Source organism: Nelumbo nucifera, chromosome 1 (genome assembly GCF_055504915.1).
Source record: "Nelumbo nucifera cultivar China Antique chromosome 1, China Antique-T2T, whole genome shotgun sequence".
Lineage (NCBI taxonomy): Eukaryota > Viridiplantae > Streptophyta > Magnoliopsida > Proteales > Nelumbonaceae > Nelumbo > Nelumbo nucifera.
The window spans coordinates 193,024,321-193,085,268 of record NC_142649.1 but is presented as its reverse complement, the minus strand read 5'-3'; the positions used below and the strand labels follow the sequence as shown (position 1 = coordinate 193,085,268).

Below are 60,948 nucleotides of genomic sequence, written 5' to 3'. Positions count from 1 at the left end.
TTATTTTATTCAATTCGGTCTGTAAATAATTTTTTTTTATTTTCTAGACTGAATGTATAGGATTTGATCAAGAATGTAATTAATTAATAGAAATAGGATTTCTGTTATTTATTTTCTTCATTAAAGAAGAAGGAAGAAGATGGTGGCGCTGGAGATTTGCAGATGGAGAAATTGCTTCCTACGATTTGCAGTTTGTGAAACTGCAACATTAGTGATTAACCTCTATTTTGCAGGTGGTGCGAACAGTCCGTAGTTGATTTGTGATTGTTTAAAATCAAGATTTTTAATTTCAGATCTTTCATGAATTAATTCTTGAATTGAAAATCAGTTTTAGACCATTTCATATTAGATTGGACTAAATCTGTTTGGACCGAATCTAGGGTTCGAAGGGGACTGTTTTTCAGTCCATCTTTCTCACACTTGTTCGTAGAGTTCTTAAAGTTGTTCGTAGGACCAGCACGCCACCCGTCAGTTTTATGTGGCAGCACTAAAGGGCAAGAATAAAGAAGCTTTGCCACTAGAAGGGCTCGGCCTCAGGGAGGAGCTAGTGAGCCGAGGCCAGCCGGCCGAGGATCTCATCTCGGTCCCCCTAGACGAGGATGAGCCCGACAAAACAGTCCGCTTCGGGTCCAACCTTCCCCCCGAGAGCCTATCCGAACTTGTAAGTTTTCTCAGACTTAATGCCAACATCTTTGTTTGGTCCGCTGCTGACATGCCCGGAATTGACCCCTCGGTCATTACACACAGGCTGAGTGTGGACCCGAGCTCTAGGCCAGTTCGGTAGAAGAAGAGGAACTTTGCATCAGAGCGTTGAAAGGCCATAGAAGAGGAAGTTGAAATGTTACTCGACGCTGGCTTCATCCGAGAGGTACACTACCCTAACTGGTTGTCAAATGTGGTTATGGTAAAGAAAGCTAATGGGAAATGGCGGATCTGTATTAATTTTACAAACCTTAATCGAGCATGCCCCAATGACAGTTTTCCTTTGCCAAGGATAGACCATCTCATTGATGCCACTGAAGGGTACAAGCTACTTAGCTTCATGGATGCCTTCTCTGATACAATCAGATAAAGATGCACCCGGGTGATGAAGAGAATACCTCATTCATCACCGAACATGGCACATACTGCTACCGTGTGATGCCCTTCGGCCTCAAGAATGTTGGGGCCACCTACCAACGCTTTGTCAACAAGGTGTTCAAAGAGCAGATGGGGAGGAACATCGAAGCCTATGTGGATGACATGGTAGTGAAGAGCCTGAAAGCCGAGACCCACATCTCTGATCTAGCCGAGGCCTTTGACACCTTGCGGAAGTATAACATGAAACTCAACCCTAGCAAGTGTGTCTTCGGCGTCACATCAGGTAAGTTCTTAGGTTTCGTGTCACTCAAAGAGGCATTGAGGCCAATCCTAAGAAGATAAAAGCCATACTAGACATGGCACCTCCGCAGACGGTGAAGGAGACCCAAAAACTCATCGGTCGAATAATAGCCCTCAATCGCTTCATGTCAAAGTCAGTCGACCACTGCCTACCCTTCTTCCGTGCCATCAAGAAGCTGAAAGAGTTTCAATGGACGGAGGAGTGCCAACATGCCTTTGACGAGCTCAAGGTGTACCTCACTTCGCCTCCCCTCCTCACCCGACCGACCGAAGGGGAAATCCTGTACCTGTACCTCTTGGTCAGGGACGAAGCAGTTAGTTTAGTCCTCATCAAGGAAGATGGCATGCGGAAGCCAGTATACTATGCCAACAAGGTTCTCTATGATGCCGAGACCAGGTACCCCGAGATAGAAAAGTTGGCTTTTGCCCTCGTGATTTCGGCAAGGAAACTCCGGCTGTATTTCCAGGCCCACACTGTAGTGGTCTTGAAGAACTAGTCACTCAAGGCTGTCCTTGCCAAGTTCGAGATCTCGGGGCACCTGACGAAGTGGGCCATCGAGTTGTCTGAGTTTGACATCCAATACCAGTCGAGGCTCACGATCAAAGCACAAGCCCTGGCAGATTTAATAGTAGAATGCACCTTTAGCTGAGCCCTTTGCCAGCCCCCTGAAAATGCTAAGGGGGATTATGTGAACGACGAGGCTCAACCTCGATGGAAACTCTTTGCTGACGGTTCTTCCAATGCTAAAGGAAGCGGAGTGGGCCTCATTCTCCTCACCCCAAATGATGTTGCCTTGGAGTATGCGCTAAGGTTTGACTTCCCAACATCAAATAACAAAGCCGAGTACAAGGCCCTCCTCGTTGGTTTGCAGCTTGCTAGGGACCTCGGCTCCTCACACGTCGAAGCCTTCAGCGACTCTCAGCTGGTGGTGAATCAGGTGAACGGTGAGTATGAGGCCAGGGAACAAAGTACGTCCAAGTATCTTGCCAAAGTCCAAGATCTAGCTCGCCACTTCCAACGCTTCTCCCTGCAACGGGTCCCCGCGAGTCAAGAACGCATGAGCCGATGCCCTTTCAAAGTTGGCAAGTACCTCAAGCGGATCCCCCAGTTGGACTGTGCACATCGAGAAGCTACTTCGGCCCTCCATTGAAGAAGTTTAAGTACTCCCCATAGAGGCCGAACCTTCTTGGATGATCCCATCGTCAACTTCCTATCAACTGGACAGTTGCTCGAAGACAGAAATGAGGCAAAATGACTCAGACGACAAGCAACCCACTATACCATGTTGGAGGGAAAGCTGTACCAAAGATCCTTCACCTTGCCTTACCTCCGATGCCTTCGTCCAAAGGAGGGCAACTATGTGCTGCAAGAAATTCACGAAGGCATTTGTGGTAACCATCTTGGCTTCCATCACGGTGCGAGCCATCTAAAATTTCTTTTGGAAAAGCATCATTTGCCGCTTCGGCCTACCCTACATGCTTGTTACCGACAACGGGAAGCAATTTGATAATGCCAAGTTCCGGGAGTGGTGTGCCTCCCTCGGCATCAGACAACAGTACACCTCTGTAGACTATCCTCAAACTAATGGCCTAACCGAGGTCACCAATAGGACAATATTTGGTAGATTGAAGACCAGGATGGACCGAGCAAAAGGCCTATGGGCTGAAGAACTAAAAAATGCACTCTGGGTTTACCGAACTACGCCTCGGACATCCACGGGAGAAACACCCTTCGGCTTAACCTACGGCACAGAAGCAGTAATCCCAGTAGAGATCTGCCAGCCGATACTCCGAGTTGAGGCGTACAATGAAGCCGAGAATGATGAAGCCCTTAGAGCAAACTTAGACATGTTGGAAGAAGCCCGAGAGAAAGCACAGATAAGGGTAGCCGCTTACCAGCAAAGAGTGGCCCGCTACTACAACTCCAGGGTAAAAGAAAGACACTATCAAGAGGGAGACCTTGTCCTCAGAAAAGTCATGGTCCTCGAACCCGGAGTAGGGAAGCTAGGCCCCAACTGGGAAGGCCCATATAGAATCAAGCAAGTCGTCAGCCCCGACACTTTTCGCCTGCAACACCTAGATGGAAGACCTATACCTCGGACATGGAATTCGGAGAACCTCCGGATGTACTACAAATGATTGTAACATCTTTTTGAAATTGTGGAATGAATGAAGCAAAGTTTCTCTCTGGCTCAATGCTCAGCGTGTGTACCTACTAAGTTCTTATAACTCTTTGGCCTCACGACTGGCAGGGGCGCACGGCCTTCTTCGAGGGCTATACCCCCTCACTAGACCGACACCAAGACTTAACGAATAAGTAGCAAACACTTTAGCTATGACTTAATGCGTTAGAATACACCAAGACAGCCGAGGGCCCCATGTGCCTCAGCGCCCCACCTCGGTGGTGGCTAGCCTCCTAAACTTTCACACTTAGTGCTACCAGCAAAGGAAGATAGCCTCCTCGGAGTGTTGCGCTCGACCTCGTCGAAACAAGTATGCGGGGATATGGGAGCTAGGCGAGTTTCAGCTCTGCCTAGGCCCCATAGAGCCAGATGAGCCTCAGCTCTGCCTCGGCCACCCCCCTAATAGGGCAGGCCACCTCGGCCTCGCTGAAGCTAATGCGCAGGGATACGGGAGCCAGGTGAGCCTCGGCTCTGCCTAGGCCCCGCAGAACCAAACGGGCCTCTGCTCTGTCTCGGCCACCCCTCAACACTTAGAAGAATGGGAGGCAGGCGAGCCTCAGCTTAGCCTCGGCCCCCACTCTCATGTCGACAAGTCATCTTGCTATTTACCCAATGGATTTATTTTTTTCATTATTTTTTTTTGCACAAATCAAATGAACTAAGTTGTCTCCTTTCTTATAAATTGGTCAATTTCTAATTTGAAAACATTGCATTTTGAAACATGAAAGGTAAATTATGATTAGTTATTGTTTTATTTATTTAATGATTAAAATCTAGATCTTTTTGCTTTTAAACTTCTATTTTATGGTTGTTCATTCTATAATTCCAACTTATTATATAACTACTAAGTGTAAAGCAAGTGGCAGTTTGATGATGATGATGATGATGATAATAAATAATGTGTTTCCAAAATTTTTTACAATTTGTTTATATTTCTATGTTTATAAAAATTATTCTTATTTGCCACATTTATTTTTGTTTAATTAATATGGTGAATATACGATATTAGAAATGTGCCCAAATGTTGTCTATATTTTTTGCATTTTATACTTTTGTGTGTTTTCATCTTTTTTAATTTTATTATTATTTAATTATGCCATCAAGAGTTGAGCCAAATGGTTGAATTGTTGACTTGTCACGAAACTGGAAAAAGGTTGTTTAAATTACATTTATCTCCTTAAGGGACCAAATTAAAAAATTCTCCAATTTTGAAGTGTTTAAATTACATTTATCTCACTCGAAGCCTTGGAGATTATAAAATTCGAAACGTCGATGGGGTTTGTATCTCCCTAAGCTCTCCCTTTCTCCTCATTAGGGGTGCAAATGGATCAAATCAAGATCCAATTTAATTATGCCATCGAGGGTTGAGCCAAAAGGTTGAATTGTTGACTTGTCACGAAACTGGAAAAAGGTTGTTTAAATTACATTTATCTCCTTAAGGGACCAAATTAAAAAATTCTCCAATTTCAAAGTGTTTAAATTACATTTATCTCACTCGAAGCCTCGGAGATTATAAAATTCGAAACATCGATGGGGTTTGTATCTCCCTTGTCGAGAAGCTCCCCCTTTCTCCTCGTTAGGGGTGCAAATGGATCAAATCAAGATCTAATCTAATCTGGTTGGATTTTTAGATCAGATTGGATAATAGGAGTATAGGACCCTGTTGAAAACCAGATCGAACTCGAATCAGCCCCCTATCTAATCCAAAAATATGTTTATATTGAAAATTTGGGTAAATTTCTTAAACTACCCTTATAGTTTAGCTAATTGACTAAGTATACCATTATTGTTTGACTATTGTCTAACGTTACCCCTACTGTTTCTGACAATTGACTAACTCTACCCTTGTAGTTAGCATCTGTTAATATTCCATTAAAACTTGTACACACATGACGTATAATTTTTTAAAAACCCAAATTTACCCTTCATCCCTCTCCTCCTTCAGCAGCATCAAACCAAGATGACTCGGTCCATAATTAGTGATAACATAGCCCCCTCCACCTCCGGCCCCTCTCACTCTCACTCACTCTCTCACCCTTATCGATCAAAAACATCGCTATTGCTGCTGCAACTTCCAGCAGCGGCGGTGATCTTCTTCCTCCACCCTCTTCCCCTCTTCCTTCTCCCTCTCCACCTCCCCTGTAAACAATCCCATCTCAGATCTGAGTTCTTGATCATGCAATACCCACCTCGGAGAAAGGGATCGATAAACAAGAGCTTCATCACCGTCTTCGGATTCAATTTGTATATCTCTAGGATAACTGAAGTTCTACAAGAATTTATACACATTCCTATATCTCCAGGATTCCATTTGTAAAGCTCCCAACTCAGACAAGCCCAATGCTAGATGTAGGTAATTCGATTATAATAGGTCAATGTCTTTGAGCGTATAGGAAAAACTTTATCATGACTCCTCAGTCTATGGTTCAAGTTGGGTTAGATGAAGCTGTCGGTACTTAGGGGCAAGATTATAGTTAGAGGTTTGGGTGGTCGCAAGGTGCTACCATGGTAGGAAGACCAAAAATGCAGCGGAGGGGATGGTTAAATTTCGATGGCGATGGGTGGTCCTAGATTCTAGTTTGGTGATAGATTTAATGTAGTTGCAAAGGTAAGGAAAACATGGGGGCAACGGTGGAGAAGAGAGAGAGAGATCAGAGGAGGGGGAGATCAAAAGACTAAACCATTGCTGCCAAGAGTTGTAGTGGCGATGGCGGAGAAGAAAGAAAAACAAGGGATGGGGAAGGTGTTCAAATGGCCAAAAGAACAAAAGTAAGAGTAGGTGCTTGGGTGTCGAAAAATGGGAAACAACGATGGAAAATCTCAAAGGAATGGAGGGACGTTGGAGTCACTTGCTTCCATTGTCAAGTCTTTGTTGCCACTGTCGAGAGAAAGAAGGTGTATAGTGGATTCTGTGTTGGTGAAGAGAGAGACAACAAAAGATAGATAGATAGATAGATAGATAGAGAGAGAGAGAGAGAGAAGAAACGAGGGAGAAAGAGGTGAGAGGGAGGTTGTTGCCATTGTTATTTGGTCGAGAGGTTGAAGATGAAGGTGAATAGCATCTCTTGGTGATCTATAGTCAGTCATCGGTTTCCAAGTGATCGACTTGGAAAAGACTAATTGATTTGATCGTGCAATACCCACTTGGGAGAAAGGGTTTCATTTGATAGAGGACAGTGACGATTCCTCTTCCTTCGATGAGGACAGAGACAGAGAAGATGAGGTGGGCAACCTTTCAAGACCCAACAGTGCTGGCATTGGAGGTGAGGTGACTGGACCTGGGTGGCGAAGACCAGGAAGATGAAGAAGTACTGGAGGAGCTTCCAATTTGACTTAAGGGCAAAACGAACATTTTAGCCCTTCCATCAATATTTTAACAACAATGGCAATTTTCCAAAACAGTAGGGGTAGCGTTAGACAATAGTGAAATAGTAGGGGTATACTTAGTCAATTAGCTAAACCATAAGGGTAGTTTAAGAAATTTGTCCTTGAATTTTTATAATATTTATTTTTTATAAAACACACACACACACACACGCACACACACACACCCACGCACACACACACACACACACACATATATATATATTGAAGAAAATACTTGTATTTTTTTATTTTTTCTTTAAATAAACTATTATATTTTTAAAATTTTTCAGAAATTAAAAGGATCGGGTCATATTTGGATATCCAACATTATTAATGGATTCAAATTCGAATATGTGTTTGTGAAATGTGATCGGATCTTCAACTCATATTAGATCTGATGTTTGTGCTGTCCAATCAAATTCGAACAGGCGAGTGTGGCTGGTTAGGGACAAATTTTCTGTCCTAAGGGGACAACGATGTGAATTCCTGGTCGTCAGTGTCCTCCGTCAATCTAATCTTCTTCTTGATGAGTTGTTGATGGCCACATGCTTTGAATCTAATTGTTCTCTCAATTAGGTTGGGTGGGTCGGGTTCTGGTTGGGTCAAGGTACTTTAGGTTGAATTTCGAGCTGGGTTGTCAAATGCTAGACCCTAACCCTAAATGTTCAGGTTAGGATTGACCCATGGGTCATTCAGGTCATCCCAAAAAATAATTAAAATTAAAAAAAAATAAAGAAAAATTACATGAAAAATGTCAAAATTAAAAGAATTAACCTTAAAATTCCAAATATAAAATAAAAAACTTGAACATTTAACAATTTAAAGAGTAAACAATAAAAAGTTAAGACTAAATAAAAAAATTAAAGAGTGAAAACTTCTAACAATGCATAAATAATCCAAATTAAACTTGACAATCGGGTCAACGGGTTGACCCATGACCCAACCCAGTTTTTTCGGATCGGGCCAGGTCGGGTCATTTTCACATTCGGGTAGCTAAATATGAGACCCTAACCCTGTTTTTTCGGGTTGGGTTGGGTCAGATTCGCGGGTTGGGTCAACTATTTGCCAGGTCTATCTACTACATCAGCTTTTCTCTTCTTCCTTATTCTGCTCGCTATTGCTTTCCTTATCCCTTTTCTTCTCCAATCACCTCTGTTGTGAATCATCCCTATTCAATTCTTCTTCCTTGTTCTTCGGAAATGAATAGTCAAGGAAAGTGGAAGTGAAAGTGAAGGCATGACGATTTATAAGTTTACATACAGAAACCACAACAGAAAAAACTTTGGCTGTTGGGGCTGATGAGGCGAGCTCTCCTGTTGCAGGAAAGCTATATATGTTTGTTCTTTTTATAACGAGGTGTCGTGGTGTAGTTGGTTATCACGCCAGTCTAACACACCGAAGGTCTCCGGTTCGAGTCATGGCGACGCCAGTTGCTTACATAATTATTATTTTCTTTGCCAAGAGGCCCAAAAATCATTATATTATGAACCTCAATCAACATCCACTCAAATTGTACCCCTAATGTGTATGATATGAGAGAGAGCGCTGTTATTTATGCATATACTAGCGGGGACCGTGCGATGTATGGGCGTTACATTATAAATATAATTCTTTTAATACAGAAAAGTGAGAAATTTTCGTATTTCTTAGTTTAAAATATTTTATATCATAAATTTATTTTTCTAATAATACCATTGTAATTTATTAAATTTAAATTTATTTTTAAAATTTAAATCTTTTGAACAAACAAACCAAACCGAAAATAGACACAAACTGATACAACCCGAGTTCGTAGGTTTTCACTAATGGTCAATCGTTTCGGGTGATAAACTTCCAACCTAACCAGGTCACTTTGGTTGGCGAAACAGCATGAGAATACAATTATTGAAAATAAATTTAATTTATCTACATTAGATTGAAAATTTATAGCAAAAATACAAGATTATTGAGTTTTATTTATTTTGATGTTATTATGTAATATTAATTTATCTACATTAGATTGAAAATGTATAGCAAAAATACAAGATTATTGAAAATAAATTTATAAATAACAATAGATATCTAATAAAAATACAATAAATATTGAAAATATATTAAATTAGTCAATAAATAGTGTAAACTAAAATAATAGTTTGATCTCTAATAAATATTAATCAATAAATTATAAAAAATACATAATTACTAAAAATAAATTTATAGAAAAATACAACAAATACGATAAATTAAAATTCAAAAGTTAAATAATAGTTGTTTAATCTCCAATAATTATTGACAATTTACTATTATATAAAAAAACAAAAATAGATTCACAAATAATTATTGAAAACATATTTATTAAAAAACACAATTAATAATTACTGAAAATAAAATAAATATTAATTTTAGTATACATATAAATATATAATAAATATTATTTTTAAGTTATTTTCTATAATTATTAATTGATATAAGTGAAATTAGCTATTTACAATATTATTTATTTATTGATTTATTTAAATTGTATTGTTACTAGTTATTTTCTAATATATGTATATATGTATCCATACATTTATATATGTATATATCTATACACGTGGCTATATATTAGTATTTTTAAAATATGGTTGAATATGTTTGAATCTTTTTTAATATGATTGTAATTTTTAATTATTTTAAAAAAAAAAACAAAAACAAAATGGTTGACATTATAAAAAATCACGAGTGCGGAGAGGCTCCCCGTCCCCACCCTACCCCATTGCCGTTCCTAATTGTATGGTAATGTCCTCTTCATTCTGAGATGAGAATGAAGCTTTGTAGGCGAAATTGGAGAATTTTTCCGGTTTTCCTCTCACATGACTTATCATTTTTATTGGGGTTTGATTTGATTATTTTTTATTTGTTTGTTTGATATCCATACTACCTATAAAAGAGTGAATGCCCTTTCTTCTAGAATTTTCACTAGATGTTTTCTATCCCTTGTCTAAGCATACAGTGGGCATAAAGAGGACATATATGTCCTTTACTTTCATTTCAAAAACTGCCCACTTATAATCATATAAGGAAAGGTCTATTGTCTGAAGTAGGGGGTGAGACTAAAGAAGTTGATATTTAGAGTCTATGTTTACTGGAGAAGAAAATTCTATTAGAGAGGTTGTTGAGAGTTACCGAGGAGGATAATGAGAGGTTTTTGTTGAAGCTCAAAAACCAGATTGATAGGTATTAGACTCTTTTTTTTTTCTTCATTTCTTTCCTTTTTTTTGCTGAACTGAATTTTTTCCCTAGAATATACTTATCGAGTTACTTTCTCTGCATCTGGATTGTGCTCAGAGTTGGACTTGATATTCTCAAAATGGAAGTCCAATTTAAGCATTTAAAGTTGATGCAGAAATTTATGTGGGAAGCAAAGCTTTGCCAACAATTTTCAATTTCTCTATTAACATGTTTGAGGTGAATTAACTACATTTAATAATTTTAATAATCATGTATTCATGTATAGTTTCGTTTGGCCTATAATCTATTGCCACGTGCAAATATCCGTACACGTTTACTAGTTAATAATAATAGCGCAAAATAAAAAAGAAAAATGCTGGTGCATATGGTAAAGCCATGTGAAGGTAATCGAGTTATGAGGGGGGAGATGTGAGATGCACTCAACACACACCAGGCTTCATGATTTCACTTCTTTAAGTTTTAATCATGGCATGTTGGGCTTGGGCAGACTGGAGAGCAACTCAAGACGTCGTCGGTGGGTTGAATGATGAAGGATGAATCCTCCACCCAGCCCCAGCGTATTCTTTTAATCAAACCTACTTGCATTAGATCGACAATTGGGATTTGCTATCTTAACTTATTCAATTGAAACTGATCAAATTAACTCTCTATTCTCCAGTTGAACGATTATCGTCGCAAACTAAGCTTCATATTCTCTCCTTTCCTGTTGGGCTGTAACCTGTAATAATAAGTTTGTTAATTACTGGGTTATTGTTCAGATTTCTTGTCGGTAAGTATTTACCATGGCTCCTTGTCGGTGCATCCATCCATTGAAATGCGGACTCTGTGTACCTGCCCCTTCCCCCCTTCTTCCTGTACAACACACAGAGACAGAAATCGACGTATCTTCTCGATTATTGACTATGATTGTTGCAGAAATGAAATTTCGTTAATGCGGTATGCGGAGAAAAGTTTAAATCTAGTCTTATTGGTTTAATTTTCTAGGGTCATCAAGAATTATTCTCCAAGTAAATTCTGTGGCACCCACTTAAGCTCTTTCAACGACATTTAAAATAAAATAAATGAACAATTTAATAAATTCGGTTCATTTTGATCTTATTTTATACACGCTTTCTCTTTGTTGTCGGGATCCTTAGTTTACCAACATCTCAAGCAGTCTACCAACTCATTCCCTTGACTTCACAAGCCTTAGATTGGAGGTTTTCTAGGTTCTTCTTCCCCTTCTGTTTCAAGCTTTCTTCCACTTATTTGATTGTAATGTAAATAAATTTGCACTAACGAAACTATGACAGTGCAAATGATTCAATTGTAAATTCTGACTTATTTTTATTTTAAATTTTAGCTTATTTTATTTGATTGCAATGTAAATAAAATAAAACCCAAAACAAAATAAAATGAAAATTTGCTTCTTTTTTCATTTGCACTCTCATACACTTGTATTAGTGCAAATAAAATTGCTTTAATATTTTTTTATGTCATCTAATGATATGATATTGATGGTTTTATAATCTACTCTCCCACCATTGACCACTGACACAGGCCACCCATTCATCACTTTTTATTCCCCCATCCTCTTTAAAACAAAAAAGTACCTTTCGATATCAACCCCCTCCCCTCCCCAGCAAAAGTGCTACTCAGACTGGTTCACTGAATTTAAACTATTCAACCAAACTTTAACAAAGGTAAATAAGCCAAAGAATAGAGATAACCCATGGCCCCATGCTCATCAAAGGGGAGCCTCACTAATTGAAAGTGGGCCTCATTACTTCATATATGTCCCATGTGAAATATTAGTTTTTTTTTTTTTTGGTATTTTAGGTAAAGTATATCTATGGTGAAGTTATTAATTAACACCAATTCCCAAGCTTCTGAATTTTGATCCTGACTACTCTGAGTGATCTTTGATTATACCCCATAGCCCTTCATATAAATCTCATTAATGGAATGTATATGGCTAACAATGCCAAAAAAAAAAAGAGATCCGTCCAAGCTCTATAACTCTACATTGAAATTAAAACTATAGCAACAATAATACAGAAACCTCCATCATAAATACTCAAATGACATTTATCCAACTTCACATGACTATAGTGAAATAATATATATATACAAAATTACAAACTCAATCTCCAAAAAAATTCCAAAATATATATAAAATATATATATATATATATATATATAAAACATTGCCTGCATATGTAATCCCACGTGGCATCATAAAAACTGTAAAATAACTAAATTTAACTACCTTCCTTCAATATCCCACCCACCTTACCTTCTGAGTTCTGCCATGCATGCCATGAAATCGATCCAAAATTCTATCTAATTTTCTCCCAAACTATTCTAAATTATAATCTTAATCTTTCTCTTTTTGTAAATATATATCATCTCTCACCTCTCGGACTCGCACAAAATAAATAGTTTATTGGCTTCTCAGTCTTTTAATTCTCAAATTTCCTAGCATTTATTTGATTATTTCCATCTGGTTTGCTCCCTGAATCTTTTTAACACCCCATCAAGAGCAACATCAAATGCATCCTTGATACTCTCCAGCCCCTCTTTAGGCTCTGCGTAAACAAACCTGGGTATGTAATCGATGATCTTCTCTCTCATTCTCCTTTTTTCTTCTTTGCTAAACCCTTCAAGCACTTCTCTAATGGACGTCCCGTTCTTCACCTCGTTCCGGTCTATGTACACCGAGTAGCTCTCCGGTTCGCCTGGCAGGAACCACTCGTACTGATAATAAGCCGTCCTCTTCCAGAAAAAGACCGGGATTGAACCGGCCACCATACAGTCGAATATGGAACGTCTCGTGAAGCTATCCCCTCGGGGCTGTAAACAGAATTCCGAGTTCAGGAACGTCTCGAGGATCGCCGAAGTGCCGTTCGAGCAGCGACTCCCGGCGCAGTCCACGATCTTGCACGAGCCCGACTCGCTACGGCAGTGTCTTAACAACAGTCCCCTGAAGTCGTCCTTGAATACGCCACGTGTAGCTCCGGCGAAGCAGAAGAGTGTCCCACGGTTGCGTGTCCGTACGTAATCCTGCCACTGCCGTACGTCCGAGTCCGTTCTCGGATGGAATCCAGTGGGATACGGAACTCCGACGTCGAAGTAGTCCCACTGGTTCCGTTCGATCAAGAGCCGTGTAACGTTCTTCATCGCGGGCATGTAGATGAAGCTGGACCCCCAATCCTCGTCCTTGGACCGTCGGAAGTCCCAGCTGATGCGACCCAGCATGATGAAGTGATCCCAGCCGTTCGACCTCCTCCAGAACGGTTGCTCTTGGACCCACTTCAACAACATCTCACAATGGAAATCACGGTCGCGAGCGCTGTAATTGGACCACAGATACTTACCGACAGCGAGTCCGGCGTAGAACGGTACGTAGAATGCTGTTGCAGATTCGGGGTCTAGGGTTCGACAGTGGTGGGCGAACATCCGATTGTGAAAGATGATCTCCGAGGCAAACTGGTCAGTCCAGTACCACGCTGGTGTCAAATTCTCCGGCACGATTCCAGTGAGTGCCGTTGCTCTCCGGCCGAAACCATCGTTGGAAAGTGCGTCGCATCGAGAGTGCCAAGGATTCAACCGTTCGCAATTCTCGGTAAGTTCTGTATTAAACATAGTGGGGAGATCATAAACATAAACCTTACCATTATCACATGCGTAACTTGAGACGTCGGCTACTGTGGCGGTGGTGGTAGTGTCCTGAGAGGAGAAGTACCGGAAAGAAATAGAGACGGGGACAGAACGAAGCATGAAGAGAAGAAAAAGCTGGAGGAAGAGAATGCTGAGTAAGAGCCATGTTCGAGGATGGGTAGAGGTGTAGATGTGGACCGAGTATAGAGGGTTCTTGCGGTCTGTGTAATCCGGGGTTTTGGGTCTTTTTAGAAATTGGGGTTCCGGCGGCGGGGAATCGGATGTGGGAAGCATCAGAAGCTCTATAAGGCGACTCCCCCGGGTTTTCCGGCGAAATTGGACCGGAAAGATTGACGCTTTTTGTGGGAGGTTTCCTTTTTCGAGGGGTTTCGTTTCTCAGACCCTGCGACACGAGAGAGAGGGAGAGAGAAAGCGAAAATGGTGGTGGACTGGAGAAATCAGAAAAAGAGCGTTATAAAGCGGTTTTATCTGGCTCGATCGATCGAGCTGAAGAAAGCCTGTTGTGTTGAGTGATCGACCCAGAAGACAAGGGTATTGAACACGTGTCCGGTAAATCAACCGGATAGCGGGCGGAACGGGCAATGAATGAAAGAAGTCACAATGGAGATGGTGCCGTTACGTGGCTGTCGGCAGTTGATGGCGCCACGTGGAAATGGTAGGATAGCCTATGTTTCTTGGAAGGACAGGACGGAATCAATAAAAAATCGAAATTGTAGAAAAGGAAAAAGGGAAGGGATAACGGACGCCATGCGTGGTATAAAATAGAGTAGAATGAGAAATGGGTGGCGTCCGCTGAGCTGTACTGATTGAGGAAGGTAGCTAAAGTACGAAATGGGAGGAAGTGGCGGGGCCCCAAACCAAGTAGTCTCAACTTGCAACTCGCAAGCGCTACGGTGAATAATCGCGTCATCGCCGACACTAATCGTGAAGCCGTGAAAGCGAATGGGCGACGATGCATTTTAGACCATAATCATCATCTCACTCATTGCACACTTGGGCTATGTTTGGTTTGATGTTATGTCCCAAAAACTCACAGACAGTTCTCAAACCCACAGCAGAGTTCATATAACTAGAACATCAACAAAAGAAATTGGTATTCATAAGAAACATTTAACAGTTGGTCGGTTCTTCGAGAGATCGTCGGCTCTTCCAATCACTCACAGTATTCTTCATTCAAAGAAAAGCATATCACCCCTCATCCCCCAAAGCCCCTTCTTATACTCTTCTGATAGCATAACTGACTCCCTCTATAAATGCCTAGCTGGCCTAGTTATAAATGCCCAAAAACTTTTCTTATTCATAACTGATATAGCTATAAATGCCCCAAGACTCTTCCGATTCCCTTCTGACCTCCTCCATAAATGCCCCATGTCTAATCATCTCCCCCTTATGCTGTATTTTCTTTCTCCTAGCATACGTAAGGTTAACTGGGGGCCTACCATTACCCGCCGCCCAAAGTCTAACCTTGTCCTCAAGGTTAAAATGAGGAAATTGGTCTCGAAGCAAGTCAAAAGGCTTCCAATAATCTTCAAAATCAGGTAGGCCCAGCCAATGAATAAGCACTTCCAAACCAGTAGCTCCAAGCATAGTGGATGGGCGCACACCGCACACTGATATGTCCCTGCACAGGCCAAGCAGCAGCATCGCCCAATGTACAGATGGTGTGTCTGCTTTGTCACCTCTTGAAGCATGTCTATTTCCTCCAGCTTCGCGTTTCCAACCTTCAGCCTCTCCGTGATCCTCCACAGCCATCTTGTCCCCTCCCTGCGTGGTGTGCACTGCCCACAACTTTCATGCTTGTAGAAGTAAGAGAGCCTAGCAATTGCATCCACAATATCAGTTGACTTGTCCATCACAATTACAACAGCTGTCCTAAACCCGTTTGGACAGCCTTGAGTGCATCATAATCCATCAACACGTCATCACATATGTGCTTTGGAATCAGTGGAACAGAAGAACCCCCTGGTATCATAGCAAGCAAATTATCCCATCCCCCTCTAACTCCTCCACAGTGCCTCTCTATCAGCTCCTTCAATGGAATACTCATCTCCTCTTCAATTGTGGCCTGAGACACAGAATAGCTTTGTCCTAGAATTGTTCTTCCTGCCAAAACTAGCAAACCATTCAGGATCACGCCTTAAAATGGTGGGGGAAACAACTACAGTGTCAACATTTGTAACAGTTGTTGGACATCCATATAGCCCTGCATTAGCTGGAAAAGGAGGCTTCAACCTTGGTTTTCCTTGTTTTCCTTCAAGGCTTTCCAACAATGTCGTCTCTTCTCCACAAATGTAAGCACCAGCCCCATAGTGGATATGAACATCAAAATCATACCCAGATTCACATGCTTTTTTTCCCAAAAGTCCAGTTTGATAAGCTTCCCTCCTTGCCTTCTCAAGGCTTTTCCGCTCATTTACATACTTTCCCCTTATGTAGATATAAGCAGCAGTGGCCCGCATACCAACCCCTGCAATCAGGCAACTCTCAAGTAGTTTATGTGGGTCATGGCGCATAATTTCTCTGTCCTTACATGTTCCTGACTCACTCTCATCAGCATTGACAACAAGATAAGAAGGACGACCATCAGATACTTGTGGCGTGAAAGACCACTTTAGGCTAGATGGAAAACCAGCTCCACCATGGCCTCGAAGACCAGATTTCTTCATTTCATTGACAATCCAATCAGAGCCCTTAAGTACCAAGTCTTTAGTTCTATACCAGTCACCCCGCTTCATGGCACCTTTCAGGAAAGGGTCGTGTAACCCATTAACAAATGCTTCTTCAAGGACTGATTTCGGTAGGTCACGTAAGGGAGTGGAGAGCACCTCGAATTGGCGACGATATTCCTTAACAGTAGAAGACTGATGTAACGAGAAGAGCTGCTCCTGTAAATTACCCTCCTGAGTCGATCGAAAATGTTCAAGGAGGAGCTCTTTGAATTCTGTCCAACCACGAAAAGGTTGCCGACCATCTTCCCAGTAATACCACGCCAATGCATCACCCTCTAAACAGACAACTGCAGCTCGCAGACGCTCCGCCGGAAGCAAGCCATTAATCTCAAAATAGCGCTCCGCGCGAAAAAGCCAGCCATCTGGATTTTCCCCATCAAAAATAGGTAACTCCAACTTCCGAGGAAGTGAATCAGAAGTATGTTCCGGGACTGACACTGAAGGAGACGTCGGGAAAGCTGCACTCTTCCCTTTGTCAGCCGCACGACTTGATGCGGCTACAGGAGGAGCAATGTCCGTTGTAGACAAAGGAGCTGGCAAGGTCTGTTGCTGAAGCAACAGATCAAAACGTCTTACCAAGTCTTGAACGCCTCCTTCCAGGGATGTGATCTTCGAAAGTCCAGTTGTTATCTCATCGCGTAAGCCATCCAGTTCAGAATGCAGAGAAGTCAAGCATTCTTCGAAACCCTCCACCTGCAATGCCACTTCCTTAGTTGTCACCATGGCCGAGGAAAGACGAGCTCTGATACCACTGTTATGTCCCAAAAACTCACACACAGTTCTCAGACCCATAGCAGAGTTCACACAACTAGAACATCAAGAAAATAAATTGGTATTCATAAGAAACATTTAACAGTTGGTCGGTTCTTCGAGAGACCGCCGGCTCTCCCAATCACTGACAATATTCTTCACTCAAAGAAAAGCATACCACCCCTCATCCCCCAAAGCCCCTTCTTATACTCTTCTGATAGCATAACTGACTCCCTCTATAAATGCCCAGCTGGCCTAGTTATAAATGCCAAAAAACTCTTCTTATTCATAACTGATATAGCTATAAATGCCCCAAGACTCTTCCTATTCCCTTCTGACCTCCTCCATAAATGCCCCATGTCTAATCATCTCCCCCTTATGTTGCCTTTTCTTTCTCCTAGCATACGTAAGGTTAATTGGGGGCTTATCATTTGAATGAAAAGGTAGAAAAAGGAAGGAAATATATAGAGAAATTTTTATAAATTTTGTATAGATTTTTCTACCTTTTTCTTTCTTTCTTTACTTTTTTCCTTCAAACCAAACACAATCTTAAAGTCTGGAACGTGGTAATGATGCATGCATAATGATCGAAAGAGAAACAGGGTGGCCAGTAATTATACTGCTCTGCTCCAGGTGGTGCCCTTAGAAAGAATGATGGAAATGAATTGAATACTATATAACAAAAAGTAATAATCACTCTTAATAATGGTGCATTGTGCATCAATGTGCAAGCTGGGCGTTGAACGGAAAAGGTAAACAACTTGTTTAGAAAATTACGCACACACACAAAAATAGAATTTGCCTAGAAGTTAAAACTTATAACTTTAACTTGGTTGAAGAAAGGTGGCTGCACTTGCCACTTGGGCATTGATGAGGGATAATATGGCTCGAACATTGACAAGATGACACGTGGAGTGATTTTATAGATTTGGTAACATCTTGAACACCTTAGTAGTCCAAGTCACATTGGGCACTTTGGGTTACTTAGCTAAGACCGGGGCCTGAGTAGCTCACCACACTCACTGACTTACCGAGGTGCCACGTAGCCTCCTAAAAGCGAGCTAACCATCTCCGATCTCCTCAGGATCACGCCACATGCCAACGGATCTTATCTCTATCCCGCCCAAATCAACAGACCTAGACAGACCTGGATAATAAGCCTTATCAGCTTACACGGAGTTCATCTTCGAGTGCGGAACAGACTCCAAGTTAGATGGGTCGGTTATCTCGGAAACGTTTCAAGAGGCCCACGACAGCTCGCCTATATAAAGATTTCGCCTCCAACCTCACAAGGTATGTGCGATTTAGCTCTCACTTGCTAGTATTCACAAGCTATTAGCTCTCTACAATCTCCTATGCTAACTTAGCACATCGGGTAAAGTACCTTGGGACCTTTGATCTCTTTTGCCTTGTAGTTCAACCGAGCCACGCAGTAGTCCGACGTCCAAGCTGCCTTCCAGTAGGGAGCGACAAGATCGCGCTGCATCAGGCATCATTGTCTTAACTCAGTTTTATACACGCAATGAAATAATCCATCGGTTCCCATATCGAATTTTAAAACAAGTTCAGATTTGCTGCATTTGATGACTGTGTTAGGTAGGGGTGCTCACAAAAAACTGAATTAAATTGAGGAAATTAAATCGAAAAATGTGGTTCATCGAATCGATCGGTTTATGCATTTATATCTATTAGTAGAATGGCCCATGCAGTGTACGGGATATTTGAACCAAAGAATGATACCAGAACCATATATAGATCTTAACCAAGATGGGTGTAGCCACTTGTTTGATTCTTCACTTGTGTTAGTGCCAATCTGTTTGGTTGTCCTAAAATAAAATCGTACTTCAATTACTTCATCTTAGTTGAGTGTGAGTGGTAATGTTAAAGAAAACAAAACTAACATAAAACATGATCAATGATTCCATTTGACATATAATGTAATGTGCGTATATAAGTACGCAAAAAACTCCATATTGCAACATTAGCACAATGGCTTAGAGGGCTATGGAACCACCATAATGCTTTGTGCCAGTCATAAATTAAAATCCAAGGATTGATCCTATTGGAACGGTGTGGCATAGATTCAATTCAATTAAAGAGCCTAGCAGCAAGGGGTTTGCTTTCAACTTTCTAGTGCAAGATGTTGAAACCAAACCTAGAGGATGCCAAATGCAAACTAGCACGAGGGTTTTACTCTTAGCTTGCAAGTGCAAGATGTTGAAAGCAAACAACTTGGATCTTCATGTAGAACAAGCACTAAGTTTTGGTATTTTTATGGTGTCTTTCGTTGATGGTTAAGAGAATTAGGTGTGTGAGAACTTACAAATTACAAAACACCAAAAAAATGCTTAGAAATTACAAATACAAACTTGATTTGGGCAAATGTAAACTTGCTAAAGACACAAGATTAAACATTGAATTAAACCCAAAGATGAAAAGTTCTTGAAACTTATAAATCAAAACTTATTAAACCAACACCCTAATTGCTCAAAATTAATTAAACAGAAATAGTTATCAAAGAAACTCAATTTTAAACTAAAGCATGATGTGAAACCAAAATTCCTATTGCATTTTCATAACTTAAAAGAGTGAAAGAGATAATAGAACTTTGCAGTTGTGATAAAGATGATATTGAGTACAATTTTGGCATATATTGTTGTTGAAACTTGTTAAGATGAAAGGCAAAAGACTGAATATGATAAAAACTGAAGAATAAAAACACTTAGAACTCCACTAGTTCCAAGTGTGTAAAAACCTATATTATTTCTATACACATATTTTCCAATCAATCACCTAGAGGTGTAAATTGGGCCATGTTGGGCCAACACGACATGACCCGCATGTGACCCATGCAAAGTGCAAGCCTTGTTGTGTCGGCCTACGGGCCGTGCTTCCCTCCCCTAAGATATTTTGGGGGTTGGTCCAGCACAGCCCATGTCCCGAACCCGCCCGGCCCATGCCGTGTCATTTCATGGGCCGAGCCTTGGGCCAGGCCGGGCCACAAACCAGGTCAAGTCATGTTTCTTTTTTTATATTTTTGAAAAAATAATGAAAATTTTAAGATAAATTAAAAAAAGATTTTAAAATTTTATTTTATATGAACTTTGATGTATACAATTGTTTATATATGCAATAATAAAATGAAATAATATAATAAAATTATATATACTAATATATTATATGATTATTATAGTATATACATAATATATATAATATATATAAATATATTGGGTCGTGCTGCGAGCTAGACCATGCCAGCATGCAGGCTGCAGGCGGCATAGCCCGCTCGATCATGCCATGCTAGGCTAGGCCAGTTCAAAATCGTGTCAGACCATGTTGGGCCACGAGCGGCAAGACCTAATTGACACTTCTACAATCATCCCTTATTGTTGGTTTTTAAGAAAATAAATTAATAAACATGGTTATAGGAGTAAAGCATATAAATGGTATAATAAATAGTGAGGGTAATTTTGGAAATAAAAATCAGAATGTCCAAAGCGAAAACTAATGGACTTTTAAACAATGACAAAGCAAATAGAAATAATGGTGAGGGGTAATTTTGAAAATTAAAATCAGGGAGTTTTGATGAATGGAACGATTACCGTTCCCATTTTTATTAATGGTCAATAGATATTATATATATATATTTATTTATAATTATCTATTTATAATATATAATACATTATAAATATATTATATATATCTTTATAGTGTTTATAATATAATATGCATATTTATTTATTTATAATATATGTTATAAATATAAAAACCAAAAAACCGAAGAACCGAAATTGATCAATCGGTGGTCTCGGTTTGGTTTCAATTTGAACAAATGCAAAAACCGATATGACCAATTCGGTTTCAGAAATTTTCCCATTGTTCAGTTAAATGAACCGTGAGTAGGGGTGAGCATGGGCCGGTTTGGTTCCATGGTAGAACCTAGAACCTACCTTGTAGGGGTCGATTCTAGGTTTTTGGAATCGGAACCTACCCTATGAAGGTTAGTTTCAAGGTTGGTTCTGGTCTTGGCGATTCCGGGATCGGTTCTAGGGTTTACTCATGAACCTATTCTTTCTTTACTCTCCCCCTTCAAGAAAAAAAAAATGAAACATGTCCTCCAAAAACATGACTTTCAATAATGATAATATATAGTTTAAAACTTAGGCCCCGTTTGGTTCCTGGGAATAGGGGTCTAGAATCGAAATCGGAATGGGCTATTCTAATTCTAACTGTTTGGTTAAATGGAATCGGAATCCCATTCCCATTCATGCTGGAATGGCATTCTCCCATTTAAGGGCCATTCCCTACCCTTCCCTTGGGAATGAAATTCCATTCCTACTGATTTCAATTCTCATTCCTGTCTGAACCAAATACACTATGGGAATGGACCATTCCAATTCCGACTCCGGAGGATTTTGATTCCGGTTCTAATTGCGAACCAAATTGACCCTTTATATTATCTTTATTGATTAAATTGATTAATTTAATATAGTTTATCATAATATACTAATATATGGTTGAAAATTTGTCACTATGATTTAAATTTTGTAAATATTACCTTTTACATTATTTATTATACACATACAAATATTAAAATGAAAGCAAATGATCAAATCACTTAAGTAACTCAATGGTCAAGTGAGACAATGAATTTTGTAACCATGAGTGCTTGGTCTCAAATCTTCAAATTCTTAAAAAAATATTTTGGGGTTTCTTTAAAGACAAGTTTGATTCCAAGGTCGGTTCCACCAAGGCCAATCAAGGCCGGTTCATCAGGTCGATTCAGGTAAGATAAACCCCTAGACCCTAGAACCAACTTGGGCGGGGTCAGTTCCAAGAATTTGGTACCAGACCCTATCCTATAATAGATTGGGTAAGGTCGGTTCAAAACCGATTCCATTCGGTTCCGGGTAGAACCTAAATTGTTAAATGTTCAAGTTATTTTATTTTATTTTTGGAATTGTAATGTTAATTCCTCAGGTTTTTTTTTTTGGGATGACTCAATTTGACCCATGGGTCAACCCTAACCCGAACTTTTAGGGTTAAGGTCTAACACTTGACAACCTAACCTGAAATTCAACCTGACCCAAAATCAACCCAAAATGTCTTGACCCAACCTGAACCCGATCCACCCAACCCAATTGCCAGGTCTTGCCATGGTTGAAGAATATGATTGGTCATTCACGCTAGCCATAACCTAATTCTAATAACAATATTTAATTTTAAGTTTAAGTTTTTGGTCTTAGAAATCAAATATATTAATTAGGACTCTTTGTCTGAGTGCTAAGAGGTTCTTCAATGTGAATTATTTTTCTTGTTGCCGGTTCTGAAAACAAAACACAACCAGCTGACCAAAATAAAAGTACAGAAAACATGTTTTTGGTTATATGTGTGCTATTACCCTCAAAACTGAAACAAACAATGTGTTCTTAAATTTTTGGTTTAAAACCATGTTTTTATCTGGTTATTCATGCTCCATAAATCACATAATTTCTACACTATGTACAAAATTTATTTTTGTTTTAAAAATGATTATTTTGGTGGTTTTAAATGTGTATTGTTTTCTTTTTGAAACAAAACCAATTTGTGTTTGCTTTACAAACCAAAAATTTAGTCGTAAAAAAAACCCCTAAAGAATGAATTATAGTTTGCTTTAAAAAAGAATGACTTGTTACTTTGTATTTTAATCAATAAAATAGTCATATAATTAAGCTCCCAAATTAATACTCTAACCCAAAGGTTCGATGTCGTAAGTACGTTTTCTCTCGTCTCCCTATGAGTCGAATTTTCTCCCCTTCCCTGTAACCTTCGACATCCCCCGCCGGCCTCTGTCAGCGTCTTTTGCTTATACCCAAATGGATCGAATAGTGCAACCAGAAGAAGAACTCGAAAATGAAATTTATTAGAGCTTTGCCAACATCCTACAGGATAAAACCCCCATGAGATTAGTAGCCAAGAAAGAAGATGTAAGCAGTGGAGAGGACTACGAGAAGTGCTTGATTATCAAGATGCTCACAGATAAACCTTTCCGATTAGCAGGACTCAAAGAGTATTTATGCAAAGCATGGTAGCTGAAAAGTGGATCTGATATAGTTGATTATGGAGGTAAAACCTTTATGGTTAAGTTCCTTTCAAAATTTGACTGCGACGAAGTGTTTGATGCAAGCCCATGGAACTTCAACGGTGACTTCATCTTAATGGCTAAATGTGAAGCTAATAGAGCTCCGTCCTCTTATCAATTGGATTCTGTGGGAATATGGGTGCAGCTGTCCAACCTCCCGGTAGAATATTTGACGATTGAAGTTGCCAAAAGCATTGCTTCCACTGTAGGAAAACCAGTCAATCTAGAACCAGATGTCAAGAAATGGTGCAAGTTTGCTCGCATCAAAGTCCAAATGAGCATTTATCAGCCACTAATCAAAAGTGTACCCTACACACTCTTGAAATGGGAGGAGATCACTGTCCCTCTTGCTTATGAACGTCTACCCCGATTCTGCTCGCTATGTGGACTACTTGGACATGAGCTTGAGAGATGTAAGATCCGGTTCGATATTATGGGAAAGATCGAAGAAAGCAAATCACCAGAATTCAGGAAAAGATTGCAAGATCTCCTAAAAATTAATTACAGTGAGGAGTTAAGAGGAGGATCAGTGATTCAGAGTCCGTCAAAGGAGCGTCAGAATTCATTGAACGTAGAGAAACAATGTGCGGATTCTCTCTCAGAGGACACTGAAGGCTGCAACACCAACCATACTATAGCAGACCCGGTACCGAACGAAAATTCGGTACAGGATGAGGGGCATAACAGTCATTCCATTGCTGTTGAGAAAATAACTCCGGCTGTCTTTCCATGATCCAAGGAACGTGAGCCTTCAAATTTGGAAAGTAATGATACAAGGGAGCAAAATAAGGATGAATTGGCGTCAGTTACAAAATCTTAGTTGGCTGACCCAATTAGTAAATATCAATTAATGGAAAGTCAAGAGAGAGATGGGCTGAACATAAATAGGAAGTCAAGGGAGCCTAAAATCTCGAAAGAGAGATTTTAATGAAAGAAGATTAATATTGATGGCCAAAATTGGCGTGAGTTACCCAATTCGGGCCTAAAGTTGAAACAGTTGGGACGAAGAGAATCAAAGTTGGACTCGTGTTCCGATGGGCGGATAATTGAGACTTCTGAGGCTAAGGTGGTCGGCCAGCAAGCACCACCACAGGAACCATGAGTTTTCTAATCTGGAACTGTCAAGGGAGAGGGAGCCCCTCGATAGTTCGGCACTTTAAGAAGCTCCTTTCTAAGTACAAACCGGTTTTCTTTTTCATTTCTGAAACAAAGTGTGATGAAGTTAAGAGTAGAGTTTTACTTCAATTTTGTCTTGTTAATTATAATGTTCATATTGTTGAGTCAGCAGGCTTGTTTGGAAGTTTGTGGTTTGGATGGATCAAACGAGTTCAAGTAGATGTGCTTTTTGATAATCCCCATCAAATTGCTATCCGAGTTTGTAATTGGCCTTGTAATGTGGAGTGGGATATGCTTTGCTATTATACTCACCCCGGCTCTAATGGCAGGAACCGGTTTGCACATGGCATGTATGCTTTTGCTGAATTCACAGATCGCCTATGGTGTTTATTGGGTGACCTGAACTCCATTATGGACCCGTTTGAAAAGTCTGGGGGGCGAAGACCTAATGCTCGGCGTCTAGGTGATTTCCATGCAGTCCTTGACAGAATTGGACTAATTGATTTGGGTTGGTCCAGGCCAGCCTTTACTTGGTCAAGCCAAAGATCCAATGGACATTTAATCTTGCAGCTTCTGGACCGGGTACTTGTTACAGCATATTGGCTCCAAACTTTTCCACTTGCTATTGTAAATCATCTTCCCATGATTGCTAGTGGCCATGCACCCCTACTACTAAAACTCCTACAACCCTTCAAGGGCCGAAAATGTTTGAAATTCGAGGAGTGCTGGATGAGAGAAGAGGGTTTCTTGAATGAGTTCACAAGACATTGGAACCCTTTTACGGGACCCTACTCATATAAATGGGAAAAGGTAAAGAAAGAAATGCAGATTTGGGGACAAGAGCGGTGTGGTTACATTGCCTCAAATATCCAACGTCTTGGGAAGGAGATAGCTCTGGTACAGATGAAGGACAGTGTTTCACGAGACACAAATAAAGAACTGGATTTGAGAAGACAACTAGAAGTTTGGTTGGACAGGGAAGAGTGCTACTGGAAGCAACGTGCAAGAATTGATTGGCTTGCTAACAGAGACAGAAACACTAGATATTTTCATGCTATTGCTTCCAATCGAAAAAGAAGAAACACAATCCATTGGCTGAAAGATTCAAATGGTAGGTGGACATCTTCTGCAAACTGCATCATGGACACATTATCTCATTATTTTCGGAATTTGTTCCGGTCGAACAACCCGGATCTTATTGAGTTCCTTGATTTGGATGTGCAAATAATAGAAGCCCAAAATGAAATGCTTTGTAGCATTTCTGAAGAAGAAGAGATCAAGAGTGTCGTCTTTGCTATTGGGGCACATAAGGCTCTGGGCCCCGATGGAGTCCAAGCTTCTGTTAACCAAAAATGTTGGTCAACAGTTCGAAATGATGTAGTGACATTGGTGCAAAACTGCTTTAGGAATCCGGCAAGTATCAAGGAGATTAACCAACCTTTTCTCTGCTTAATTCCAAAGAGCGATAAAGTTGAGGAGGCCAAAGATTTTAGACCCATTGGACTCAGTAATGTCTCATACAAAATCATTACTAAAATCATCACCAGAAAAATGAGGTCTCTCATTCTGCAGCTTATATCTCCCTTCCAGGCAGCTTTCACACCGGGTCAGCAAATCACAAATAACACAGTCGTCCATAAAGAGGTAATTCATACTATGAAGAAGCAGAAAGGTAAGAACAACTACTTTATGTTGAAATTAGATCTCAGCAAAGCCTATGATAGGATCGAATGGGATTTCCTGATAAAGGTGATGCAAGCGCTTGGTTTTTCTTACCCTTTTTGCAACTTGATATACAATTGTATTGCCACCACTAGCATTGTAGTTATGGTTAACAGCTGTGTTGGAGAATTCTTTACTCCCTCGAGAGGACTCAGACAGGGATGCTAATGAGAATAAAAATGATCATATTTTTATTCCTTAATATTCAGTCTTTTACACTTATTTAGTATCTAATTGGACTCACTATTCTTGTATTTCGATTTATGGCACGAAAGAAGACGTAGGGTGAAAAATAAGGCTAAACGGGTAATTTTGCACAGTTTCGGCACCGTGCAGTAATATGGGCATAAATCTCCCATCCGGACTCTGATTGAGATGATTCAAGATGCATTGGAAAGATAAGGAAAAACTATACAACTTTCATGTTTTGAGTTTTAATATATTCAAACAACATCAAAGACAAAATCGAGCCCGAGGTCTAAACAATTCGTAGAGAAGCCCAATTCGCAAAGAAGTCTAGTTCGCAGAGAAGCCTTGCAGCAGCCCAATTCGTTGAAGAAACCCAATACGAATGCAAGAATAAGAAACATCAAAGAGTCCTATCAGATTCAATTTTTTATTGTATTTCTAAAATGATAAAAGATATTAAGATTACTAGTTAAGAGATAAGAATAGATTAGATCAAATCTAGGCATTATCTACTAGAAAACTAAACTCCCAATGAAGAAAGAACTCCTTAGAGGAGCAAGAGACAACTCCCTCCTAAGTCTATATAAAGGGGGGGGGGGGGGGGGGGGGGGGGGGGCTAGCACTCAAGGACCACTCAACCCTAGAGAGAAGGAAGGAGATTGGGAGTAGCCGAACCTCTCTTCTCTTCTCTTCTCTTCTCTCCGCCCCTCTTCTTCATTCTCTGATTTTCTTGGAGTTTTCACCATGAACATGCGTGGCTAAACTCTTGTACTTGGTCGAAGAAAGTAGAAGCCTCAGAATTCCACCAAACTGTGAGATCTAATTTGGTTTTTATTGTTTAATTCATGCTTTGGATATCGAATGTTCGTCTATGTTTATATCTATGATTGTTTCGTTTGATTGGAAGGCCTACTAGTTTATTATTCGTTACAATCTATCGCTAGATTAGATATCAAATCCGTAATTGTTTGATCCCTCTAATCTGCAAAGCAACTAGGGTTTAATGATTTGCTGCGTCAGAAATTGTTAGATCCTAGGAAGAGCAGTCGACTAAATTAAATGCAACCGCTTGTGCTTGTGTTGTTTAGCTTCATCGATCTCTAATGCTTAATGCTATTGCTGGATTAAATCTTTAACGCTTGTTTAGGGGTTGTTTAGTAGTAAGGGTTAAGAGGATCGCTTGTTTTCCGATTAACTAATAGTAGGAAGATGCAGGAAATTAATTCCTACGATGAATATTCAAAAGTTTGAATTGATTTATCTTTGCGAGCAGTAGTGTAATTCTGATGGTGGATACTATCCTAGACCAAGATTTGTTCTTTGATTAATTTCAGCACTCGAAGTTACCTAAATTCTCATTTAAATTGCGTTCTTTATTAATTCTAATTTTCCTTATTTTAAATCTGATTTTCATTACATACACCCCCTCCATCTTTGATTCACGTAGCACATAATTTGGGTTAGATATTCTCTGTGGGACAATCCCTACTTGCACTACTACATTCTATCTTTACGAGTATAGGTTTATTTTTGGGTGCCTACGACAGCACGCCAAATGCTCTCTTTCCCCATACCTTTTTATTATGTGCACAGAGATCCTATTTCGTCTGTTGAGCTCAAAACTGGAGAATAGAGAAGTCCATGGCGTTAAATTTGGCAAAACAGGTGTAAGAATAAATCACTTGCTTTTTGCTGACGATGTTTTGATATTCGGGAAATGCTCACTTGCTGAAATTCATTGCTTGAAAGATCAACTGCAACTCTTTTGTAAATGGTCTGGCCAAGAATTCAATTACCAAAAATCAGCCATCTATTTCATCCCTAACACCCAAAGAAGGATCCGTGACCGAATTCAATCCATGCTTGGGGTTTCTTCTCTAGGAAAACAAAATCTCAACCTCGGTGGGCTTATGTTTTGCTCAAGAGCCATAATGGCTGACTAGAACTTCCTGCTAGAAAAGATTAAAAGAAAGCTGCAAGGGTGGCAAGAAAATACTTTGTCGCAAGCTGGCCGTACTGTTCTCATCAAATCGACTCTTGAAGCAATTCCAATGTATCACTTGCAGACAATTCTTGTGCCAAAGAAAGTAGCCAAGGATATTAATGCTATTTGCAAAGATTTCTGGTGGGGAAAAAAGGAGAGAGGGAAGGTATACTATTTGAAATCCTGGGATAGTATTCTTACGCCTAAAGACTGGAGAGGTTTGGGCTTGGTTGATGTGGCACAGAGAAACAAAGCTCTTTTATCAAAATTGTTCTAGCGCTTTTGTAAAAACCTAGATTCCTTATGAGCGAAGATCCTCCGTGCGAAATACTTACAGCATGAATCCTTTTGGAACTCTACCAAGAAGGGTGCTAACTCTCCAACCTGGTCTAGTATGCTTGATTGCCAAAAAATTCTACTAAAAGCCTGCAGATGGATTATAGGCGATGGATGGGATGTTGATGCTGGTTGTGATCCTTGGATACCTTCAGTTTCTAGAGGCCCAGAAAGTATGGAAGTATAGCCTGGACTTGGCCAAGTGGCAAATTTTATCCACCACACCTCTATGTCATGGAAAAGAAATGAGTTAAGCTCAGTTTTTGATGACGATACTATCAATCATATAATTGGAATTCAGCTCCAAAATCCAGGTATTGCAACTCATGATTTACTAGTCTGGACGGCCACATCCCATGGAGAATTTACAACTTCTTCATGCTTGAAGGTACCAGAAGCTGAAATCCCAGGAACTTCTTCTATGTGTGTGATTGACGATGAGCTGTATTGGAAACACTGGTGGAAATGGAAAACTATTCCTCCCCATGTCAAGATCTTCATTTGGAGAGCATTGCATGATTCATTACCCACTAAAGTCAGTCAAGCAAAACACCGGGTTATAAATGAGATGGAGTGTCCGCTTTGTAGTGGCAAAGAGGAGAGTTTGGAGCATGTTCTGATTTCTTGCCCTGCTATCTCACCGATCTGGTTTGGTTCCAATTTAGGTATGCGCATTGACTGTAATTCGAGCAAAAGTATAGCGTAGAGGTTAGCTGAGTGGTGGAAATTGGACCAAACTCAGCAAGGACGACATGTCCTTTTGAATGTTGTTGTGCTGATGTGGTTCATTTGGTGGCATCGAAACAAGAAGCTTTTTGAACATCAACCTTTCAACCCCCAGTTGGTTCTCATCAGAGCACGAGCCTACACCAAATCCATTCTTCAGACAAGTCAAAGCTCTCCCCCATCACTAAATGAACAACAACTGTCTAAAAATGTCCCAAGACATTCGAGTAAACCTCCCCAGAACTGCATAAAAATTAATGTTGATGGAGCTACGGGTACTGAGGCTAATGTGATCATTGAAGGTGATGCTTCGGTTATAATTCAGCTTCTGTTGGTGGAAACAGTTCATCCACCATGGAAAATCAGCTCCGTAATCGCTGACTGCAGAAGCTATTTTTCACGCCTTCCAACTATCTCGGTTTCTTTAGTTAGGAGGACTGCTAATACAGTGGCCCATTGCTTAGCGCGTCAGGCTTTACAGACCACGTACTTGGTCTCTCTGCCCCGAAGTGGCTACCTCTCTTGTATCCTCTGATATTACTGATTCAAGATAATTGAATTGATCCGCTTTTGCCTCAAAAAAAAAAAAAAGCTCCCAAATTAATGTCTTAGCATGCAACCTATCCCAAATTAATGACTTAGCATTCAATTCAATGAATCGAGATTTGTTCCTCAGATAGCAAAGCCTCACACCACCTTCAAAAAATAAAAAAAGAAGATTAAAAAACCTAGGAAAGTTTTGAAGGGTACAATTACGAGTGACTTACTAGAAGCCACAAGGTTTTTGAAACATCATCAACCTCCTCAATATCCAATGTAAAATGATGTAAAGATGAACATTTTTAATGAAATTTCTCTAATTTTAGGAATAGTTTAGCAAGTAATGTTCAAGATTACAAATTAGTAATGATGATGATGGTTGTAAGTAGGGGTGTCAATTGGACTGGATTCAGTCCAATCTGATCCAGTCTAATGTGAGTCCATTTGTAATGGACCAGGTCCAATCCATTCCAATGAATATTTTGGACTATTTTAGACCAATCGAATTCAATATTTAGACTGTTCAATCTGTTCAAATTTGTTTTAATTTAGATTAATTTTAATCCAAACCTGGTCTATTGACACCTATGCTCTTATATTCTATCAATGGACTAGATATTGGCTCAACCCAACCCCAATTCAATACAAATTTATAATGGATAGAGCAGGTCCAATCCAATCCGATAAATACTTTGAACCATTAAGTCTGGAATGGTCCAATTCAATATGTCTTGTTGGTCCATCCAATCCGTCCAAATTGATCTTAGTTTGGATGGGTCCAATCCAAAACCGGTCCATTGAGACCCCTAGTTGCAAAATTGAAATTGTTTCTGATGATAATACAATAAAAATGGGGACACTAATAGTGATTAATATGACGGTTAATTAAGATATAAGAATGATGATAAAGATAATGACGATAGATATGTCATGGTTAATTGGTATAAAAAGCAAGATGATGAAGTTAAAGATACAAAACCTAAAACTACTGAAGTTTCAGTAAGGCTGTGTTTGGTTTGAAAGAAAAAGTAGGGAGGAAAGGTAGGAAAATCTACACAATGTTTGTTTAGATTTCATTGTTTTTTCCTTCCTTTCCCTATCTTTTTTTTCAAACCAAACACAGCCCAAGTGAAAAATCAAGTACCCTTCAAAGTGGAGATCGGCTTTTGTAAGGACAAGCCCGTGCCCATACCCTTTTGCAATCTTGTATTGGAAATATCTCCCCATGAAATAAAGCACACAAGTATAGAGATATTCTCAATGCAAGACTGTAAAGACTGCTCGAACAAGCTTTACCTGACCGAAGCCAAATTCTTCAAAGTATTGCCATCTATTTGATAATCTTAACAGATTATGTTAAGTAAAAACCCTTGAGCTGTCTTTCCCTCTCTCTTCTTTCAAACCAAACATAATGGATTATGGGAAGCTTGTTATGATGCTATAAGCCCTATTGGTGGTGTCTGAAATTGTCGTATTACAGCTATCCACCTCATAATATTAAAAAATTCGTTGTCTAGTCTGGTTGGTGCGATAGCAACCATTTTGTTGATTTGCTAAATGCTCCTACCATCCAATGTTTGATAGCAAAACCACCTCATGCACCATGTTCATGTTTAAAGAGGTGTGCCCCTTGTACAGGAGTAATGACGACAAGCTGCAGCTTTGCTCTTGATTTAGACCTCACACAATATGAACTTATTAGTGGTGGTGAGAATCCATCCCGTCCAATGGTTGGTTCTGTACTCCAGTTGGGTGACAAGGCATGAGAGGCTAAGAAGTAAGAACATTATAAGGGTCCTCTGGGTCACACCCAAAGATTAATTTTCATTTCTTGAATTAAGACATGTTTTGATTTGATATGTCCTTACTATGAAAAGATCAAGGAGATTCTTCCCTTTCTCATGGAATGGTGTACTTGTTGGATTGCAGCTTTTTCTTCTTTTGTGTGGGTCAGTGATTTATAATGGAAGTGTTTAGTTTAATCATCTTTCAATTTTCAGTAACTCCGCTGGTGTGTGTATCAATTATTACAATACTGGTCTCTAAATCTGCTGGATATAAGACTATAAGAGGATAGAATTGTGTTAGGTTGGCAGCCGACACTAGAATACCAAATTTTCATCACCATAGATCCTATGTCCTTTTTTATTTTTATTGCGTATAATTCAATGAAAGTGTGTACTTATTTGTATTTTATTCAGATTTTTTTTTCTGGTATTTAAATTCAAGGTTTTAAAAATCAACTCAGAACCAGAATTGATGTGGCCATGGTTTCTGGATCAACAGTTTGATCCTCTGATCTGAACAGATGGTCCATTTCAACAAAAATAATTAAAATAGAAAACGGTCAAAACCATTAAGTAGGTCGAATAAATTAACAGTTTGACTGTCCAAATGGATCACTAACCAATTCAACGGTTTTTGACCAGAGATTGAATTTGGGATAAAATGAAACTGATTGCCTAAACGATCTCTAGGCCTAACGATCATCCAACCACGCGTCCCAGCCAATAATGGTTTGAAAACATTGTTTAAATCTGTGAATTTTGATCAATGTACTAATATTCCCTTGTGAAAAAATAGTTTTTATCGAATGAAATCTACTCTTTCTTATTCTCCAATATTTTGAGAATCAAGGTGTTCACCCCTTCTTTTCTCTCTTTCCTCACTACATAGAGACACTGTACCATCTAATGTGAGCCCATATGGATGTAGTGCTTTATAACTTCTCATTTCTATACCAACTACCGACTACTTTCCTTGACCCCAGTAACTAAATGGATGGCTCAGTGGCTTTGTCGTTTTCTTGTGATTCACTTTTTAGTATTAATTCAACTATCAAAACAAGAAAAGAAAAGAGGGAAAAAAATATTTGGAGCATATACAAATTTGATTGGTTTTTTTGTCTGCAATAAATTTCCATAGTGGTAGCTTCACGTGCAAATAGATTGTTTCAGAAACATCCATGGCTTAGGATCTATCCTCAATCATCTTACCAGCAGCGTCGGACTGATTATGTTTTTCTGCATGTTGTTTTGGTTATTATGAAATCGTGGATTTAGACAGAAACAGATTCCGGTGAGAATAAGGTGTATTTCATTCAGATTCTATTGTGCTCAATTCTACGATTGAATCCTATTATGAAATCCACCTGGAACCTGATCCTAGAATTTGCAGCAGTGGATCTTGGAACTTGGCAGAATAAGGTTCTGTTTCCACTACTTCATGATTTGTGAATTGCTATGGGCTGGGCCAGTGCGGATTAGGGTGGAAAATTCTAATCCGGATCTCCTGCCCACAACTATCCTACCCACACTTACCACAGGACACTATAACTGTACATTGGGAATATCTCTTCATGAATGGTAGTATGTAAATATGGAAGATGCTCTCAATGTACATCCGAGGCCTCCACCCAGCATCAAGTCGGCCTTGAAACGCTTCTCTTCCAACATTCTTGAAGTCCTCTACTACCCAGGTATTTGTTTCTCCAATTAATTGTCTACCCATTGAGATCGTTTCAAATCTTCCTCTCAGCAATACCAACAAAAAAAAGCCAAATAGAGAGTATTCCCAGTTCCCACAAACAACGGTTATTATGGCTCATATAGCTTAATAATTGAGCATGGAGGCTTTGGATGCCTTTGACGTCTCTAAAATTACGTAGACTTATTATATGGTATTAATCAGACCATATTAAACAATATGACACCAATTTCATAAATCTTGATAGTTTATTATGCCTCTTTCTCAAAACAAGCCCCTATACCTTCATAGTTGAGCATAGATGCTTCAAATTTCTTATATGGTATTAACAAACCGTATTAAACAATATCACGCCAATTCCATAATCCCTAATAGTTTGTTGTCTTTCTTGCTCAAAACAAGCCCCTGTAACTAGAGTATTAATCCAACTCCTGGTATTTTCACATGCTTCTCCAAAAGAGTGACGTGTTACAATGCGAATAAAAGTTCAACTCGCATTGTAACAACAAAATGTATAGTCCCATCCGGTGTCCATAATTTTACAAGGGACCGATGTATCGAAAAAGCTTTCACCAATTAAAATTTCCTAGAAAATTTTGATAAAGTGTGTTTCAAACCGTGGGCATTTGTTGAATAAATGTTGCCACATAGGCATCACTTCAACATTTCCCCATTATGTTGATCTGTATGGTCCCGCGCGTAAGATCCCGTCACAGGTCGGCCCACGGTGCGAAAGCCCTGCTTTTCCTTACGCCTTCCCTTGCGTGTAGACCCTATTGCGGCAATCGTATGGGTGATTTGTCCAAGAGATCACCCGAACTCTCCTAATGGGTGATTTGTCCAAGAGATCACCTGAACTCTCCTTACTCTCCTTCTTGACTGCGAAAACTGAATGCTTTATTTCAATTCGTAGCTCCTTAAATAGGAGATTACAGAAGAGAATTCATTGTTAGATTCGGCTAGGCTAGGGTAATCCAACTCAAACTAAAACTCCTAATTTCCTACTCAAACTGAAACTCATAACTCTTACTTAAGAGATAAAATAAGATAAGGATAAGATAAGGGATAAGGGATAAGATAGGGATAAGGGATAAGATAAGCTGGCGGCGAGTTGGCTTGACGTGTCCAGATAAGGGTGGGCCCACCCCTATGAGCTGTCGTGTGGGCCCCGCTCTGTTGTTGCTTCCAGGTGCGTGCGCGCGGCTCATGGTGCCGCTACCGTGCGATGTCGGGCGTGTGCGCGGTGCGTGCTGTCGTGTAGTGTGTGCGGTGCGCGCTGCTGCTTGGCGGTGCGTGCTGCGCGCCATGGTGCCACTGTCGTGCGGTGTCGGGCGTGTGCGCGGTGCGCGCTGCTGCCTGGCGGTGCGTGCTGCGCGCTATCAGCGGTGCCTGCTGTTGTGCGTGCTGCTGCCTATGACTGCACCGCAGTGCGCTGCCGGATGGTGTGACCATAACATTATACCCCTCTCGGACTACAAGCTTGCCCTCAAGCTCGTATTCCGGATACATGGCTTGGGACTCTACGAATGGATCAAACAGTTGCACATTATTTCTTAGTCCATCAACAGTATGAACAACAGGGACTGCCCCGTATCTCAGTGCATAAAGCTGGATTATTTGATGCAGACCCCAGCCACCTTCTTTAGTTTCCAGCTCCCATGCGTAACCATGGTTTACAATGACTACACAATCTACTGCACTCAGTCCAGCCGCAAGGACATTGAAGTGTTCCCCACTTCCTGTGTCATATAGTTGAAGTAGTTTTGTGGAAGATCCGCATAACAAAAATCGCGTACTGGACCACGGCCCCGGTGTGCTATGTTGTGGATCACGGGAATGCACCGGGTGTACTCACAGAGGAGAACCTCAAGAGTAGCCTTACAGAAGAGAACCATGCGTTTAAAAATATCCCCTCGGCCTCTCCCATATATATTTTTCTCAACATTGCAGGACATAGGGTTGTCCATGAACACAAAATCCATGCCATCAATATAAGCTCGAGAGAAAGTTACCTCCATATCCTGCCCATCCACCTTACATCTCTTGTGCGCTCCTGTTTCTTGGATTTCTGCAGAGTTACCATACTGTGGTGCTGCAACCATAACTCTATGTCCATGCCGAGCCAAGGCCTTCGGTAAAGCCCCAACAACATCGCCAAGTCCACCTGTCTTCGGCAACGGAGCGCATTCTGTAGGTACCAATATAATGTTCGTGGCATTGTCCCCGGCCAAAGGAGGAGACTTTACAGTTTCATCCTCCGTGCGCTAATCTTTGGGAATAACTGTGGCTGTAGGGGCAGCGATCTGCTGTTCGTTGGATGCCTCTGTCCAGTTCGGGCGGTGCCTGTTTGTGTTGGCGATTCCCTCATAACTCCCTTCTTTGTTGGAGAGGAATGCTTTCAGCAGGCGTTGCATCTCCCAGACATCTTCCCTGGCTTCACGAACCTCCATGTTGGTTTCTGCTAGCCTATGTTCCAGTTCGTTGACCTTGGATGATAGCTGCTCCATATCGCCTGTGACGTTAGGCACTGATACCAAATGTTATGGTCCCGCGCGTAGGATCCCGTCACGGGTCGGCCCACGGTGCGAAAGCCCTGCTTTTCCTTGCGCCTTCCCTTGCGTGCAGACCCTATTGCGGCAATTGCGTGGGTGATTTGTCCAAGAGATCACCCAAACTCTCCTAATGGGTGATTTGTCTAAGAGATCACTCGAACTCTCCTTACTCTCTTTCTTGACTGCGAAAACTGAATGCTTTATTTTAATTCGTAGCTCCTTAAATAAGAGATTACAGAAGAGAAATCCTTGTTGGATTTGGCTAGGCTAGGGTAATCCAACTCAAACTAAAACTCCGAATTTCCTACTCAAACTAAAACTCATAACTCTTACTTAAGAGATAAAATAAGATAAGGATAAGATAAGGGATAAGGGATAAGATAGGGATAAGGGATAAGATAAGCTGGCGGCGAGTTGGCTTGACGTGTCCAGATAAGGGTGGGCCCACCCCTATAAGCTATCGTGTGGGCCCCGCTCTGCTGCTGCTGTCGGGTGCGTGCGCGCGGCTCATGGTGTCGTTGCCGCGCGGTGCCTGCGCGCGGCTCATGGTGCCGCTGCCGTGTGGTGCCGGGCGTGTGTGCGGTGCGCGCTACTGCTTGGCGGTGCGTGCTGTGCGCCATGGTGCCGGGCGTGTGCGCGATGCGTGCTGCCGTGCGGTGCGCGCTGCTGCCTGGCGGTGCGTGCTGCGCGCTATCGGCGGTGCGTGCTGCTGTGCGGCGCTGCCAGGTGGTGCCTGCTGCTGCGTATACTGCTGCCTATGACTGCGCCACAGTGCGCTGCCGGATGGTGTGACCATAACATGATCCATATGCATAGAGATTTGAAAAAGCAAGCCTTGATTTATGTGCATACCTACCACTAGAAGAAACTTCATTTTAGCGCTTCCCCCAACGAATAGGCGTTTATTCACTGTTTTGCTGATGTGGTGCCTAATGGCACTAGTGGCACCTAAGTATTAATAAATGAGTTTATTATAGCTTTTCTTGGTTTTGTAAACAAATCAAATACAAACGTTTAGTGAATAAACGCCCACGGTTCCAAACACTTGTACAATAGGGGGTGTTGCATTGCATTGCGTCCAAGATTATGCGTCAATGCAACTGCAAATCAATGCCTCGATATTAGAAATTTGCTAACCAATCTGTGGCTCACTCATCATAAATCCCTAATCCATCTAACCTTCCCTTCTCCATTTTCATTTTTTTCGCCTCAAGAAGGAAAAAGGATCAGAAATAGGTTTGGTTGAATGATATATAAAAAATCACAAGGTTTTAAAAACCAACCCGGAAATGGAACCGTTCTGGCCACCGGTTTCTGGGTAAGCGGTTTGTCGTCCAGATCAAACGGTTCGGACAGTTTGAGTATTTTAACAGTGTTATGTCATCTTACCCATTAGATTGGAATATTAGGGTAAGAAGCATATAAATATAAGAGAAAAAGGGTTTCACTGTTTGAGAATGAGAGACTGCTGGTAGCTGAGAGAGTTTAGAAGAAGAAGAAGAAGAAAAGAAGGAGGAGGAAAAGGAGGAGATCGGCTGCAGCGTCGACGGCAATGGTGACGGCGACAGTGAACTACAGCGACGGCGATGTTAGATTTGAGATTTCACTCAGTCTTAGATCTGTCATCTAGACTCTTAGCCTTCTCTTACAGATCTTAGTCTTCTTAGATCTCAGACATGAGATCTCCCTTAATTGATCTCTCTCTCTCTCCAGTAGATCTCAAATCTGAGATCTGAGATATTTCTCTTTTCATTCGAATCTAGCTCTTATTTAATAAACCACAAATCATTCTTCGGGTTGAATGGTTCAACAGTCAAACTATCTGAGTCAACGGTTCACAGACTAATTTAACAATTTTTTACTAAATACCGAATTTGAGGTAAAATGGAATCAATCACCTGAACGATTTCCGATCTAAACGGTCCGATCGTCTGAGTCAATGACGATTTGAAAACATTGGAAATCACATGTGGAAAACCACAGCTAATTACAATCGGTGGCGGATCTTTCCTTGTTTACTGCTTCTTCAAGAGCAGGGGACCGACATTGTCCCCAGTGACTTTGTTGTACTTCACGTGGCTCCCGTCACACAAGACTAAGAAAGTGCTTGACCTCCAACACTTGTAGACAATAAATTGTCACACACATACTAAAGAAAAGGAACTAATGTTTTCATTAGCTAAGGGTTCTCTCTGTAATTGCAGTAAGTGTGGCTGGGAGAATTCAAAGATGATGACGGAATCGATAGCCTTTTATTCTCCTTTTCTGATAGTTTATGGCTTTCGCTTTAGCAACTATACCACACCTCATTCTTGCTGGAGAAATTTAAGGGAAATTTCTCGATTAGTATTCCATAATTTGGGCTTAATGTGACTTTGGTCCTCGAACTTAAAATGTAAAGGTGTCAATCCAGTATCTGTCGTTAATCAGTAGTTAACCAATCATAAAGTGGCATTTGAAGAGATATATGTCCTTTGAGTATCACCTAATTTTCTTTATGAACCATTCCAATGTTGACAAAAAATGAATAGTCTCAAATGTTTGCCTCTTCTATTCAAGAAAGTTGGGGTCACATAGGAAAGGATTTGGGACTGTTCATTTTTTGTCATGATTAATAAAGAAAATTAGATGACACTCGAAAGATATTTGCGCATTTTCAAATGCCACTAAATAGCAAGTATTGGATTGGCACATTTTGAATTCGGGTATTGAATTGTAGTGTTTTAAAGTATGGGAACCAAAGTGGCACTAGGCCCAAAGTATAGGGAACTAATTAGGAATTTTCCCAAGAACACTTCCTCTACCTCTATTTCCATTCGTGGTCGGTCCCTCCATTGACGATGGGCTGTCTGAAAAGCGACCCCACCTTATTTATGGGTAAAAAGTGGACGTCTCTGCTTGGAGAACGATTTTTTATTTTCTATTTTTTTTGCTACATAAAGAAAAATCGAGGAGATCGTTTATCGTGCTTCATTTTACATGAAATACCAAGCAGATCCATTACAGGGTTAATTAATTAGGGAGTTTGGATAGAGTTTCAAGTCCAATTAAGCATTTGGGCTTCAATTTGATGTGTGGTCAGAATTGAGCTTTGAAGAAGGAATCCATGGGTAGGTCCGATCCATCTACTAGATCCAAAGTTGGACCCATTTCTTAAGGTTGTGTTTGGTTTGAAGGAAAGGAAGGAAATTTTTAAAATATTCTAAAAGATTCCTAATCCTCCCTTGTTTGGTTTGATCACAAACGAGGAAAAAAAAAAGAAATGGGAGGATTTAAAATCATGAAAATGAGGAAACAGGATCCTCCCATTTCGTTTGGAAACCACTTCCCTTGAAAATGAAAGTAATAGTGAGGGAAAAAACCTAGAGCCTCTCATTCCATCGAGAGTTTCCTAGTTTGAAGAAACAATGGTGAATCGCGTAAAAAGAGTAAATCAATTCATCGAATTCCAACAACTAGAGGCAAAAAGCAAAGGTAAATTCGAATCTGAAACTTGTAGTCAATCTCTCTTCTTCTTCTTGTATATGTTTCATCTGGTTCAAATCTGAACCTCTCTTATTCTTCTTCTTATCTAATGATGAATGTATGTGTTAGGTTTACCATTTTGTAATACGTACCAAGGATCATTAGCATAGGTGGAGTGTGTTGTTTTTGTTGCGATTTCAATGGTATGTTTCATGCTTGCCTTCCATCCTCTGTTGTGTTACTTGGTATATTTCATGTTTGCCTTCTATGCATTTTTTAAGCTCGACCAAATCCTATTATTTTCTCACCTGATTTTTTCTTTTAAACCTATTGTATACTGTCCAATTGGTTGTCTTGTGTCATTTCTATTGTTTTCCGGCATATACGAGGGGATGGGAATTCATGAAACTCACTTTGTCTTAATCTCATCTCCTCTGGCTTTCCCATGAAACCTCTCTAGCACAATTTGACCAAATTAAATCATAAATCAATCTAGTGCATTACCTTCTTGATACTAGCAGAAGGTGTAGATTCATTACCTTGATCTAGAACCAAATCTAGAGAAGAAATAAAAATACAATGTGGTATAAATTTTGTATGGCCATTCTCGTCCTTTGCAACAAAACCATTTATATCTAACATCTGTACATTTATCTCCATTAGACTTCCCCCTTCTATATCAACCTTTAGTGAATGCATTTTGTCATGAGCAATTACAAGCCATTGCTAATATTGGAGTATGTCCTTGGTCAAGTCCTTGCTAGACAAGGAAATACTATATTTACCTTAATCCACTATTCAACCAATCTACATGTGATAATTAATGCCTCTATACTCGATTATCAATACCATAGCTTAGCTTGGCTACTTCTCTCATAGTCTAATACTTGATTAGAGAAACATAATATAACAGATAGCCAAATTAACAATTCATCAGTCAATTAATTAAAGTATTAATGCACTTTATCATTAGTAATGATATAATCATTTTATTGAATAGTTATTTGCTTTTTATGAACCATTAAAAGAGACAATTCTACCAAAAAATTTTATTTAATGGTAGTGTTTGATACTCATGCAACCATACCATTTATAGGGTTGCCAATGGGTTGGGCTGACCCAAGATCCAACTAAACTGACCCAAGACCTCATTAAACTTGAGTATAATAGATCATCCAACTCCAAAACATAAGGAGTTTTCTGTTTCATCAAAATATCACTAAACTGGGACTCAATGCTTGGCCAAAACCAAACAAGGATTTTAACAGCCATATCATTGTACTCATGTAGCTATATTATTTACTTCCCACCTTAGATATGGCAATGACTTTACTAGGTCTTTAAAGAAAAGGCTATGATCCATCATATGGATGGCTGAATGGTTGTGCGAAATTTCAAAAATTTCCTAATCCTTCCAAGAATCGAACTCCCTATGTTTTGAAAAATTGCAATTTTCAAGATCGGTCTTGCACTAAACTGGACCAGATTTGAAACCAACCAAAGAGGGAGATGTATACCTGATACGGATACCACAAATACAGATCCCAAGGTGAAAATTCACGCCCAAATCAGTCCTAAAAGCAGCCTCCACTAAAAATGGCGCAATATATTCTTAAAGCTGGTACAGCAACAGCTTTTAGCAAAACTGCACTCCAATTGCTTGGATCGAACTAGGGAGGTGAGCATGAAATTCCTCTAGATTTTTCTTGCAAAACTCAGAAGAAAATAATCTGTCCCAAAATAGCTGTAGTCGAACTAGGGTTTCTTGGGAGACAAAAAGAAGAAGAGGAAGCAAAATAGAGAAGTATTCTAGTCCGGTTCACCCTCTTCTTCTTTTATCTCTTTATAAAGCACTTCTTCTAATCAAATTAGGAAATAATCCAAATCTAATTTGGATATAGACTCTATCAAGAGGTAAGCCTTATCATCTTAAGAGGATTGGTGCTCCAAACCCAAATTCACCCCATGTCACATGACAATCTAAACTGTCATGTGACATCTTAATTAATCATATTAATTGTGGGCCTTAGGCCCATTAACTATAATGCTCACGACCCAAGGGTGTGGCATGGCCAACTTATGCTTGATTTGTATGGCGTGGGACCCCATAATGACCCCACATAAGTCCACATGGGTTCGGCCCAGCCTCTGTGAAAATCTTAGCCGAATTCATTGCTAAATGTAGTGAACCCTTGAGCACATCACTATGGGCTCAAAATGGGCCCAACATTTACACTTAAGTGATCATTGAATTCAGCCATCCTATGAAGATCCAAGGATAATGGACTTAAGTAAGATAAAGCCCATAAGGTAATCAGCCCTATAATGGTCTCTTACACTTAACCTCTTGGCCCGTAATGATCAAACACTACCCAACAGGGAATGACCTCTCCCCTGGTTGCAAGCTGTAGTGTCACACTCTCTGCTCAAATGGATCCTAGGAATTAAAACATTTTTCATAAAATCCACTACCGATAGTTTATGTTTCCAATAGAGAGAGTGTAAACCCTATCATTCACTTTGTCCGACAAAGGGGCCGATCCTATCTCTATGATCACCCACTTAAGTGAATTCTCATACTGTCCCAACATACCCAGGTTTTGACCCTCAATGGATCTAACTGATTGGCATATCAAAGACAACACAATCCGACACCTAGTGCAATACTATAATCAAGTATGTGGGTTATACGTAACTTTTTAGTTTTGCCCATCAATTTCCAAGGTCCATGGCATAACTAAAAAATGGTTCGGACTCAATTCTTCAACCAAACACACACAACATGTGCTTTGGGTACCCTAGCAGCTAAGACAAGCTACCCCAACTTCTTTGGCAACACATCAGTGTCAGTCTTGGTAGGATAAACACTCCAAGCCTATCCAACGGCTGAGAACATTCTTAGCTAACATGAATCTCATAAGTGTCCAATTTAAGGGGTAATTTCACAGAAACATACCAATATCAACATGAAACAATAATGTACTTTTATTCATTTATAATAAATGTATATATACATCTATCTAATTAGAGCTAAGGGCATGCACTGTCTAATAGCTCCCACTTGCACTTAGGTCCAATCGGGTACAATCCTCAGTCCCATATTGTCCACGTGTTTCTCAAACACTTTGTATCAGTGGCTTAGTCAATTGGTCTGCCACATTCTCCGTTGATGCTACATTCTAAACTCGAATGTCCCCTCTACCAACAACCTCCCATAGATTATTGTCACACAACAATGGAATCGGTGATATGATAGGATTCCAAATTCTAAGAGGAATTTCTTCATCCATACTACTTATTTGATGGTCTCACTTATAACAATGTGCTTGGCCTCGGCCGTAGACTATTTTTCTTACTACATAGAGTCTCAAAATATCCAAACATAGACTTTTTAGTATCTGGGTTAGGCTGGAAGTCGGCATTAGTATGTCCGACCATCTGTAGTGAACTACCATCTAAGACAAGACAATAATCTTTAGTCCTCCGTAGGTACATTAGTATGTTTTTCACAGTAGTCAAATGCTCTTGTCCTGAGTAAGATTGCTATCTAATTACAACACTAACAACCTGAGCAATGTCTGGCCGAGTATACAACATGGCATACATGATGCTCCCTACGGTTGAGGCTTAAGGAACCTCTCTCATGTCCTCAATCTCCTCAAGGGTCTTGGGTGAAATTTCTTTGGAGAGAGTGACTCCATGCTTGAAAGGAACAAATTCCTTCGTGGAGTTCTGTATGTTGTATTTGTTGATGATCTTGTCAATGTAAGTAGATTGGGATAATCCAATTATCCTCTTTGATCTATCTATATAGAGTCAAAGTCTAAAGACATAAGAGGCTTCTCCAAGATCTTTCATGGAGTATTACTATGAAAGTCATACATTCATCGTAGTTAACATTCCTACATCATTCCCAATAAGTAGAACGCTGTCTACACACAGAATCATAAATGTAAGCTTATCTCTCACTATCTTTCTATAAACACAAGGTTTATCCAAATTTTGCTCAAAGTCAAACTGTTTGATTGTTGAGTCAAATCGGATGTTCCAGCTTCTAGAAGCATAGCCACAGGTGAGAAGGTCTTCTCATAATTGACTCCTTCTTTCTTAGTGTATCCTTTCGCTACAAGCTGGGTTTTATAGGTCTCAATTTTTCCATCAGGGCCCTTCTTCCTCTTGTAGATCCACTTGCAACCGATTGTTTTCACCCTAGGGGGCGGGTTTACAAGAATCCAGACTCCATTGGTTTTCATTTAGTCCATCTCGACTTTCATGGCATCTACTCACTTCAAGGAGTCTATGTCCAACAAAGCTTTCGTATAAGTCAGAAGATTTTTCTCACCGCTCGTAGCTTCCATCAAGTAACTTTCTTCTAAGCTAGTTTAGATTCCAATTTATCCACACTTGTCATTTTGACGTGTGTTGGACAACCCCATATTTTCAAGTGTCTAACACTTGGTTTTTTGTCGGTCCATAACTCATAAGGAGTCTTAGGAACTGACTTAGTTGAAACCCGGTTCAGTACGTAAATTATAGTCTCCAATGCATGCCCCAAAAAGGATATAGGTAACTTTGAATAGACGATGAGTGATCACACCTTATCTAATAGAGTCTTATTTCTTCTCTCTAACACACTGTTGAATTGAGGTGTAACAAGAGAAGACAAATGTGATATAATCCCATTGTCCTTTAAGTAGTCCATGAATTCGTCAAAGAGATATTTACCTCATCGATCTGATCGAAGGGTTTTGATCTATCTCCCCAATTGTTTCTTGACTTCTTGTCTAAACTACTTGAAAGTTATGAAATAACAGTGTTGGTTCCATGTCCTAACATTCATGGAACCACATACATCTGCATATATAATGTTAAGTGTGCCTGTAGATCTTTTGGGCTTACCCGTAAATGGCTTTTTTGTCATCTTGCCTTTAAGGCAAGTCTCACAAGTTAGTAGATCTTTCACAATGAGAAAATTTAAAGGACCATCATTCACCAATCTTATGATACGTTCTATATTTATATGACCAAGTTGATATTGCCACAGGCATGTGGGATTAACTATATCACATGTTATTTTCTTGGGGATGCATTCTGACACAGTTTCGGTTATATTTCTATCTATAAAAGGATGAAGGAGATAAAGACCATTATCAAGTTCTCCATGAGTAAGGAATTTGTTATTCAATTTAATTGTAATCTTATTACTAAACAAAATAGAATAACCATCCTTACACAATTTAGAAACTAAAATCAAATTTCTTCTAAATAATAGTACATAAAGACAATCTTTCAATGTAACAACTCTAAAAATCACTTTAATCAAGTTCTTAATGCAATGTTAAGTCTCTAGAGGATAGGTATCTCATCCAACCAACTACTGAAGTTTCACTAGAGATTAGGAATAAGACAAACTTATGGCCTTATTTTAAGGTAGCAATCATCATTTTTATTGTTTTGGTTGATATATTAGGTAGTATAAAACAAAGTTTCATATAGAATTTTTTAATGAATGAGAAGATTGTATAAGAGCAATTGATGAAACACACATCCTTGTGGAGGTACTGATTGTAGATGTTGCTAGGTTTCAAGGACACAATGGTTATCCTACCCAAAACAAATTCTTGTATGTTAAGGTTTGCTCTCACTAGAGAACACCGACTTGAGGTGCCTAAAGGTAGCATCCCAAATCAACTAGTTTTTACAATTTTTTTTATAGGCAATGTTGTTAAAATAGTTTTTTTTTTATCGATAGGGAAAATCGACCTTCTGGATGCGGGGTTCACATTGAAAGTTGGCTTCATTACGCCATATTGGAACACCCGATATCATTTAAAAGAGTGGGGTTCATGCCAACCTGAAACCAAGGTTCAAAGTATCAACACGTATCGGCCCGTATCGACCGATACGTATCGTTTCGGGACCCCTCCGATATGCCCCTATAGTGGGTGTATCGGCGGTCTAACTGGTTCAGGGGATGGAGAAGACCTAAATCGGCCCCCTTGAACCAGTTTCAGAAAAAAATAAAAAATAAAAAAAACTAAAAAAACAATATCAATTCGCCCGATACACCTGTATCGATATTTTGAACCTTGCTTGAAACTGCCAAAGATCTATTTAATCTTTGTCATCCTTCATTAAGAAATTTGATTGAATAGATATTTGGAATGTTGAAGAAGTGGTTTCCCATCTTGGAGTCTATGCAACATTATCCATTTGAAATACAAGTTAAGATTACACTTGCTTATTGTATCTTACACAACCATATGATGGGTATGAATTCATGCAACTTCATTATGAGGCAGTACAATCGAGAAACAAAGAATATGAAATTAGAGGGAGGTAATGAAGATGGTGTTGAACTTGAGAAAGATGATGATGAAAGACAACTAAGAAAACCTTTACATCTTTTAAGTAGGATGAGGTAATGAGACAAGGAACTCACTTGAAAGAAGAAATAACTACAAAAATGTGGGAACATTACCAATTACAATGCTCTCAAAGAAGACGTTGATTTGATTTTTATGATTTGAAAATGATATTTATAATGCTCTCAAAGAAGACGTTGATTTGATTTTTATGATTTGAAAATATATCATATAAACAATGACTATTGTCACATCATCAAAATTTGATTATTAATTTTTCATATATTTTCCTTGCCTCACCAAACAAGGGAAAATTAATTTTCTTACTTTTTCCATTGGTTAACCAAATAATGGATGGAAAAAATTTTTCTTTTCCCTTCCTTTCCTTTCCCTTCCCCTCATTTTCTTCAAACCAAACACAACTTAAATGATAATAATTTATGGATTCTAATTGGACCCAATTATGATGGCATCTAAATATTTGTTTGGATCTGAACCCTAATTGGGCCACGTACAGTGAATAATAAGTTGCAACAAAAAAGACCTATTATAGTTTTACTTTTACAGGCGAAACCATTCAAATGGGGGGACCCCAACCCCTAAGGCTAAGGGGGGTTAGGTCAGGTGTGATTCCGAAAAGAGGTAATGATCATGCGGAAAATAATTCAGATATAGCCTTATCATCATGCCGACCGTTGCCCTTTAGTTTATTGCTGTAACACACGGACGAAGATTATGAAAAATATTCCCTGTTTCAAACAAACCTCAGCAACCCAACCCCAACGGATATTTCCAGACTTTTACCAATACCAATCGAAGGATAAATTACTGGAATTGACTTTGACTAATAAAAAAAAAAACGAAACGGTCGATTCACAGTGGATGATCTATTTATTCATTTTTAATTTCTTCCAAGTAAAAATAAAAATAAAAATGTAAGCGAATGCTAAAAAAAAATCAAAGGCCGCTAAACACACAAACAAAGTGATGACAAAAGTCAAAATCCCACATTTGTTCGAGGGGTATAACTGACATTTCAGCTGTTAAAGAGCACCGACAAAGGCACAGACCCCTGTATGGTTGAAAAGTGAAAACACTGATGGTGGCCCACTTGATAAGTTCATCAAATCCCGTTACTACCCGGGTTCTCTAAATCTGTAGCCCCATGAAACCAAATATAAAAAGCGTTCATTATAGAGCAACAACTTTTGTTGAGAGGGGGGAAGGAAGAGTTCAGATCATCTGTGATTCAAAAATCAAAATGACATTAAAGTCCAAAACACTCTTAATAAATATGTGAAATCTGCCTGACAAATGTCTCACTCAACGAGCACAACCCACCATACATACACACATGGCCCACAAACTTGCATATCATAAAACCATCCAATCGGTGGTCCACCCTCTCTCACTCAACGCTCGCTCAGAGTTCAAAGGTTGTTGCCAGGAGAAGAGCAAAAGAAGCATTTGGTCATTTTGGTTAAACTTGCTGCATCGGTCTGGCATGAAGCGGTGGGGGCCATCATCCAGCCGACCGATCAAAAGCTGGGGACGTTGCTTTCCAGCCGACCGATGCGCCGCACTGAAGCATATCCGGATTCCAGGAAAGAACGATCAATACCAAAGAAGAAACGAGAATCAGAATGAGACAGATCAATAGAACAAACAGAACCACGTTTAGAAATCCCTGAACCCCCGCAGAGATTGGGGCCCATCTACCTTCCCCCCCACATGGCCTCTTGTCAGATCTATGCACTAAATGTGTCTGGAGACATATCAAGCCCATGCCCATGCCCATCAAGAACACAAATCTCACCATTCGATATACGATAAAATAGTAGAACGCGCACTATCCGATAAATAAAATTCTCAAAAATACAACACTACAAATGACTGAAATGTGATGAGAAGGAAAAAATACAGAGTTGCAGACATCACAAACCACACAAGCGAGTCCCCCCACTGCGCTCCACTCCTCCAGTCCAAGTGGCCTTTCCTCAAATCCCAATATAGAACAACCAGAACTCGACATTGCTGTAAAATGCACAGCTACTCCCAAAAATTAACAGCAAAATTAAAAAGCCACAAAATCAAAATAAAAAAAAAAAAAAAAAGATCTCTAATTCTAACTAAAATAAATAACACAAGAGAGGGAAAAAATGAGCGTTAACGAAAGCTGGCTTTTACGATAACATCGCCCAAGCAACGAAAGCTGCCGAAGCGGCAACTAGAGTTTTTAACAATGCCGGAGCTTTCAAGTCTGCGCCACCGGAACCAGATCCCGTACTGCTGTTCTCTGACTGGGCCTCTGGTGCGCCTGCTGGCCCTGATTCTGGAGATGCCATCGGGGGTGCCGGCGGGGATAGTATCGACGGAGATGGAGCGGAAACAGCAGGGGCCGGTGCAGTGCTTGGGGTTGGAGAGGGAGATGATACTGGCTCGGGTGCCGGTGCCGGGGACGGTGACTTCCCAAACAACTCACTTGGAAGGAGAAGGTTGTCAACGGTGAGAATGCAGAGAGGGGGATCGTCCACCACAGTTGAAGCAACCCGAGATGAATCGACGCCGGTGTGCAGTGTGACGGAATCTCCGGCTGATGTCACGGTCAGGTCGTACTTGCCGGCGCCGTTAGTCGCCAATGTACTGATAGGACCCTTGGCCGTCTTCAAACTCCCAAATGGATTATACCGGGCCAATGCATGATACTGCAGCAATGTAACCAACTCGGCGTTGGTTAGTTTACTGAGATCTGGTACACCGGCGGCTTTGAAGGCCTCATCGTTCGGCGCAAACACCGTCAAACCCTTGTCGAGTGCGGACTCGAACATTTTCAGAACACCAGAACTAACAAGCAGGGAAGCGAAGGTCTTGCACCCGGCCTTCTCGAGCTTCTGGGTAATGTTGACGTCGGCGGCGGAAGGAGCGGGAGCTGTCAAGATGCCCGGGGCGATAATGGGAGCGCTGATCTCAAGAACAGAGATGTTGTAAGGGATCTGCTTAACACTCTTGGTGTAAGTGGAGTCGAGCTTGGATCCAGGAGCGGCGGAGCCGAAGCCGACCTTACCACCCTTGAGGTCGGTAATGTTGACAAAACCGAGATTTCCATGGGCATCACCGGTAACCTGGTAGAGAGTGGTGGTGAGGGTGGTTCCTTTGGAGATCTGGTGGAGCTTGGCACCATCATAGTAGTCGAGAAGGACGAGAAGGCGGAGGACATTCTTGACGACGGAGAGGGGTTTGTTGGCTGCGAGAGCAGACATGGCTGAGTTGGGAAGAACCAGGCACGTTATGGTTTCGCGAGTGTTGATCTCGTCGGCGAGCTTGGTTCGAGTAAGGTAGTCGTTCATGGCGCTGTACTCCGGGAAACCTGAGAGGATTTCAGTAATGTTGTGGGCTGTCGAGGGAATGACGAAGATAGAGAGGGAAAGGAAGAGGAGAAAGAAGGTGGGCTGAGGAAAACCGCCCATGGCTGATGAATCTCTGTTAGCCGTTAGGGCTCGGGAGTTGGGGTGAGAATGGCGACCAGTGTCTGAGAGGAAGAGGCAAAGACGAAAGGGGAGAGATTGGGTGCTAAATATGGGTTGGTTTGGTCTTTGGTGATTGTTGGGGGAACTTGTGGGGTCGAGGCTTTGCTTGGCAGCTTGGACTTGAGGTTAAGATTTAACTCTGGTTACGAGAGATGGGTTAGCCAAGGTTAGTGTGGATGCCATGTGAATGTGATATTGATAAATGATAATTGCCCAAATCGAGAAGTCCTCACTAGTCCTTTGTTCACAGTTTGGAAATTAGATGCCTTTGGATGCCCTTCTATTTTTTTTTTTTAATTTCATTAATGATACTCAAAAGGAATTGTGTATCCTTTACTTTCTTTTTTTTTTTCTTTTTCTTTTTTGAAAGTTTATGCGTACAGTTGTCCATTCATGAGCGGGACTCATCATATTTGGATGGGTCCAGCTTGACAGGAGAACAAAAACTGATTTGACGATCATGATCGTTCAATTTATGTGCTCCCTCTGTCTTTCTCTATAAAAGAACAGGTCGTTGGGTCCCAGTGGCCAACTCACACTCTTCACTCTGCGTTAAGGGTAATTTTGTCCAGGTAAACTGCATTGAGAAGTGACGTGTTGGTTCACGGTTTCACGCAATTGGTACAACGCGAGTTCCACTGTCGGCGTCCGTAGGTGATCACACATTCACACGCGTAGCCAAACATCGAAAAAGAATCTGTCATTCCGGTTTCCTCTTCTGTTTTCTTCTTTCTTTTGTCTTCAAAACTCAAAACTCAAAAGAAAGAAAGACTCATCGCTGCAGTGTAAAACCGGCCGGGATGGGCAATTGGGCATGGTCAAAGTTTACGGTACAAGAACAAAGGCGTGATGGTTTGGACATTCTAAGGCTGCATTTGGCTTGTAAATATATCATACGCTAAGAATTAGGGTCTATGCAAAATTGTAAATTCGGTATTCTTATTCCATTTTGGGCTACGTTTGATATATGAAGCACCATTCTAACATGGAATAAAGAAATAGAAAATTAAAAAAAAAAGGAGAAAATATTTAAATAACTAAATATTTGAAATAGCAAAATATTTAACAAAATTAGATTTTAAATAGTTAAAATAAAGAAATTATGTAATAAATTTAAAAAAAATCTGAAAAGAAGAAAAATAATTATAACATAATATTGAAATTAATAATAATTTAATATTTTACATAATATTGTAAATAATTAATTTCACTTATATCAAATAATAATACAAGAAAATAACTTGCCAAAAAATTAATATTTATTAATAATAATTTTAAACTCTTAATCAGTATTTATTATATAATTATATATACTAAAAATAATATTTATGGTATTTCATTAATTATTTGTTGTTTTTTGTGATAAATGTGTTTTCAATGATTATGTATAAATTTATTTTGTTTTGTTATTTAACAAAAAGCTTTCAATAATTATTGAAGATTAAACTATTGTTATTTATGAGAGATGAGACTATTAATTTAGCTGAAATTATGAGTGTTCATTAGTTGGTTTGATTCGGTCGTAGGCTATTTGGCCAACCAAATTGAATTGGTCAAGTTGGGGAGTTTGTCAACTGAAACCGGTTGACCTTTTGTGAAAATCGAACCACTCAAGTTGTATCAATTTGGGTCGATTTTTTGGTTTGGTTAGTCCATTCAAAAGATTTAAACTTAAAAATTAAATTAAATTTTATAAATTACATTGCAATTATTAAAAAATAAATTTAAAAAATAGATTTATGATATAAAACATTTTAGATTATGAAATATGGGAAATTTCCCACTTTTTCATAATAAAAATTATATTTAAAATATAAAATATTAATATATATCCATGGTTAAGTCGTTCGATTTTGGTCAATTTACAAATAGCCAAAGTGAAGCTGATCTAACTTGGTCGAATTGGGAAATTTTGAACCAAAGCCGACCTAAAATACTAGAAAACCGACTAACTCGGGTCGAGTTGATCGGGTTGTTGGTTTCATCATTTTGATGAATAAACCTAACTGAAATTAATTATTATTATTTTTGTATTATAAAAAAATTATTAAAAGTAGTATATAAAATATGAATAATTATTAATTATTTAAAAAGTTGAAAATATAAAACAACTGTATACTCTTATGAGTTCACATATGTGCCCCACAACATCCCATAGCATGTCCCCGTCATTTATTGGGAACACCTCCCGATGATGACATCATCGGTTCTGATACTATCATCGGGAGATGTTCCCAATACACGGTGGAGATGTGTTATGGGACGTTGTGGGTTGCCCCCTTGTGAGGCGCAGATGTGGACTCTACTCTTATGTGTTTCTATTAGGGTCATTTACTAGAACACACCTTATAGTTTTACATATTTACTTAAATCTACCTTATAGTTTTTATTTTACTAAAACATCTCAAATATAGCCAATAGAGTGGTTGTCCGTGTCTTATTAAGGAGTGTTTGTTTTTCCATTAGGCCCATGATTTTTTATTCCAAAAATATCCTTAACACTTTTTTTGTATATAAAACAAAATTGACCAAATATAGCTAAATAGAGTGGTTGTCTTTGCCTTATTAAGGGCAAAAATGGTATTTTAATTTTTATTTTCTTTTGACTAAATTTATTTAAATGAGCCTTAGGGCCAACATTGTCATTTTCCATTATCATCTAATGGAAGATTGATTAAATCTATTGCAAATTATAAGTGGTGTTTTAGTAAAATGCTAACTATATGGTAGATTTTAGTAAATCCATGAAACTATAAGGGTATTTAAGTAAATGACTCTTTCTATTATTTAACTTTTGCTTAATAAATCTCATGCATGGCACGGGTCCCCGCTAGTTATTTATTGAAAATCATTATTTATTTACCCTAATATTTATACTTATGATAAATCTCTTAAACTACCCCTATTAATTAGCTAATTGACATGTGGTACCCCTACTGTTTAACTATTGTCTTGCGGTACCCTTAAGTTTTCTGACAATTGTCATCGTCGTTAAGTGATAATGGAAGAAAATGAAATGTTGAATTTTCCCTTGTATTACTAGAACTACTTCGAAAATTGTTTTTCCAATAAGTTTGAAATGGTAGAGCTTTTGATCCGATGCCCCCATTTTTCTATTACCAGAACTACTTCGAAAATCGTTTTTCTGGTGAATTCGAAATAGCGGAGCTTCTGATCTGCCTAAGCTTCTTTTTCTGTTCACTGTCAGGCCATTGCAGCTCCCCTCTCTGTTGATGATAACAAGGGAGCTGTAGTGGCGGAGCTCTCCTCTTAACAGTGATGGTGGTTGGGGAGAACGACTGTGGAGGAGCTCTTGTATGAGTGTGCACCCATGAGCTATTTAGTGTAACAGGCCGACGGCAAAGGTTCAGACGGCCATCAGAGAGTACTTGATATCCAACCGATGGAGGTAAGCCCAACCATATCTACTTTTGAGCTTTATTCTTCTGAACCAGTTGTCTCTTTTGCTTATTACACTAAGCAATTAGTTAATGGCCATGTAATCTTGATTGCTTTTGCAGATTCTATTGGGAAGAAACTAAGTTTATCCACAAACTATTTCTCTCCCAAAAATAAAAACTTGTAGATATTTAGCTATCACAATTCCAAGCAAGATATCAACAAAAACAATCATAAGCCAAGCAAAGAGAGACACACGATATTTAACGTGGAAAACCCCTCCAATGTGAAGGGTAAAAAACCACGGGGCCAAGGAGACCCAACCAAAAATCTCCACTAAAAACTTGAGGTAACAATTACAGCAACTCAAACACCACAATATGCTCACAAACTTAGAGCAAATACAGATTCTCAAACATACAAACGAGAATACCAAAAGCGGTGAAAAAATAACAGTCAGAAAAACTCACAAACGCGACTACTGTTCAGGCCACACCATGGAGACCTTCACTATTCCAAATCAGATCTCCACCGTTCAGATCGTAGTTCTGTGAGTTTCGAACAATCCCACCAAATTTCAGCCAAATCGAACCACAAATGACCCTTGATCAGTGTAATTGAGGAAGACTGCCGCGAGATATTTTCTTTTCCCGAACAACTACAAGTTGCTTCTGTTCGACTTCAAATAACCGGCGATTCAGAACTCCGATCAAAGATCCGACCGTTCAGAATGAATAAAAATGAGTCATCCACTTACTGTCCAAATTTCGGCTCGATCGGACGGTGGATCGGAAAGTTTCGGCTGTTTGATGAACTCTGCACACTGAGAAATCTGCACAGTATTTCGATTTCTCTCTTTTCCTCTCTCTCTTCAACACGCCGCGCGCAAAAAAGATCTAACCCTAGTTTTTGTTTTTCGTTTTTGAAAAACAAAAAAAAAAACAGTTGGCTGAAGGAGAGTGGGCTATAATATGGGTCAATATCCCATAATGGGCTAGGCCTAACAATTCTCCCCCTCCAACCCATGAGAGAAGGGAGACACTTCAAAAAAGGCAACTATGCAAATTTAAGGCCGGCTGCTCCGGCACACAGTTCAAACTTCTCTCGAGGCACCACTTTGTCATCATGTCAGCAGCATTTTTGTTAGTGTGAATCTTTTCAAGTTCAATCAACTTGGAGTTCAAAACATCTCGAATCCAATGATATCTTACATCAATATGCTTCGATCTATTATAAAATGTTGGATTCTTACCAAGATGAATAGCACTCTGACTATCACAATATAAGACATACCTCTGTTGAGTGAAACCAAGTTCATGCACAAACTTTTTCATCCACAGCAACTCCTTACATGCTTCAGTAAGAGCGATGAACTCAGCCTCAATTGTAGACAATGCAACACACTTCTGCAACCTAAACTGCCAGGCCACAGCTCCCCCTGCAAAGGTAATCAAATAACCAGAAGTAGACTTTCTAGAATCAAGATCCCCAATCATGTCTGAATCTGTAAAACTGCAAAGAATAGGTTTCCCAATTCCAAAACAGAGTTTTAAACTAGAAGTACCCCTGAGATATCTCAATATCCACTTCATAGCAGTCCAATGTTCTCTACCTGGATTGAATAGAAAACGACTAACAACACCAACTGCATGAGCTATATCAGGCCTTGTGCAAACCATTGCATACATTAAACTTCCTACTACATATGCATAAGGAATACGTTGCATTTCTTCTTTTTCTTTATCACTAGAAGGAGCTTGTCTAGTACTAAGCTTAAAGTGTAAAGCAAGAGGTGTACTTACCACTTTAGCCTTATCCATATGAAACCGCTGAAGTATTTTCTCAATATACTTCTCTTGAGATAACCACAACTTCTTGGCCTCTCTATCACGAGTAATCTGCATGCCAAGTATATGTCTTGTTGGTCCCAAGTCTTTCATTGCAAAAGACTTACTAAGCTCATTTTTCAACCTATCAATTCTAGAATAGTTATGACCAACAATCAACATGTCATCAACATAGAACAATAAAATGATGAAGTCGTTATCAGAAAACTTCTGCACAAAAACACAATGGTCTGAGGTTGTCTTCTTGAATCCCTACTGGATCATAACAGACTCAAACTTCTTATACCATTGTCTCGGAGCTTGTTTCAACCCATATAGACTTTTCTTCAATCTGCAGACATAGTCTTCTTTACCCTTCACCACGAAACCTTCTGGTTGCTCCATGTAAATTTCCTCCTCCAAATCACCATGAAAGAAAGCAGTTTTTACATCCATCTGCTCAACCTCTAAATCAAGACTAGCTGCCAAACCAAGAACAACTCGGATAGAAGACATTTTGACAATAGGCGCGAAAATCTCCTCAAAGTCAATTCCCTTTTTCTGACGATAGCCTTTGACAACTAATCTAGCTTTGTATCGTGGACTAGAAGTATTCTCCTCAGTCTTTAACCTGTAAACCCACCGATTTTGCAAAGCTTTCATGTCCTTAGGCAACTTGACCAGCTCAAAAGTATGCTTGTCAACCAAAGATTTCATCTCATCATTCATAGCGACAACCCATTCTTTCTTGTGCTCAAACTCCATAGCCTCTTTGTAGCAATCAGGTCCTCCCCCATCAGTGAGAAACACATTCATTAGACGAATAGCGAGTAGAGGGAATATGCTGTGTAGAAAACCTTCTAAGTGGGGCAACAGGTTCACCAATAGCACCACTAGCAGAAGCATCAATATCATCAGCAACATCATCATCATTATCTTCAACCAAATCATCATGATTATCAAACTCAGCTACATTGAGCGTATTTGTCTCAGGAACTGGATTAAGATCAACAAATCCATCAGTACTTGAAGACTCTGATTTCTCCGCCTTATCAATATCATCAATGGTCTGATCCTCCATAAAAATAACATCACGACTTTTTACAAGCTTCTTTTCAACTGGATCGTACAATTTATAACCAAATTCATCATGACCATAGCCAATGAAGATACATTGTCTTGTCTTGACATCTAACTTGGACCTTTCATCTTTTGGCACATGCACAAATGCTTTACATGAGCTATTGTATGAGTGTGCACCCATGAGCTATTTAGTGTAACAGGCCGACGGCAAAGGTTCAGACGGCCATCAGAGAGTACTTGATATCCAACCGGTGGAGGTAAGCCCAACCATATCTACTTTTGAGCTTTATTCTTCTGAACCAGTTGTCTCTTTTGCTTATTACACTAAGGAATTAGTTAATGGCCATGTAATCTTGATTGCTTTTGCAGATTCTGTTGGGAAGAAACTAAGTTTATCCACAAACTATTTCTCTCCCAAAAATAAAAACTTGTAGATATTTAGCTATCACAATTCCAAGCAAGATATCAACAAAAACAATCATAAGCCAAGCAAAGAGAGACACACGATATTTAACGTGGAAAACCCCTCCAATGTGAAGGGTAAAAAACCACGGGGCCAAGGAGACCCAACCAAAAATCTCCACTAAAAACTTAAGGTAACAATTACAGCAACTCAAACACCACAATATGCTCACAAACTTAGAGCAAATACAGATTCTCAAACATACAAACGAGAATACCAAAAGCGGTGAAAAAATAACAGTCAGAAAAACTCACAAACGCGGCTACTGTTCAGGCCACACCATGGAGACCTTAACTACTCCAAATCAGATCTCCACCGTTCAGATCGTAGGTCTGTGAGTTTCAAACAATACCACCAAATTTCAGCCAAATCGAACCACAAATGACCCTTGATCAGAGTAATTGATGAAGACTGTCGTGAGATATTTTCTTTTCCCGAACAACTACGAGTTGCTTCTGTTCGACCTCAAATAACCGGCGATTCAGAGTTCCTATCAAAGATCCGACCGATCATAATGAAGAAAAATGAGTCATCCACTTACTGTCCAAATTTCTGCTCGATCGGACGGTGGATCGGAAAGTTCCGGCCATTTGATGAACTCTGCGCACTAAGAAATCTGCACAGTATTTCGATTTCTCTCTTTTCCTCTCTCTCTTCAACACGCCGCGCGCAAAAAAGATCTAACCCTAGTTTTTGTTTTTCTTTTTTGAAAAACAGTTGGCTGAAGGAGAGTGGGCTATAATATGGGTCAATATCCCATAATGGGTTGGGCCCAACAGATTCATCAGCGCGTTCCACTCTATATTGGAAGTGTAGAAAAGGTCGAGAAACTAGAGAAGTACTTGGCTTGATAATTCTATAGCCAAGAGAGATTTGTTTTGTTATTGAATATGATAATCAAGGAATTTGTGAAAATATGGCCAAGATATTAACAAAAGTTATAAAGCATCGATGAGCTTTTAAGCGGTAATGAAAATCGCCTGTATCACCACCAGTAATGAGGTTTTGACGTTTAAGGATACATTCCTGACGGAGCACCTCCTCCCCGCAATGCAGAGCGTTCATACAGCCCTGGTGAACCTAGGTTTGCACAAGAACATGAGTGTCACTACTGCCCACTCTGAGGCAGGTTGGCCGTCGAAAGGGGATGAAGATGAGGCTGGAGCAACGTCGGAGAACACCAGAAAGCTGTCAGTGCTGTATACTCAGCACCGACGCTGGAGCGCTGCCAGTGGTGTAGTCTGGTTCTGGTAGTGTGCCTGAGAGCCGAGGTAGCACTCGGTAAGCTGACAGTTGTCCTACCACACTAGGGGTGATCATTTCAGCCGAACCTGCATAAGCCCAGCTTGTGCCTGAATTTTCTGTTCAAGCCTGGCCCGGGCCCACATCAGGCCTGCAAATTTTAGGGCCAGGCTTGGGCTTAATACTTCAAGCCCAACCCGGCCCAAATATATTTAAACTTGCATATTTTGTGTATAATGTATACATGTTATTTTACATTATATTACATTATATTAGACATTTTATATATAAATATTATAACATAACATGTATAATTTATATTACATGTAATATTTTATATTATATAATGTATAAAATAAGTTTATATGCATGTTATGTCATTTAATATATAGATATATAATGTTTTATATACTAGTAATTGAGTACATGTGTTGCACGTGAGAAATTTTTCTTCATATTAATTACTTGAATTTTAGATATATCATAGTTAAGATAGAAGTTGAAAATTAACAAAAGTAACAATATAATTAAAAATAAACTTAAATGCTTATAACAAACAACAATTATTACTATTATTATTGAATTTTGTATTGCATTTTTATCATAAAAAAAATAACTTTTATTTTAACAATTATTTTTTATTTAATTTGATGAATATATAATATTAGAAATGTTCTCGACAAAATTTTGTACATTTTCATTTTTTGTGTTCTATCTTTTTTTAAATATTTATTATTCAATTATGACATCATAGGTTTCTTTGAAAAGTTGGATCATTGATCCACCATCTAGATAAGAAAATAGATTTGCTTTTAGATTTGTTCTAAATTAGGGAAAAATATAGTCAGATGTGCTTGTACATTTAAAATTAGGCTACAAGTTGGTCCACAAACCAACAAAACTCTGACAACCAGTTTTACATTTCAAATTATAAAAAACCCTTGCCATGTCATCAGAGGCTTATGTGGTTGTTGCCAATATATGACTCTTATCCATATTAGACACAACAAAAAATCTTATACCGAAATTGCCCTTTAATGTTGGGTGATTGGAAAAATTAAAAAAGGTTTTTAGTCTCTCTCTCTCTCTTTACAATCATGTTTATCTGCTTAACGACTATGTGATTTGAAAATAAATAAAAATGGTTTTTAGTTTCTATATTTATGTTCTCTATATCAATTTCTCTCATTCTCTCTCTCTACCTATCGTTCTCCCTCAATCTTTCTCAATCAATCTTTCATTCTTCTTTAATTTCTATCATTTTCCCTCAGTTTCTCTCCCGCTCCCTCTCTCATTCTTTTTTTATTTTTCTTACACACATATGATATTAATCAAATTGTATAAAAGAACATGAGACCAACTTGGTATGGTTCAAAAATCATTGCAAGAATTTGATAAAAATTTACAAGAAACTCTTGGCTATGAAATTTACACAAGTTGGAGAATGATAAAGATTGAAGGAGAATGAACTATTGACCAAGAGGGAGAGTGAGGGAGAAGAAAATGAGTGAGAGAGAGAGAGAGAGGTTTTGATTTGGCTATAGACCAAATTAAAGCTGGAAGAGTGGGAGAAATAGAGGGAGCGGGAGATTAAGAGATGATTGTGAGAGTGAGAGAGGAGGAAGATCAAGAGATGGATGGAGTGAAAGAGTAACTGAATACCTATTTTCGGTATAGGCTTTTTGTTGTGTCCAACATGGAGTAAGAGTCCCACTTTGGCAACAACCACATAAGCCTTCAATGACATGGCAGAGGTTTTTTATAATTTGAAATGTAGAGTCGGAGTTTTATTGGTTTCTGGACCAACTTGCAACTTAATTTTAAATGTACAACCGACTTTGACTATAATTTTCTCTTTAAATTATATATTTTATTTACATTATATAAAATATTTTTTACTTATCGAACTTAATTTTTGTTTCTTTGTGGTATCATTTGACTCAATACACTAACCCACCATCTAAAAAAATTAGTTTTGTGGTTCTTTGTATTTTCTATCATGGATAAAATTAAATTTCCATTTCCACCATTGACACCCTATACATTAAATTTCCTATCATTGACATTAAATTTTGTATTACATTTCTATCATTGATAAAATTATTTCTTATGTATAAAACTTATTTTTGTTCAATATAATGAATGCATAATAATAGAGATGTACCCAATATTTTATTTTTTATAATTATATGACATTAGATATGTGACCAAAATTTTCTTTATCTTTTTTTTTATTTTGATGATTCTTTGTATTTTCTATTATTAAAAAATTTATTATTTGATTATGGCATCATTTCGTTTCTAGTTAGATTTTAAATTTAGCATTCCATTTTCATCATTAATAAAAATACTTCTTACATTTCATAGTTATTTATTTTAATTTCTTATTATTTAATTATGGCAATATTTATTAATCCATTTGACCCCAAATGGTTGAATTGCTTGCCCACCACTGGGAGGGAAAAAAATGGTTTTGTTTTCAAATTACTTTTCAAAATATTTATTTTTATACTATTAAAATTATTATTGTGGATTTAATTACAAGAATTTAATGATGAGAAAAATATATCTTAAATATAGGATTTAATGAGTAGAATAGGAAAATATTTTTATTTCTAATTGGCTTTAAATTTTACATTCCATTTCCATCATTAATAAAAACATTTCTTATTTATCATACTTATTATTGTTTAATATGTATGTTAAAAATGTTCCCATTTTTTTATTTCTATTTTTGAATTTTATTATTTAATCATGGCAACATGGATTGACTCATTTGACCCAAAATGATTTAATTTCTTACCATCACCTAGATGAAAACACTATTTTTGTTAGGTAGACTTTAAAAGTATAAACTTTTATGTTATTGGAATTATTAATTTATTAAGTATGGATTTAATTAATAAAAGTTAGTAATGAAAAGAAACAAAAATGACCTAAATATATGAATCAATGAACATGAATGCAAGTTAATAACTTAAATGTTGGATTTAAAGAGAGAGAATTGAATGCATTGAATATCTTAAAATTAACTATTTTAAACTCATTGATTATCCTATTTGCCCTCATTTTTTATCAATAAATTTAAATATAAAAGAGTAAATTTTGTTGTTAAAAAATTCCAAAAATATTCTTGAGGCCATTGATGTTTTTTAAAATAGTATAGATGAGTACATTGGCCCGGAATCAAGCCCGGCCTGGCCTGGGCCTGTATAGACCTAGGCTAAGCTTATGTTTCATGCCGGGCCTAAGGTCTCTTATCATACATGCAAAACCCGGCCCATGATCACCCCTATGGCACACCGTTACTGTTTGACCTGGCACATGGGGTACTGGGTGGACCTGCTTCGAGATCCACCGGAGCGTCGGACTCCTTTCGAAAGCTCTATCAACACAGGGGAGGTAGCACTCGGTAAGCTTCAGAGTTTGGAACTAAAACATTTTAAAGCGGAATCAGTCACATTTCGGTTCAATTCGATTAGGCATTGACATGGCCCACCGTGATGTATGTCTACTTGTCTGGGTTTT

At 39.2% G+C, this 60,948-nt stretch overlaps 2 protein-coding genes, 1 long non-coding RNA gene and 1 pseudogene across 3 annotated transcripts; 1 reads left to right on the top strand and 3 right to left on the bottom strand.

Moving 5' to 3' along the window:
- Window positions 1–12,119: 12,119 nt before the first annotated feature.
- GT18 (glycosyltransferase 18) lies at window positions 12,120–14,283 on the bottom strand. Its single transcript, XM_010279148.3, has one exon. It carries the CDS (start codon window positions 14,070–14,072, stop codon window positions 12,612–12,614), a length of 1,461 nt encoding a protein of 486 aa, XP_010277450.1. The 5' UTR covers window positions 14,073–14,283; the 3' UTR covers window positions 12,120–12,611.
- A 719-nt stretch (window positions 14,284–15,002) lies between these two features.
- Window positions 15,003–17,327, bottom strand: LOC148804299 (NADH dehydrogenase [ubiquinone] flavoprotein 1, mitochondrial pseudogene; annotated as a pseudogene).
- A 21,772-nt stretch (window positions 17,328–39,099) lies between these two features.
- On the top strand, window positions 39,100–46,051 carry LOC148804298 (uncharacterized). Its single transcript, XR_016069143.1, has 3 exons — window positions 39,100–39,524; window positions 39,645–39,718; window positions 45,268–46,051. It is a non-coding gene; the product is annotated as an uncharacterized LOC148804298 (long non-coding RNA).
- A 1,664-nt stretch (window positions 46,052–47,715) lies between these two features.
- FLA8 (FASCICLIN-like arabinogalactan protein 8) lies at window positions 47,716–49,477 on the bottom strand. The gene has a single exon (XM_010279146.3). It carries the CDS (start codon window positions 49,345–49,347, stop codon window positions 48,064–48,066), a length of 1,284 nt encoding a protein of 427 aa, XP_010277448.1. The 5' UTR covers window positions 49,348–49,477; the 3' UTR covers window positions 47,716–48,063.
- Between the last annotated feature and the right edge of the window lie 11,471 nt (window positions 49,478–60,948).

Bases quoted from the DNA above. Each gene is read 5' to 3' on its own strand.
- GT18 (XM_010279148.3), bottom strand. From the start codon at position 14,072: ATGCTTCCCACATCCGATTCCCCGCCGCCGGAACCCCAATTTCTAAAA.
- FLA8 (XM_010279146.3), bottom strand. From the start codon at position 49,347: ATGGGCGGTTTTCCTCAGCCCACCTTCTTTCTCCTCTTCCTTTCCCTC.